Source organism: Hippopotamus amphibius, chromosome 13 (genome assembly GCF_030028045.1).
Source record: "Hippopotamus amphibius kiboko isolate mHipAmp2 chromosome 13, mHipAmp2.hap2, whole genome shotgun sequence".
In the NCBI taxonomy this organism is placed as follows: domain Eukaryota; kingdom Metazoa; phylum Chordata; class Mammalia; order Artiodactyla; family Hippopotamidae; genus Hippopotamus; species Hippopotamus amphibius.
In genome coordinates this window covers 75,806,654-75,878,742 of record NC_080198.1, presented here as the reverse complement: position 1 = coordinate 75,878,742, position 72,089 = coordinate 75,806,654, and the positions used below count along the sequence as shown (strand labels likewise).

The following is a 72,089-nucleotide window of genomic DNA, read 5'->3' as shown; positions in this document are numbered from 1 at the left end:
TCACCCGTATTGTTACATGTAGCAGTTGTTCATGTTCATTGCTATGTAGTATGTCATTGAATGAATAAAGCGCAGTTTTCTTATCCATTCTATATTTATAGATATTTGAATTGTTCCCGTTGTGGCTATTCTGAATGCTTAAGAATATGCATATTCATGTACCTGACTTTCTGTAGTTCACATATCTGCTGTATATGTACTTACGAGTGGGATTGCTGAGTCATTAGCTGTGCATTTGTTCAGTTTTAATATTTATTATGAAAAGTTTTTCTGAAGTTGATGTATTAATTTACATTGGCACTAACGGTGTATGAGGTTCCGGTTGCTCCAAACCATTGCCTGAGATTGGTATTGTCAATCTTGTTCATTTTAGACATTCTGGAAGTTGTGGGGTGATGTCTTAGCATGGTTTTAATTTGCATTTCCCTGATGACAAGTGAGGTTGAGAACATTTTCATATGTTACTGGCAATTTGGATATTCTTTTGTCAAGTGTCTACGCATGTAAGTCTTTTGCAGCATTTTCTAATGTGTTTTCTATCTTTTTTCTTACTGATCTGTTGGAATTTTTTTTTTTATTCTAACTCTGTCGATTTATGTATTGCAAATATCCTCTGCTTTGCGGCTTGCCTTCCTTACTATTATATTTTATCAAGGTAAGTTTTAATATAGTATGATTTATCAGTATTTTCCTTTTTGATTAGTATTTTCTGTATGCTGCTTAAGAAGTCTTTTCCTACCCCAAGTTCATGAAGTTATTCTTCTGGGTTATCTCTGTAAACTTTATTGTCTTACGTTTCACCTTTAAATCTCAACATCACTTTGAATTGATTTCTGTGTGTGGTAGGAGTTTCCTTTCTGAAAAAAATGCCTGTTCTAATCCGTCATCCAGGACAAGAGATAGAATGATAGGGAATCCCCCTAAAGTGAAAAAAACAATTTAATTGTAAAGCAGTCTTAAAATATTGCATATGTTTGGATTACTTGTGCTTGGAGATGGGATCCTTATTTATAAAGTATATTGGCAGCTGTCACTATAGAGTCAGAAACTTTATTCTGAAAAGATAAGAAAGAGAAATAAAGTGACCTCTTTTGGACGCTAAAGAATACAAAGCCCCTAGTTATTTATGGTGGTGAGGGGATAGGCAACGTGCTATTCAAAATGAGTTCATGAGCTTTAGCAAGGGTTTTGCAGACAAAAATAACTGGGTTTACATTTTCAGTCCTGCCACTTACCAGCTGCTGCAGTTATCTAACTCACTGTGTGTTCTCATCTGCACAAAGTCATACCTTTCTCCCTGGGTTAAAGGGAGGAGGCAGATACCATATATGTTTTACTCATCATTGTGTCTTCAGCACTTACGATAGCATGTGTCACATAGTCGGAGATTAATATTGCATTTCTGTCTGTTTACACTATCATCATCAGTTAGCTACACTCTAATTAGAGTAAACATAGAGGCTCCATTGAGGGTAAAAAAGCAAGAGGTCACGAAGTAACTTCGAAAACCTGAGACTACTTTCACAATTTGGTCAAAGCAAAATTAGTAAGCTTAATGTTAATACTCAGGTAGAATATCATTATTTTGAAAATGTCCTTCAAAGGCCAGAAATAGAGTAATTAGCATGCCTTTGTAAACCCAAGTAGTGCTGGAAAGACCAATTTAATTTCTTTCCTTATATATAGCAATGTTGATAAAGGGGAAACTCTTTAATCATCACTAAGAGCTTTCGTTTCATCCTACCCAACATTCCTGGGAATAAACTAAAGTCTTGCTCCTCAACGTGTAGGCCTTGGCCCTGAATCCGCAGCGTAAACATGGCGTGGGAGCTTGCTAGAAATGCAGATTATCAGGCCCTCCCCCAGACCTACTGAGTCAGAACCTGCATTTTAGCAAAATCCCCGGGGGATTCTTAAGCACTTTAGTTTTGAGAAGCACTGGACCAGACAGCAGATTAAAGTCTCTACTGATCTGATAACCCACACTTAAAAAATAAAGCTAGGAATGGAAGCAAGGGTAGAAAGGGCGGGGTGGGGGGTGGGGTCAAACTGAAGCAGTGGTAACCATCCTGTATAAGGTCAGTTTACTTGCTGGCAAGGTCGTTCTGACTGCAAGCCCCAGGCACTGGGCACTGCGTGCTCTCAGCCAGGGCTGTTTATCTTTCCATTTATCACCATTTTTTGGCTCTTTTCTCCACAGTCTCAAAAAAAATTGTAATGATTGGATCTTACTTCTACTTTTGATTTCTGTCTTAGCTTAAAGAGGACTGCAGGCAAACTGAAGGAAAATAAAATGGAAGAAAGGAAAGAGGCAAAGTCTCTAAAAGAAATTGCAGCTAACATACTGTCCTGGTCTGTCATTCAGAGACTGATTCAGCCAAAAACTGTTCTCCTTTTCAATCTCTGACTTAGAGTCCTCAATTCTTTATCTATACTTCCTACATCCTCCCTTTGAAGAGAAAAACAGCATGAATGGATTGGGCCAAAGAGTTTCCAAAAAAGTATTTTTTGTTAGTTGATTTGTGGACGTAAACTCTGGTGAATTGAAGTGAAATGGGTGGCCCAGATCACTGTAGTGGTCTATGAACCTAAAAGTTTATGAAAATTGCTAGATGGTTAAGTCCATTTCGTTAGTGGGTACCCCAAAGACTTACTGTGTATGGTTTAACTACCTTTGTTAAAGAATGCTGATAAAATAATGAGACTAGTAACAATCACTAATATGTATGGTTTGGTTCATGTATGCCAGGCACTGTGCACATATTTTGGATATAGTCTCACATTTAGTCTTCTCTATAATATAGATGAGTTAGGGAGATTTTATATCAGTATTCATTTACTGAGTCCCAGTAAGTAAGAAGAAAGTAAAAGTCACAATAACACAAAACATTCACTAATAAGTTGACCACTTATAGAATGAATTCCCGCTCAAACAAGAATCACTTCTACTTAATGCCGGCAGTTCAGTTCAAGAGCCAGAGTTTTTGTCCTTCACTTTCTTGTTAATTGTATCAAACATCCAGCACCACAGTGAAAACCAACAACAAAGTATAATTGTAGATGTTGGAAGAGGTGAAGTTGATAAAAAACAAAACAAAACAAAAAAACCATGTTGGAACACTATTTAGATCACAGGCAAAGACATAACAAATGCGGACCTGGCAGAATTTAGAATAGTTAACAACTGAAAAAGAGAAAATCAGCAAACTGTTAACAGGTTATGTTCTTCATAAAAGAAGAATTTATCAAAAGATTGTGATCCTGCTAAAAAGCCAAATACAAAGTAAAGATTGTCTATCATGATATGATTTTATCCCAAAAAAGAATACCAAAACTTAATAACTGATTCATTCTTTATTTATGCAAAGAAATAACTTTTTTGCAATGTTAGCTATGAATTAAGATGAATTTATTTTCATATAGTTTAGCTTTCATTTTTAAAGATGAATTTGCAAGCTTCATACAATTTGCTATAAATAATGTAAAATGATATTTGAAGTGTATTCATTTTAAGTGGGTTTTTCTTTTCAGTATCAATCCTGCTCAGGCAAGAAGTCTCTCTTATTTTATTATTATCCATTTTTAAAAAATTGAAGTATAGTTGATTTACAATGTTGTGTTAATTTCTGGTGTATAGCTAAGTGATTCAGTTATACATATATATACAGATTCTTTTTCATATTCTTTTCCATTACGGTTAATTACAGGATATTGCATATAGCTTCCTGTACTTTACAGTAGGATCTTGTTCATCTGTTTTGTATAGTTTGTCTCTGCTAATCCCAAACTCCTACTTTATCCCTCTCCCATCCCCTTTTCCCTTTGCTAACCATTAGCTTGTTTTCTATGTCTGTGACTCTGTTTCAGTTTTGTAGATAAGTTCATTTGTATCATATTTTAGATTCCACACATAAGTGATATCATATGGTATTTGTAGTTCTCTGGCTGGCTTAATTCACTTAGTATGATAATCTCTAGGTCCATCCATGTTGCTGCAAATGGCATTATTTCATTATTTTCATATTTTCATTCTGTTATCTATGGGATAATATTCCATTGTGTATATATACCACATCTTCTTTATCCATCCATCTGTTAATGGACACCTAGGTTGCTTTCATGTTTGGACTATTGTAAATAGTGCTTCTATGAACATTGGGGTGCATGTATCTTTTTGAATTAGTGTTTTCATTTTTTCCAGATGTATACCCACGACTGAGATTGCCTGATCAGAGGGTAGCTCTATTTTTTAGTTTTTTAAGGAACTGTTCTCCATAGTGGCTGCACCAATTTACATTTCCACCAACAGTGTAGGAGTTTTCCCTTTTCTCCCCACCCTCTCTAGCATTTATTATTTGTAGACATTTTGATGATAGCCATTCTGACCAGAGTGAGATGATACCTCATTGTGGTTTTGATTTGTATTTCTCTAATCATTAGCGATATCGAGCATCTTTTCATGTGCTGATTGGCCATCTGTATGTCTTCTTTGGATAAATGTCTCTTTAGGTCTTCTGCCCATTTTTTTGGTTGGGTTATTTGTTTTTCCAATATTGAGTTGTATGGGCTGTTTGTATATTTTGGAAATTAAGCCTTTGTCAGCCGCATCATTTGCCAATATTTCCTCCCAGTCTGTAGGTTGTATTTTTGTTTTGTCTGTGGTGTCCTTTGCTGTGCAAAAGCTTATAAGTTTGATTAGGTCCCATTTGTTTATTTTTGCTTTTCTTTCTGTTGCCTTGGAAGACTGACCTAAGGAAACATTGGCACGATTTGTGTCAGAGAATGTTTTGCCTATGATTTCTTCTAGGAATTTTATGGTGTCGTGTCTTATATTTGTCTCTAAGCCATTTTGAGTTTATTTTTGTGTATGGTGTGAGGGTGTGTTCTAATGTCATTGATTTACATGTAGCTTTCCAGCTTTCCCAATACCACTTGCCAAGGAGACTGTCTTTTCTCCATTGTATATTCTTGCCTGCTTCATTGAAGATTAATTGACCTTAGGTGTGTGGGTTTATTTCTGACCCATTAGTCCATATGTCTGTTTCTGTGCCAATACCATGCTATTTTGATTACTGTAGGCTTTTGGTATTGTCTGAAGTCTGGGAGGGTTATTCCTCCAGCTTTGTTTTTTTGTTTCTTTGCTTTAATTTATTTATTGGCTGCGTTGGGTCTTCATTGCTGCACACGTTGCTTTATGTAGTTGCAGAGAGTGGGGGCTACTCTTCATTTCAGTGCACAGGCTTCTTATTGTGGAGGCTTCTCTTGTTGCGGAGCATGGGCTCTAGACTCGTGGGCTTCAGTAGTTGCAGCTCATAGGCTCAGTAGTTGTGGCACATGGGCTTACTTGCTCCATGGCCCATGGGATCTTCCCAGATCAGGGCTCGAACCCATGTCCCCTGCATTGGCAGGTGGATTCTTAACCACTAGGGAAGCCCTCCAGCTTTATTCTTTTTCCTCCAGCTTTATTCTTTTTCCTCAGGATTGCTTTGGCAATTCTGGGTCTTTTATGTTCCATATAAATTGTAAGATTTTTTCTTCTAGTTCTGTGAAAAATGTCACAGGTAATTTGATAGGGATCACATTAAATCTTTAGATTTCTTTGGATGGTGTGACCATTTCAACAATATTAATTCTTCCAATCCAAGAGCATTAGTTTTCTAAGGAACTTCTTTACTGTTCTCCATAGTGGCTGCACCAATTTGCATTTCTTTGAATCAGCTTCAGTTTCCTTTCTCAGTGTTTTATAGTTCTCAGCATATAGGCCTTTCACCTCCGTGGTTAGGTTTATTCCTAAGTATTTTTTTTTTTTGGTTGCAATTTTAAAACAGATTGATTTTTTAGTTTCCCTTTTTAATATTTCATTATTAGTGTAAAAAAATGCAACCAATTTCTATATCTTAATCTTGTTTCCTGCTACCTTGCTGAATTTTTTAAATCAGTTTTAGTAGTTTTTGTGTGGAATCCTGAGGGTTTTCTATATGTAGTATCATGTCATCTGTGTATAATGACACTTTTACTTCTTTTCTTCCAATTTGGATATATTTTATTTCTTTTTCTTGTCTGATTGCTATGGCTAGGATTGCCAATACTACATTGAATACAACTGGTGAGAGTGGGCAGTCTTATCTTGTTCCAGATTTTAGTGGGAAGGCTTTCAGCCTTACACCATTGAGTATTATGTTAGCTGTGGGTTTGTCATAAATAGCTTTTCTTATGTTGAGATATTTTCCCTTTACACCCACTTTGGTAAGAATTTTTGTCATGAATGGATGTTGAATTTTATCAAATGCTTTGTCCACATCTATTGAAATGATCGTGTGGTTTTTGTCTTTTCTTTTGTTGATGTGCTGTATCACATTGATTGATTTGTCTAAGTTGAACTATCATTGTGACCCTGGGATGAATCCAACTTGATTGTGGTGTATGATCTTTTTTATGTGTTGTTGGATTCTGATTGCTAATATTTTGTTGAGAACTTTTGCATCTATATTTATCAAAGATTTGGCTTGTAGTTTTCTTTTTTGGTATTGTCTTTGTCTGCTTTTAGTATCAGGGTGATGGTGGCTTTCTAGCATGACTTGGGGAATGTTCCTTCCTCTTCAATCTTTTGAAAGAGTTTGAGAAGGATCAGTATGGGTTCTTCTTCATATGTTTGGGAGAATTCTCCAGTAAAGCCTAGACTTTTGTTTGCAGGGAGTTTTTTGTTTATTTGTTTTTTGTTTTTTTTGTTTTTAGTTTTTTTTTTTTTCACATTCTATTTCACTTCTAGTCATTGGTCTGTTTAAGTTTTCAATTTCTTCTTGATTCAGTTTTGGTGGGCTGTATGTTTCTAGAAACTTGCCTGTTTCTTCTAGGTTGTCCAATTTGTGGGCATATCATTGTTCATAGTATTGTCTTACAGTTTTTTGTATTTCTGTGGTATCAGTTGTTAGTTCTCCTCTTTCATTTCTTGTTATGTTTCTTTGGGTGCTCTGTCTTTTCTTCTTGGTGAGCTGACCAGAGGTTTGCTGATTTTGTTTACCTTTTCAAAGAACCAGCTCTTGGTGTTATTGATTTGTTCTAATTTTTTTAAGTCTCTGTTTCATTTATTTTCTCTCTGATCTTTATTATCTCCTTCTTCTGCTGACTTTAGGTTTTGTTTGTTCTTCTTTTTCTAATTCTTTTAAGTGGGAGGTTTAGGTTGTTTATTTGAGATTTTTCTTGTTTCTTGAGGAAGGCCTGTATTGCTATGAACTTCCCTCTAAGAACTTCTTTTGCTGCATCACATAGATTTTGTATGGTTGTGTTTTAATTGTCATTTGTCTCAAGGTATTTTTTAATTTCCTCTTTGATCTCAATGTTGATCCACTGGTTGGTTGGTTTGTTTGTTTTTTGTATCATGTTGTGTAGTCTCCATGTGATAGCTTTTTTCCCTCATTTCTCTCTCTGTGTTTGATTTCTAGTTTCATGCCATTGTGGTCAGAAAAGATGCTTTAAATAAATTCTATCTCCTTAAATTTGTTGAAGTTTTTTGTGTGTCCTACTGTGTGGTCAGTCCTAGAGACAATATCTTGCACTCTTGAAAAAAATGTGTATTCTGTTTTTTTGTGGGGTGTTTTTAGATGTAATGTTCTGAAAATATCAATGAAGTCTAACTGTTCCACTATATCATTTAGGATCTCTATTGCCTTATTGATTTTCTGTCTGGGAGATCTGTTCATTGATGTGAGGTGGTAAAGTCTACTATTATTGCATTCTTGTCAATTTCTCCCTTTACATCTGTTAATATTTGTTTTCTGTATTTAGGTGCTCCTATATTAGGTGCATATATGTTAACAAGTATCATATCTTCTTCTTGTATTGATCCTTTTATCATTATATAGTGTCCTTCTTTATCTTTCTTGATTTTAAAGTCTTCTTTGTTTTTAAAGTCTATTTTGTCTAATATGAGGATTGCTACCCCCACTTTCTTGTCATTCCCATTTGCATGAAATATCTTTTCCATCCATCACTTTTGATCTATTTGTGTCCTTTGCCCTAAAGTGGGTCTCTTATAGGCAGTATATTGTAGGCTCTTATTTTCTTATCCAATCTGCCACTCTGTGCCTTTTGATTGGACCATTTAGTCTGTTGCCATTTAAGGTAATTATTGATAAATACGTATTTATTGCCATTTTAAGCCTTGTTTTCCCATTGATTTTATATTTCTTCTTTGTCCCTTTCTTTTTCTTTTTGTTTTTCCTTTTGTGGTTTGATGATTTTCTTTTCTATTATACTTATGTTCTCTTCTTTTTGGTTTTTGTGAATTTATTGCATGTTTTTGTTTTGTGGTTACCCTGTTTTTCAAGTATGTTAACCCCTTCCTATCTCTACTTGCCTTAGACTTGTAGTCCTATAGGCTAAAATGCATTCTAGAGGAAAAAAATCTACATTTTCTTACTCTCCTCCCCTATATTTTATGATTTTGACGTCCTCTTTTACATCTTTTATGTTCATCCTTTTGCTGTTCATTGTGGTTGTCATCAGTTTCACAAAAAATTTTTGATTTTTTTTTAATCTGTGTACTGGCTTATTTAAGTGATTTACTTTCCAATTGTGATTTTCTCTTTCCTATAGATTCTTACTTCTTTTCTGTTAAGAGAGGACCTTTCCCTGCTTCCTTTAGGATAAGTTTAGTATTGCTGTGTTCTTTTTAGGTTTTGCTTGTCTTAGAAAATTTTTTTATCTCTCCTTATATTCTAAATGATAATCTTGCTGCTAGAGCATCCTAGGTTGCAAGTTTTTTCCTTTCAGGACTTTGAATATATCTTGCCACTCCCTTCTGGCCTTCAACATTTCTGTAGAGAAATCAGCTTATAGCCTTATAGGGGTTCCCTTGTAATTATATTTCTCTTGCTGCCTTTAGAAGCCTCCTTATGTTTAATTTTTGCCACTTAAATTATAGTATGTCTTTGGTGAAGGTCTGTTTGGGTTCATCTTGTTTGGGACCCTCTGTGCTTCTTATACTTGGTTATCTGTTTACTCCTTTAGGTTTGGGAAGTTTTCAGCCATAATTTCTTAAAATACATTTTTTGATCCCCTTTTCTCTATCTTTCCTTCTGGGATCCCTGTTATGTATAGATTGTGGTGCTTTGTATTATCCCATAGGTCTTGTATATTGCTATCTTTTTTTTCACTTGTCTTTCTGTCTGCTGTTCTGATTAGATGATTTCCATTATTCTAGCTTCCAGATCACTTATTCGCTCTTCTGCATCATCCAGTTTTCTCCTGATTACTTTTAGCTCAGTAAATGAGTTTGTCTGAGCAAATGAGCTTTCTCATTTTAATTGGCTTAAGTTCCTTTTTACAGTAATCTGCATTTCTATCAATATCCTTTCTCAATTCCTTCAATATTTTCATTATGTCCTTTTTGAACTTGGGACCTGGTAGACTAGAGATGTTTGTTTCATTGTTTGTTCTTTCAGGGGAATTCTCTCTTTCTTTTAATTGGGAGTGGTTCCTCTGCATCTTCATTTTACTTATGTTACTCCGAATCTATGAGTTTAGGAGAAACAGTTACTACTGTGGTCTTGAAGGGCTATTTTTACGAAGGAGTATTGCCTTGTCTTTCCTCAGTGTGTGTTGGCCATTATCCCCTTGATAGGGGGTAGGATTGCTGTTGTGGTGACTAGAGCCTGCACTGGATATTGTGCAGAGCCTCATCTTTTCTCTGTGGTTGTCACAGCCCTGTTAAGGGCAGGTCTGCTCCCTGGTTGTTGGAGTAGACACTCCCAGATCTATTTCTGAACCGCAGAGTGGGATAAGCAGGACTGGAACACTCCTACTGGGACAGGCCTCACTGAGTATTCCTCTGCAGGAGCTGTCCACCAGAAAGTGTGCTCTGTGGTGCCACCTGTTACCCATTGTGCAGGCTCATAAAGTACACTGTAAATGGCACTGCCCTCAGCCCTGCATCAACTGTGGGAATTCAGTCCCCCAGGCACTGTGCTCACAAAGCAACTAGCACAGATCTTCTGGAACAGAACCACTGAGGTCCGGCACAAAGACTGCCATAGTGACACACTTAGACCTGCCTTGGGAGCTACTAAGTCTATCCAGATCCCAGCCCTGCCCCTGCATGCTTGCCTGCAGTAATCCACTTAGATGTCCACAGGCACTGAGTTTACAAAGCCGCCTGTGGTACATAAATCCACAGATCGCACAGCTGCTGAGACACTCGGATTTCAGCCCTGCTTATGAAGTCATGCAGCCCCTGAGAATTGGCTAGGATTTCAGCCTTGCCTCTGTGTGTGGGCAACCTGCTGGTACTTGGGTGCTCCCAGAACTTGTAGAGGTGGAGCTGCGCCCACTGTTGCACCCCAAGAACGAGGCTGCTGTGGCGGTCCCTGCCCCTCCCTTTGAGCGCACACCTTAACAATGGGGCTTTAATGGCAGAGCCAGGCCCCTTCCTGCTCACATCCCCACTTGTGGCTTGGACCACACTCCAGCCCCTTCAGGCTGTCTCCATGCAGCCAGCTCCAGTCCTCTCCCCAGGTCTGTCCTTTGAAGCCCGAGTTTCAGCACCTAGGCCTTGCACCCACCAGCCAACATGAGTCCTCAGGCTGGGGACTGCAGCAAGATGGTCAGGACCTTCTGTGCAGGTTTCTCGCTGTTCTGCCTGCTACAACCCAGCTGTTGCACTCTCCTCTGAGCTTCTGAAGCTCCCTTTCTGTCCCAGCTGATCTCACAGCTGGTGAAGGGGCTTCTCAGAGTGAGGGAATCTTTCCTCTTTCACAGCTCCCTCCTAGGGGTGTAGGTCCTGTCCTGATTCCTTTTTTCCCCCCTTTCTTTCATCCTACCTGGTTATGTGGTGATCTTTCTTGCAATTTTGCTTGTATGATATCTTGCGCCAGCATTCAGCAGGTATTCTGTGAGAACGCTTCCACATGTAGATGTATTTTTGATGTATTCGTGGAGGGAGGTGACCTCTGTGTCCTTGTATTCTGCCATCTTGATCTGGCTCTTACCCATTTTATATATAGGAAAACTGAGGCTTTATATGGCTCTCTAAGTTGACTAAGATCAGAGCCGGCATCCATTCTGCAAGATCAAGTCTTAGTCTTACAGAGTATTGGTACTAAAATTAGGATTCTAAAATCATTTCTAACAATAAGAATTTGACCAATGAAGCCAACAAAATGAGACCGAGGAACGTCAAATTCCTGACTTCTAAAGTTGTTGAAAGTAATATGATGATGTAAGACGTAGAATAGGACTTGGGGAACTCACTGAATTTATTATTTAGGGGTCAAGATTCCTTAGAGAAAGTGAATGCAGCTGGTACTGAGAGAAAAATTTTCTAAAAAGATGGTATTTGGTGGATCATTTAGTACAAAGCAAATTTGAAAAATCAGAGAACATCTGTAACCGTAAAACCATGTCATCCAAGCCCAGTGCTACATTCTACTCAAGTTTATGGACTGTGACCATGTGATTCATTGCACATTCAAATTGAAACAAATGATGCAGTACCAAAGAGAACTCTGGATACAACCTTTCATTTATAGAGGTAACCGTAGGTCCCAGACTACACAGGTATACATGCTAATTACAGCAGTGACAGATCCCCTCATGATATAAACTGCATGATAAATGGAATATCTGCTGATGATCATATCTTTTAATTCCAGTTGCTAGAATACATAGCCTTGTCTGTTCTTCCTTTTCATATATTTGAGGAAATAGAATATGCCTCAAATTTTTGGATAGATAAGTATGATATCCTTGGGGGAGGAGGGAGAGAGAACAATTTTATATGGTTAATTATCAAAGCTCCCACTAGCTCAAATTAAATGTAATTTTGTTAAAGATGTAAACAGCAAAAGCAAGAAGGTTGACTGGTGAGAAAGATATACTTGAACTGGGGAAGTTGGATTCTTGCCAATATCAATCTGAACTTGAGAATCAACTAAGAATAGTAACCCTCTTAGGAAGAGTCAGTATAACAAAGAAATTGCAAGACACAAAATATGTACATAATTTGCTTTACTTTCTTTTTAAAACTCACTGTATATTGACACAGAAACATGAATGCTTATTAGTATAGACTTCTAGGACAAAATGAAATAATTGTGTGTAATTGGTAAGATGGGTTATATGGTGATTAACGTTTAGTTGTGCACATTTGCAAGGATGAAGGGACACTAAGCTGAATGTCCCAACATGCACTCACATGAGGGTAAAGTTGTAATATTTAAGCTAGGATATCTAAGGTAAGGTTGTATAGAATGTGTGGATTAGCCTCTGTACAACTGAATAAACGTATGATAGCTTGAAGGAAAGGTCAGGGAGGTCTTTGAGGACATAATGTTTTAATAATAATAATAATAATAATAAAAATCATAGGCACACCACTATGAATCCTGGGTGAATAAATTGTGAATGAATGAAACATTTAGTCAATGATTGAACTAAAAGCCTACAAACAAAACTGAGAAATGCTTAAATTGTATGAACACAGGATCATTGGATGAATATTTATATAAACATGGGAAAAAGAGAGCAATCACCTCAACAGAATATATTTGGACATGTCAACAGAAGTCTCTCAAAAGCCCTAACACTGTAGAAAATGGCTTGCAGCATTTGGCCCTATCTTATCAGCTTGGAAAATCCATCTGGGCAAATCATTGTCACCATTTTTTTGTGTAAACTAAAATAATCCTCTCCTCAGCTAGATATTAGAGTCCTGGCCACAATCACAGTCACCTCATTTGAAAGACTCAACCAAGGGAATGTGTGTGTAAAGGTACAAACAGCCACTCTAACAAATGTCACTTCACCCTACCACATGTTCAAATAAATCATCCAATTTCTAAAACCCACTGTCTATATTGAATACCATGTTAGGCAACAGAAAGGAATTTATAGTATGTTTATGAAAGTTTTCAAGTAATACTAAGACAGGTGGGTTCATTACAGACAAAAACAAGGTAATAGCTAGTAAATTACCAGGAAAGACTGATTAATGACTAATAAGGAAAAAAATCTAGAGTCACAAAGGACAACAAATTAAATGTGTTATCTCAATCCTTATCCCTACACTGTCATATAATGCTTACATATAGGATAAATAGGAAAATGAGAGATAGAAAGACTTTTCTCTCAAAGTTAATATATGTCAAATCTTAATTAAGAGCTTTGTATTTTGAGGCCTTATGTTGCCCCCAAGTTTAGGAAACAGGAGAGAGTCTTGGACAAATTTTAGGAATAATAAATAATTTAAAATATGCTAAGTGCTATGAAATGTTAAAGATGTTTAGATAAGGAAAAAGAATAGCTGTCTTCTGAGAATCTTACCTCACATTTGTTTCAGAGTAGTATAAAACAAAATATATGTTTATTGATTTTAGATAGAATGGAACTCTTTGTAACTCTTTTGCAGGAGGATGATATCAAACCCTTATAACCACAATGAGCTGCCACTTCATACCCACTAAGAAGGCTGTAATAAAAAAAGATGGACAACAGTACATATTAATGAGGATGTAGGGAAATTGGAACCCTCATGCATAGATCATGGGAATGTAAAACTGTGCAATCACTTTGGAAGACAATTTGTCAGTGCCTTAAAAAGTTAAACAGAAGAGAATTGAAAACATACGTCCACACAAAACATAGGTCCACACAAAACATACAATAATATTCACAGAAGCATTATTCACGATAGCTAAAAGTAGAAAAATCCAAAAGTCCATCTATCAAAGAAGGGGTAAACAAGACATGGTATATCCATACAGTGGAATTTATTCACTAATAAAAAGGAATGATTCATGCTACAACCTGGATGAACCTTGAAAACATTATGCTAATTGAAAGAACCCAGACAGAAAAGGCCATATTTTATATAATTCCACTTATATTGAATGGTCAGAGTAGGCACCTGTAGAGGTGGAAAATAGATTAGTTGGTCTGGAGAGGGGATGGGGTTGGGGAGTGACAGATTGCTTTGGGTAGTCATTTTGTAGTCATTTTGGGTAGTCATTTTGTAGTCATTTTGTAGTCATTTTGACAATATTGATTCTTATGTGAGGAGATGCTGTAAGCTATGAAAATATCCCATCCATCATCAGTCTCATTAATTAGTTTTAGTAACCATTAATATTAATATTTTTCTAATTACGTGATTCTTTTTATATTTATTTGTTGGTGTTCTACTGTAAGAAACATCCCTTTCTCTTCTGTTTATTTGGTTATCTAGTTATTATATCAGTATGGAATCACAGTTTCTTATGTTAGTCAATGGTTTAAAATTTGTTGCAATCAATATATATTTTGATATTCCAATTGCTTTATATATGTACATTGGAAGCCCCTTTCAGATATGTCCTCTGTTCTGATATGTTGGCATCATTTTTATTTTCTTATTTTCTGTCAAAACAAGATTTTCCAGGCACATTTTGTACTTTTCCTGACACAAACCTGGAATCTTTTCTCCAAAGACTCCTGGTTTCTTTTAAAGTGAATAATGGTATTTAGAAACCAAATCTGGGACGAAGTGTACTCATTGCCACATGAATGTCATTGCTTCTAGTATCTCTCAGTGACGGTGAAGTATATACTGAGATAAGTTTAACAAAAGACATGCACTAAAAACTACAAGACATTGCTGGGAGAAATTGAAAAGATTGGAATAAATGAATAAATATACTATGTTACTAGATTCTAGGACCCAGTGTTATTAAGATGCCAATTATGAAGCTGTCTTCTGCTTAGCATCTCAGAAGGCTGCAACCAGTTTATTGGCTGGCATCGTGGTCTTATCTAGGCTTGACTGGGGAAATATCTGCTTCTGCACTCACTCCAGTTGTTGGTGGAATTCAGTTCCTTGCAGTTATAAGACTGAGGAATTCATTTTGTTGCTGGATGTAGCTCCTTGTAGGCTGTCAGCTGGAGGCTGTCCACAGCTCTTAGAAACTGCCTGCATTTCCTTGTCATGTGGGATTTCCCCACATGACACATGCACACACACACACACACACACACACACACATTTAATTTTTAACATCCAATTCCATTTCAACACCACAATGTACCTTCTAGGCTTCCCCTTCAACAATGAGAAACCTAGATCGCATTATATGTGCAAATGTGTTTACTCAGTTTTCTCAAGCCTAGAGTATATAGGTTCGCTGCAAGGACACAGAAGCTGCTATGTGGTATTTGAACAAAACAAAACAAAAGGCAGGAAAGATGTCATGACTTTTATAATTTGTGTTCTCTTTTTTGGAAAAGGAATTTGATTATCCATGGTTTTGTTCGTTTTTTCTAGTTGTATGAATAAAACCTTTAGCAGCAGAGGTCGGTAAAAATCATGCAGAACCTTTTAAGCCATGGTAGAGAGTTTGGGTTTTATTCAATGGGAATGCACTGAAGGGCTTTCTGTTAAGTCGTTGCATGTTTGTTTGTTGTAAGTAGTATTAATATCGTTTTCCAAGTTATTTCCTAGTAATGTTTATCACTTACTCATTCTTCAACTTACTCTACAAGATAGACATGCTTAGAGCAATCCATACCAAAAAGTGAGAAAATACATAAAATAATGGAGCAAATAAATGGGATAAAGAATTAATGGAGCTGGAGAACAAAAGGCCAGGGTGAGGCCAGTTCAAAATATGCTTAACTTTAAGTACTTTAAAGTTACAAGACGTACTGTTTTCTCTGAGTTTTCTAGAGACTAGAACAGTTTGAAATGCCTCATCCCCCATCCCTTGAGATATACTCACTCAGGTAACAGGCCTTCACAGTAACCCTCAACCCAGCATCTATGCCACGCAGAATTGAGACTCACTGATGGGAGAGTCCATGGATTGTTTTGCTTGCACAAATTTTTCGGAAGCCTTCCTGGTTGCTGATAATTTAACCCTTTGAGGTTAGGAAAGAAAATGGACATTTGGATAACGCCTGTTTAGTTAATCATGGGAGCCAACCAAGGCAAGAAATTCAAGCCAAAAATTCACTCCATCTTTAGTAGGACATAGACTTTTAAATTATAATTGACCTCTTGAGAGGAGAAATGCATGGCTTTCCACAGGGAAAAACTGAGCACTGAGGAGAAAGTCTTTATTCCATGAGCACCATAATCACTATGATAGTAACAAATTAGAAGAGAACTTTCATTTTAAAATCGGATATAATTTATCATGCATTACTTCATGCTATACTCCTTTGCTTGTTATTGGTTTGTGGCTACTTGCATACAATAATGAAGTTTCAAAGAAACTGAAGTTACAAAAGGACACATTTAATGCAGGAAGTATAAACCATTGCATTGGGGGACTGGAAGACATTTTTTAAAGTTCTCATATTATCTGTTGAATTATGTGTTTCTACACAGTGAGTAATGTCTTACATTCTTGCCAACAGTGTTTTGAAAGGAGTTTGTTAAAAGTATGTCAGCTAAATCACTTTTAGGATATCACTGCTAATGGTGTCGTTCACACGTTGTGAAACACACAGCTCCAATTTAATTCTGCCCAAAAAATTAGGTCATTGCAAAATACCATATGAAAACTGCAGGGAGACAGGGATGAGGATAAAGCAAAGGAAGACACCAATTCTTTTTTGTAAAGCGTAATAGGGATAGGACAAAACCGGGTAGGAAGGCTGAGCCCTTTTAAACAGATACTTTTTTCCGTGGTGTGTGTGTGTGTGTGTGTGTGTGTGTGTGTGTGTGTGTGTGTTAATTCCAGTTGAGTACAGATGATGAATTAATTTAAAATTGGGCTAACTGGCTGTTCTGCACTGTACCTGGGTAGTTCCTGTACCTTCAAGTTCACCTAATGGTACGGAGATGCCCTTGTTTTCTGACTTCATACAGAAACCATCGTGATTATTGTATCTCAATTTACTTTTTTCTTTTTCCAGTCAAGAAAGGGGGCTTAATGCAAATTAAGCCTTTGATGCGAAGGCACATAATTTGTAATCATGATTGTTATTATTAACATTAAATCGCGGGAATGGCTTTGTTGGAAGTTACCCACCAGGACCCGCAAATCTATTTCGGTGACACACGCCCCAACTCTCCTCACCGAGGCGTGGTGCTTGGCTGGGGCGCTCTGAGCCACTGCGCTGGCTGAGCTCCGAAGGAGGTGGTCCCCGCTCCTCCCGAACCCAAGCGCTGGGCTGGGAGAAAGCGAGGCGGGACAGTCATTGTTCTCCCTGGCCCGGGCTACCAGCACCTCTCACTTTCGGGAGAAACTTCCCCCGGCTGCCGCTCTCTGGGCTTGGGATGGGTCTCCACGGCGCGCCCTTCCCTGTCCTGGAGTGGGACGCTCAGCGAACACACACCCCCACAGTCACCTTTGCGCGCTCGTCCGGAGCCGGCCGGCACACAGCGCACCCCAGCGGCCGCGTGGCTGCCTTCTCGTCCTGGCCACTAGGCTTCCGCCGAGCTCGCCAGTCGCCGCCGCGCGCGCCTCGGAATCTGGGGACTCGAGAGCCTGCGAGAGCCAGTCTCAGCCAGACCCCAGGGAGAGCGCGGGGCTGCGGCACCCCGCCCCGCCCGCCACACCTGGGAGCGGTGAGGACCGGGAGAGGCGGGGCGCGGCAGGAGGCTGGCCCGGTGCCTGAGCAGCGCCGCCGAAAGCCGGCCGGACTGGAGCGGGGCGAAGGGGGAGGGTCTCGAGGCCGAGTCCAGCTCCTCCGAGGGAGGGACCCCAGCTGGGGTGGAAAACCTGCACGGGGGAGCCGCAGAGACGCGCCGCGCTGATCATGGAGTGGGCCGGCCCCGGCTCCGCGCGGCCGCAGCAGCAGTGGGACCAGGAATCGGTCGAAGCGTGGCTGGACGATCACTGGGACTTTACCTTCTCTTACTTTGTTAGGAAAGGCACCAGGTAAGAAGAGGACCCGTGGAAGACCCGGCCGGGGCATGGAGCGTAACCTGGGGCTGATCTCTGTCCCTTATTGAATTTTCCCCTTCGTTAACCATTAAACAGTCTCCACTCTCAGGCCCTTTGCCTTTGAAGTAGGGCCGTGATCCTGTTACGGTGTAGAGACCTCGACTTTAAGGCGAGTACAGCCGAAAACCCCAAGCGTCGGATTCGATCCAACTTGCACAAAGTTCAAATCCAAAAATGAACGTGCCGGACCCCCCTCTCCCTCCCTCCCTCCCCCCAACACGCTGGCAGCCCTGGTATTCCCTGGGAGCAAGACTATTTTCCTATGCCTGCGCTCACGGGCCTTCCTCTAGCCCTTCTCTAGCCTCCTGGTTCCCCTAAATCTCCTTAGCGAAACCAAAAACAGTTTTTGAGCCCTTTCCCTGCCGCTCCGGAAGCACCCTTTCCAATGCGGTCCCTGTGGCTCCGCTCCTCCCCCGTCCCCCTTCGCCCCGGCCCTGGCGGGGCGGGGAAGCCCGGGTAGGGCACGAGACCACGAAGAAGCCCCAAGGGCAGCAACATGCCGGAACCTTCCCAGAGTGAGTGCTGTCGGTTTTTTGCCCCCTTCCAGTCCCCTGGTTGTCCCGCGCTCCTCCTCTCGGCCGCTTTTGCGCGCAAGGCGGCGCCGCCGAACGGGCTCTGTGGAGGGGTTCGCGGCGCGCACACAAAGGACCGCGCGGAGGCGCGGCGGGGAGCGGACCCTGGGGGGGGTGACAGGTCCCGCGGCCCGGGACAACCCCAAAGGCCAGCTCTTCCTGGTCCGGAGCCAAGCGCCAGGGCGGCTGCTGCGGAGGGCGGGGAGGAGAGAGAGACTATCCTTCGGGAGGCGGCTGCTCAGCGGGCAGTCGGGGCGCGCGTGGGAAACGCTCGCGGGAGACTTGGAGAGGAATCGCGGCTGAAGCCGAGGGGCTAGGAGGGCGAAACGCAGAGTGCCCGGCGGCCGGGTGCCCCGAAGCCGGGGGAGTTGGTGCGAAGCCCGGCCGGCCGCTGCGCGTGGCACGGGGCTGACTCCAGACGCACCCCTTTGAAGGACGGGCCGGGATCTCGGCGTCGCCGGCTCCCGGCAGCGGCCCTCGGGCAGCTGGCGCTGGCCGCCTCTCCGGGAGGGAGACGCGAGCGGGGCGGTGATGCTGAAGGGGCCGGCCGGGGCTGGACGCTGGGCTCCCACCCGCCGGTGCACCCCCGCGACTCGGCCGGGCGCTCCCCGCCAGGGGGCGGCGCAGCGCGGGGCGAGCGGGCGGCGGCGGGCGGCGGCGCGACGGCGGGGGCGGTAGGGGAGCCGGCTTGGAGTCGCTGGCCTCCCCTGGGCACGTCGTCGGCCCCCAGCCCCCACCCCCACGGCGCCTCCTCGAGTCCAGGGTCCGCCGACGCCGCCTCATCTGCATCTCCAACTCCCCACGTTTGCTATGTTGCCTTTTGGAGACAAAACAAGGTACTTCCTTAAGCATCCTCCCCCTCTTTCCCCACTTTTCCCGGGGGCGCGGTGGGGGCCGGGTGCAGGGTGCTTGCACCCAGGTCACACCGGCGGGGCGATGCTTCGTTGAAAATGTGCTCTGTGACATTTCTGTCTTCCTCTACCTTCCTGCAGATGTAATACTCTGAGGTCTTAGATGGGGCGCTTTTTAACTCCGTTGCTCCTAAGGAATGTTCAGTGGGTGTCGAGTTGATCACTTTTGCGGGGTTTTAACAGAGGCGATGGCTTCGGGACAGATCTTATCTCCTCTGTTTAATTACTCAGCCTGCCTTTTAAAATCCTCTTCCCGCTTTCGCCTTCTATCAAAATACTAAATCTGGAGCGAGCCAGGGGATAAATCCTGAATGGAAAGTGGTTCCCTTTCGAAGGGCACTTTTCTGCGGGGTTGGGGTGAGGCACTAAGACCATCTAGGTCTGGAATTATCGATTGCTGGGAGCCAGCAGTTTTGAGAGGTCTCCTCCTCCGAGGCCATCTGTCCCCGTTTTCCTTTCACCCTTGCATACTTCCACCCTTCCGCCCTTAATGAATTATAGCGCATAGTATAATGTGGAGTGGGCAGGAGAACGGGGCTGATATTTTAAATGTGTAGAGGGATGTTCTTTAGGCAGATTATTAAGAAAGAACAAAATTATTTATTTTAAACTCAGCGTAAATGTCCTTTTTCTTTTTTTCTCCCCTCTCCCTTTAAAGACATAAACTTGGGATTGTTTGGTGGCAGCTTTTAACTCATACATAACAACACTTCACTTTGAGAGCCCGCCAAAAGTTTGAGTAACGTTTTTTTGGTTTTTTTTGTTGGTTTTTTTCCGGAAAATAAATTGAACGAGTTGTTACATTTCTTTTCACATTACTTTTTTCTCCCAAATAGCATAGGATTAAAATCCCAGTTCTCAAAATTACACTGCTTAGCGTAAAATGTAGATCATTGAGACTTTGTTAAAGATTTTCTCTTCAGTTAGGGTTTTTATATCATAGTTGATGTGGACAATACGCTGAAACGCTTTCTGTGGTATATATATGTGTGTGTGTGTAATCTTGGGAGAAGAGTTTATGTTGAGTTCAAGTTGAAAAACGAAAGTGTAAGATAATCAAGAGTAGTGTAGGCCCTCAATTTTAGGAGTTATACATAAAGCGCTGAAAGTAGTCAGTGTGAAGAATATAATCTGTCTTGTCTGTAGCCAGAGATTTTTCACGGAACAGTACTCCAGTTTGGGCTTCTATTTGATGGCATGACCTGGAGACACAGAATGAGAGGTTGAACATTAGCAAATTATAAAAATGCCAACCTGCTGAACACAGTGTGATTCACATGGTTGTGGTAAAAGCTTATTGGAGACACTTTGTTTACAGCTGTTTTTTGTTGTGGTTTTTGGTTTTTGGTTTTTAACGAAAAGCTCACATTACTTTGCTTTTTCCCCTTTTGTTAGACTATGTATAAAATGAACACTGTATGTGATTTGGGAAACCCTTGAAAGAGAATAGTTCTGTAGAGGCATTTGGTGTGTTTTAAGATTTAAAATAAATTTGCATTCACTTAGAATGGCCAGCTGTGCCTGTAAACAGGCTGGTTGGTAGAATTATTTCTACCTTATTTGATTTAATTGTTGTTTGACATTCATGCATGCTTCTCTGTTCTCTCCCCAAACTGAATGGTCTGCACTCAATAGTAAGTCATTGAATAGAAGGAAGGTTCTGGCCCTCCTTAACTCTCATGTAAACACCTGTGAATTTTGGTTGACCTTGAAAGCAATTATCGCTGCTATATTTTACATTATTTCCTATAATTATCTTTCCTTAAAAGCTATAGCTTGTAGCACACAAATAGATGCTTTTTAGCAATCAAAACCTGTTTCAGTGAATTTTGAGAGTGTCAGTTGAACATTTCATAATATAATCTATTGGCATAAAAATTAACTTGAGACTAGTAACTAAAACCTATGGAAAACTTCCACCCTTGCTATTATAGAAAACTTTGCAGTCCTGCAGGTTTGGGATGCTGTGTTCATTAAGGGCTTTAATGCTTGTACATTCACAGATGGAGCCTTTTTGGTGCTAATGCCACTTTAACAGCTGTTGTTATTCTTGACAGCATATTAGAATAATTTATCTTTCATTAGTTACTAATCAGCTCTGTGATTGTGGGGGATGTTTTTGATCCTTTAGTATTGTAGGGGTAATATGATTGACTTTTATTGCGTTGTTTTGCACTAGGCAAAAGCTTGAGAATATTTGGCATATACTGGAAATAGGAGATATTAAGTGAGGACAACTTTTTATGACTACTTGGATCAAAGTCCAGAAACAGAAGTTTTACACTCCCATGTAGTTTTCTATGATAGACTTTTTATTTGACATTGCAAAGCTGTGGTGAATTAGTTGATGTTTCAGGTCCTGTGTTTGGGATTTTCTTTTTCTCTTTCTTTCTTTTTCTTTTTTCTTTCTTTCTTTCTTCCTTCCTTCCTTCCTTTCTATCTTTCTTTCTTTCTTTCTTTTTCTCTTTCTCTTTTTCTTCCTTCCTTTCTCTTTCTCTTTCTTTTTTCTTTCTTTCTTTTTCTTTCTCTTTCTTCCTTCCTTCCTTTCTTCCTTTCTCTCTTTCTCTCTCTCTTCCTCTCTATCTCTCCTTCTCTCTCTCTTTCTCTTTCTTCCTTCCTTCCTTCCTGTGTCTGTCTCTCTCTGTGTGTGTCTCTAAAAGCTATAACCTTTTATTTGCATGATATTTATCTTAAAGTCAGATGATGGGTGTAAAATAAATCTTGCTATTCGATCTTAAAAATGTTTCTGTGATCATATAGGCATATAAACTTTTCACAATTTTCAAACGAGTTGCTAAGCATATTTTGTTAAGCAGTCACTAATACTGAAGATAATAAAGTCCTGTGGGCATTGACTCAGTCTGGCTTTGATATTATTTCTATTTTCATTATGGTAATTCTGGTGTAATAATGTCCTTTTATCCGTGTATTGCTTATGACCAGGGTCCTTATAGCCAGCTCTAAGACACCTTTTAGTGCCCTAAAAGTACTCATGTGGATTGAATTTGCATAGGATTGAATCTGGAAGAATCCATAGGAGCCCCTGAAATGTTTCTCATTGCTCTTCTATCACCAGTGTTCTCAGGGTTTCATATTCAGTTCCATTTTGAAAGCCCCCAATACAAGATCATGATTCCTAAAACTGTGGCAGAACTAATCAGTGGCAATTAGTCATTCAAATCTATTTGCTTAGTGTAACACTTAAATAGGCTTGTAGTACAATTCAGTAGCTTTTTTTTGTTTTTGATCTGGAGATCTATAGAGATTGCCAGTATTTTCTTAATATTGTTTTCAGTACCTAAAGATGAGCAGTTTTTAGCATTTTGATTATGTTGTGCAACCCAATTTCCTTTCTAAATAGTTCCACCTGAAGAAATGACTTGAGTCTGGTTTCTGATACGATTTCTTTTAAAATATATGAAAATGCTTTCAAGTTGTATGGGTAAAGTTTGTACCTTCACCCTTATCTGATTACAGAGAGTATGTCTTACTAAGATGCATGCTTCCCTTCTTCTAGATTTGAAAACACGAATTAACCTAAACATGCTTGAACTTCCTAATACTTTTTAATAATGCTTGGGAAAGAGTTCTTTCGTATGAGAAAAGTCTTTAAAAAAACTGCTTGGTATTTATTAGTTTGTCCCTCAAATATTTTTCAAACTAACAATTTATTAAACCCCTAACTGTTGCGTTAAGTTAGATTTTTTCTTTGTTCTCAGGGCTAATTGTAGGATAAAACCTCTTGCTTTGGTAAGGGCTTCAGGGCAATTAAATAAATCACTGAGTTGATTGATAGTGGACGGTTGAAAAATGACTAATTTTTGAATTTAGACTGCACACTAGCTACTGACTTTGCAGGACTTCCTATGAGATTACTTTAGCTGGACAGATGTTGATTCAGTTGATCAATGTTACAGCTGATTGATGTGGCCTTGGAAATATCTGTTAAATCAGATTCTCAGTAAAAAAAAAAAAAAAAAAGTGCCTATGAATTACAACCTAAGAATAAAAATTGAAGAAACTCTTTCCACATGAGTCATTCGTTTGATATTTAGCTCTGTAATCTTATTTACTGACTTGGTATTCTCACTTTATTTTGAATCATATTTTTTTTCATGGTGTGAGTGCTTTATTCATTTTCTCTAACTGGTAGGAATTTCTACTTATTGCCAACTAAATATTTAAGTCAGGTAAGGTAAACTAAGTGTTACGTTCATAAGAATCATCCTGATGAATAGTCTAAAAAGCTTTATAAAAAGCTTTCTGTATATGGATGTATACATAGATGTATATATACACATACCCCATTTTGTAGTTTGTAGTGAACATGCTTTTTAAAGTCTTAGGTGCCATTGTGAGCTTCTGTATTCTTTGAGACCTTTCCCTTATTTCTGAAATGTAAAGTAAAATTAACTTTTTGCAAATTGTCTTCTCGGAATAATTTTATTATATCTAAACTTGAGAAAGACAAGATCCCTATCTGATCTCATATCCCTGGTAATAATTATTTTTTAAAAAGTCATCATTTCTACTTTCTGTTGAATAAGTATACTGAGGTTATAAGAAGAGAAAAAACCCTGATTTTTTAAGCTGATGAAATAATTAAAACACACAGGATCTTTGAACTGTAGAGTTAGAGGAGATCATGTCCAGTGTTTCTCAAATTTAAGTAATGTTTACCTTGTAAGAAAGACATTCTTATTGATCCCCAGTATCTTCGTTAAAAAGCTTTTGGTCACAAGTGACAGAAACGCATCTTAAACTCATACAAAATTAACTGACAATTGACATTCCTGGAGTTTGGTTTGGGTGTGAAATTCACCTGATGAAATAATCTTGTCAACATTCTTTTTGTCTGTATATCTGTCTAATCAATCTTCCTTCCTTCATTCCTTCTCTCCTTCCCTCCCTCCCTCCCTCTCTGCCTCCCTCCCTCCATCCCTGCTTCCCTCCATCCCTTTGGCCCTATGCAGCTTTGGCTTTATTCTCAGGCAGGCTTTCTTTGTGCACTGGAAAAGTTTCTCCTTGGCAAGTTTATGTGGGTCTTAAACTTCTGATGTTTGAGAAGTACCTTCTTATCCATATCAGTCATCTCAAGATTACTTGGCCTTGCTTGCATGACTTGCCTGCTCTGGACCTGTCACTGTGTCAGGAAGAATAAGGGTGTCTCACTACTTTGCTGGGGCAGGTCGCCCATAGTGTGATTCGTCAGTGGGGGAGGAGAAATTCCCCAAAGAAAGTGATGTCAGCACCTCCAGAGGTTCCAGAGATCTGCCATACCTAGTACTGACTTTCTCTTATTTTAATGTTAGTTAAATGTGGAATTCTTAAGAGTAGGTATAAGTTAATCCTAGTTATAGCAATTATACAGCTAATACCAAAAAAAGTGTATAAGTTAATTATGAATTAAATGATAAAACTCTAGCCAAATGTAAATTGACAGGCTTCATTAAATCATCCTGGTAAGGGTGACTGTGGCCCTGATTCCCCTGCAGGGGTCTGGTGAGGTCCGCTTGCCTTGGCTGCAGTTGCCTCCTGATGATTGTTTCTCCCAATGGGGCCCTCTTAACAGTCGTGCAACTTTTAGTGCCATAGCACAGTACACCAGCTTTGGGGTTTTATTTGGCTTGAAAGCATATTTGCATATTAAATCTACTTTTTTTTCTCTTTACCCCCGAACCATTGGGCTGCAGTGTGATTGTAAACAGAAATATAAACTTGACTGCTAAAATTGCAGGATAGTATTTGGTTATAAGGTGGTCATCCCAATCATTTAAAGTATATGTCTTGTACTTTTTTTTTTTTAGGTTTTAATTGTCATTAGTGTGAAAACGCAAAACTGAAGCATTTCCATAGAAAAACTACAGATCTTCAAAACATACTTGCTTTGGACTGTCCCGGCTTCTCGTACCTTAGATTGAGACATGCCAATCTAGTCCAGTCTTTCCCATATCTAAGCTGCAAAACAAATCGGTTTACATATTTACAGTATAGATTTTGCTTATTAGGTTTTCTTTCAGATGTAAGTAGGTTTTCCATGAAAGAACATTTTTCATATATGTGATTGTGAATGCATGGAAAATTATAAAACATGTCTCTTCCAACTCTTGGTCAAATTTGAATGTAAAAATATGAAGCAGTTGTGCATTTTATTTATATTTGGTCCCAGTAAGCATCTCAGATGTTTTCATAGCTGGAGAACACTTGGGAACATCAAATAACTTTAGGCAGCATTTGTTTCTAAACCATGCCAGAAGCAAAGGAACTACTCACTGTAACATCAGAGTAGAGATTATTGGAGGAATCACTTGGAGGTGTCCCAGATCGCCCCTGTTTCATTTAATACCCTGTTATAGTATGTTAATCTTTTATTCATCCAAACCATTGCTTTTTTTTCTTTCCTTTTTTTTTTTTTAATTGAAGTATAGTTGATTTACAGTGTTGTGTTAGTTTCAGGTTTACAGCGAAGTGATTCATCTTTTTCAGATTCGTTTTCATTGTAGTCAACCATTGCTTCTTAAAGGGGATGCTGTTTGGCATTCGGTAGTGATACTTTTTGTTGTTGTGAGAAACTGTTCCGCGTGTTGCAGGATGTTTAACATCCTTGGGCCCCAGAAACTAAATGTCAGGAGCACCCCGATTATTGTGACACACATTTCCACATGACCCCCAAAGGCTGGCACCACTACTTGGTTAGGAGCCACTGTTCTGAACCCTTTAAAATTTACTTCTATTTATGGTGGTTAAGGGCCCCAGATAAGATAGATTTAAGCTTCAACCCCAGAACTACCACTTTCTTAAAAGTACCTTTAGGTACTTTATTTGCTTTCCCTGCAAAATGGGAATAATAGCATTGACTTCTAGTGTTCTTAAGGAATTTAAAGGAACTAATACATATATCCTTATCTTTTTTAGACGGATTTTCAGTAGGTTACTGTTTATTGTACTGAGAATCATCAGTGCCTTAATTATAATTGCAAACTTTGAGAGTCACCCCCTTATTCTGATAAGTGGGAATTAGAACAACAAAACAGGGACTTAATAGACTTTGTGTCCTTCTCATTTTTTAGATGAGTTTTTATTAATGGTTGGAACAGAACCTTTTGTGGATTGTGTAAGGTACTGGAAAGGGAATTGAAATGGGAGTCCAGACCTCCTGCCTGTGTTCCCAGCTTTGTGACTGGCCCAGGTTAATAAATCTTGGCTTTAAAATGGGAGATAGGAGGGGGTGAGAAATCAAAGCAGAGAAATTCATAAATGAGTTTAACAATCTCTTTCAGCTCTAAGCATCCTTGATTCTCACCAGGAGAGCAGAATATCAACTTCTCAGATTGAATAGTTTCCTTCTTTAAGTATTTTCCAAGTATGAGTGGTGGATCTAGGTCAATTATGCAAACAACACAACTAAAACTGTGTAAAATTAGGATCCAAGAGCAGAAGAAATATCTAACATTATATTTTATGTGAGTTATTTTTATGTTTTTCCTACAGATCATTTTATCACATTTCCCTATGTTATCAACCATCCCTTTTTAGACAGGAAATTAGTGTACTCTTTGTAATTCTGGTTTTAAGTGGTTAATTCCCATCAGTGATGGAGAAAGGCACTGGAGAGAAAGAGAAAGGGGTCATGTTTTAATAGTAGACTTAAAAACATGATTGTGCACTGTGTTTGTGGATCATTCAGGGCCTGTAACTGTTTCCTTTGTTTTGTTTGAGGCACCCTGCAAATCTCTGTAATGTTACTCAAGGGTAACATCCTTGAGGCCCAGATATCAGCCTACCTATAGAATTCCCCCAAGTAAGCCCCCTTGGGTGGGAACTAAAGTGGACCAATTTTAATCCCCAGATCTCCTGTAGCAGAGTGTTAAAGCATTGTTTTTATCAAGTGTTGATATTTAAAACCATTCTCCAGTTTAGAGGTATGGTTGTTATGAAATATTGCTATGGTTTTTATCATAAGTAATTAGTTGTATATTTTATCACATTTGTTGTCAAACAGTTTTATTATATCTGTGATGTTTTGAAAAACTCATCACCGAAATTCTATAACTTATTTTTAAAAATTAAATTCTGAGTAGTAATAGAAAGACAGTGATTTTTCTCAAGAAACAAAACACAACACTGTTCAGCTCTTAATCTTTGTGCATTATTCAGGAAATTATGTCATATGTAAGTGTAGTTATTGGTCTAGGGAGTCTATGTTTTTTCAGTTCTAATTTGAGAAAATACCAACATTGAAACAATTGTTTTTTTTTGCACAAGTGTTTCTATAGAGAAATTAGTGCTTTTAAACTAGGAGCTTAAAAAGAAACAAATGGGTAACATCTCATTATTCTGTAGAAACCCATGAATACATTATTTTTATTTTTACAAAATAAATTTTGAAAATATATTTCAGTTAATGTTCGATTAACTTGGGAATTTCCTGGTGGTCCGGTGTTTAGGACTCAGTGCTTTCACTGCCAATGGCCCGGGTTCGATCCTTGGTCAGGGAACTAAGATCCCACAGGCTGCATGGCGTGGCCAGAAACAAAAAATTCAGTTAACTTAAAAACAGTAATGACCACATATTAAACACTGTGTACTAGACTCTATGCTATTACTTTATAGGCATCATTTCCCTTAATTTTCTGAAGAACGCGATGAGGGTTAATGCCATTATCTCTATTTTATAGAGAGTGAATAATGCACCTGAGGTCTTATCTCAGAAGCAGCTCTGGGGTTGAAGCCTCAGTCTGTCCCACCAAGAGCCCTTACCCACCAATCTCTACTGAAGTTCAATATTCAATATTAACGGAAGCAAAGCAAAGACTCATAGATTTAATGTCGTGAGGAATTTAACTCAGGAAGAGGCTAAAGTTTCTCCTAGGGCCTCTTCATGTGCAAGCACGTTACTAAATGAGGTGCCTAAAGACTTTGCCCAAGTGGGTTTCGTTTCCATATATAATTTTAGAGTATGAAAAGTGGGACCTCGCCAATGACATTTTAAAATAGAACGGCTGAAAACTTGGGTACTAGACTGTTACCATTGTATTTTTAGTATTAGAACACAAATACCCTAAGTACAGTATATTTTCAAAGAATTTTTATCCTCTGATACATTATTTTAGGCAAGAGTACGAAACACATTAAACTAGTTGCTCTACAAGTAGGTTTCATCTAATTATATTTTTAACCCGTGAGAATTATGTTTACATCAGAATTTTACACTGCTTTGTAAATTTTTCTTTGCCTTACTTTTCTAGATGCCAGGAAATAGTCTATAAAACCTAGACAAAGTATTTAAATTATTTTTCCCTTTCAAGGCATCTGGAATACTGAATATGTACTTTAAGGTATTTCTGTCTTTTTAAGATGAGTGAGCACAGTAAAAGTTATTGCTTCGTGGAGCCCCTTTGTACACAGTTGCGAGTGCATGTGTGTTTGTGTGTGTGTGTGTGTGTCTCCCTTTTGCTAACCGTCTTTGAAATGGTATGTGAGAATTTGCATCCCATTATGCAGTAAGTTTTGCATATTCTATTTAATACTTCTAGATAGTAAGCATTTGGAAGAAGCTATGACTTGTTTAGATTAGTGGGAAATTTCTAGAACACAAATTATAAACTGTAGTTTTCCTCCCTGGGATAGGTAATAATATTGAGTGAAAATTAGAAATTGCAAAAGGGGGAAAGTTGTCATTCATAACAGAGTATATGCCATCATCTGGTGACATTCCATTTTTTCAATGGATATTACTAATCAGTTTATAAAATTTTTGTAGAATATGAGATGAAGCATAGCTCATATCTAAAACTTAAACCTATTTAAATATCCCGCAAAAAGATATTCTTAGCTTGGTACCATTAAATTTAATCATTAACTTAATTGAATCTATCATTTTAAGAATGATACACTTTTCATCTTCTTTAAAAATATGAGCACACAGGATGTGTAGGAATGAAATATGTAGCACTTTGTTTCTACCATGTGTGTAATTTTGATGAGATAACTCTTTGTTACAACCGTTGTAAAAAATGACAATTCACCTCCTAGGCTTTCTACCCCCCAGAATTTCTTCCATGCTTTTTTCTTATCATTCACGAATGAATTTATTCTTTCCATTTCTCTGTGTATTACCAAAGATCCCAAATGCCTGACACTGGAAATGTCAAGCTCAGCCTTTTCCTGCAGCAGCTGCTAGAACCTGGCCGCCTGGCCTTTTGAGTGCATGAACTCATTTAGTTTTGTAGGGTGCTCCAGCCACAATGAACATTGTCTTGAAGGATGCAGTGCTGTTAGGGCTTTACAGAAGCCTCCTGAAATCAAAATATGTTAAACGTTATTCCTCATGACACTGATGTTTGTATTAAATCATCATTGCACGGGTGGGACTCTTGAGCTGCAAGCGTCTTCAGTAAAGTAGAATACTAAGATAGTAGACTTCTGATTGGATTCATTGTTTTAAGAGATTGGGGGTTTAAAATCCAAGTCACATTTATGATAACTCATGGCACGTTTTGATCAGCTTCCAGTGGCTGTATTTCCGGCTATCTAATTAATTTCAATCTTTTGGGTTCTTTACTTGCTCAGGAAGGGAAAGGATCCCTTCGTGAGCCCTGAGCAGCATCTCTGGTACCTGTAAGTTTGAAAGCACAGATGGTATTCACATTCATGTTACCTGAGTGAAGTAACTCCCAACATTGATTTTGGCACCCTCCAGGGTTTCTCCAGTTATTTTAAGACATATTGTAGAAGTTTAAAAACAAAACGTCGAATTTACCCATTTTAAAAAGGTGTATAATGCAACTCATTTATGAGGTGAGAAATTTTGTGTGTAATAAAATGTGGAAGGAAATAACTGACTGGAGAATAATAAAACAGATTTCGGTGAGGAGAGAAGGAATGACTTAGATGGGGTATTTTTCACTCATTTTTTTTTTTTTTTTTTTTTTTTTTTGCCTTTTAAAATACTTCTATATCTAGCTAAGTTTTTGGTAGTACGGACAAAATATCTTTCATACTTTCCTTTCATCCCTTTCTTTTATACACTTCTATTCCTTTCTTTTTCTTTGCATATTTCCAACCACATTACGCTCTTCTGTTCCCCTTTCTTCCAGCCATTTTAAGTGTATTTTATCTTAACATACTTATAAGCAACACTATCGGTCTGCTCAGACTCCTTGCTCTATTCTCCAGATGATGCACTGCCTTGGTATTAATATTAGGCTTTTGTCTTTATCTTAGTTCTTAGTACAGTTGTCTAATTACATTCTGAGAATCTCCATTCTCTCTGGTGGTACTCCAGCTCATTTCTATATTTGATCCTAGCTTACAAAATCTCCCTGGATTGATGATTGTATGTGTAGGGTGTTATTTGTTGTTTGTTTGCTTTTGCTTTTGTCTCTGATTCGTTCTGTTTCAGTTGTCAATTTCTGCTGGGTTTCTCTCTGAATATCTGATAGCACACTGGGGTTCTGTCAGGTCTTTCTAGAACCTTATGTCCTAACGGATTCAATAATTGTGTGTCTTATACATGTATGTGTTTCCTAGACTGAATATTCGTCTAATCCAATACTTGGACATTAGTCTGAGGCTTGGACAGTCTTCTATAAACACCTCTATCACCAGGACAAGCAACCCCAAAAGCTTGGACAACCATGAGGAAACAAAGAAACACCATGCAGGCAAAGGAGCAGGAAAAAAACCCACAAGACCAAATAAATGAGGAGGAAATAGGAAAAATGCCTGAAAAAGAATTTAGAGTAATGATAGTAAAAATGATACAAAATCTCGATAACAAATTAGAGAAAGTACAAGAAACAGTTCATAAGAACTCAGAAAAACAAACAGCAATGGATAACAAAATAACTGAAATTAAAAATACTCTAGATGCTCTAACCAGCAGAATGACTGAGGCAGAAGAACGAATAAGTGAGTTGGAAGATAGAATGGAAGAAATAAACGCCACAGAGCAGGAAAAAGATAAAAAAATAAAAAGACTAGAAGACAGCCTCAGAGACCTCAGTGATAACCTTAAACGTACCAACATTCGAATTATAGGCATCCCAGAAGAAGAAGAAAACAAGAAAGGGTCTGTGAAAATATTTGAAGAGGTTCTAGTGGAAAACTTCCCCAACATGGGAAAGGAAATAATGAACCAAGTCCAAGAAGCACAGAGAGTCCCATACAGAATAAACCCAAGGAGAAATACACCAAGACACATATTAATCAAACTAACGACAATTCAACACAAAGAAAAAATATTAAAAGCAGCAAGAGAAAAGCAACAAACAACATATAAGGGAAAACCCATCAGGATAACAGCTGACCTTTCTACAGAAACTCTGCAGGCCAGAAGGGAATGGCAGGATATACTGAAAGTCCTGAAAGAGAGAAACCTACAGCCAAGAATACTTTACCCAGCAAGAATCTCATTCAGATTTGAGGGAGAAATCAAAAGCTTTCCAGACAAGCAAAAGTTAAGAGAATTCAGCACCACCAAACCAGCCTTACAACAAGTGCTAAAGGAACTTCTCTAAGTAGGAAACACAAGAAAAGGAAAACACCTACAAATACAAACCCAAAACAATTAAGAAAATGGTCATTGGAACACACATGTCAATAATCACTTTAAATGTCAATGGATTAAATGCTCCAACCAAAAGACACAGACTGGCTGAATGGATACAAAAACAAGACCCTTCTATATGCTGCCTACAAGAAACCCACTTCAGACCAAGGGATACATACAGACTGAAAGTGAAGGGATGGAAAAAGATATTCCATGCAAATGGAAGTCAAAAGAAAGCTGGAGTAGCAATACTCATATCAGACAAATTAGACTTGAAAGTAAAGACTATTACAAGAGACAAGGAAGGGCACTACATAATGATCAAGGGATCCATCCAAGAAGAACATATCACAATGGTAAATATCTATGCCCCCAATATAGGAGCACCTCAATACATAAGGCAAATGCTAACAGCTATAAAAGGGGACATCGACAGTAACAATTATAGTGGGAGACTTGAACACCCCACTTACATCAATGGACAGATCATCCAAACAGAAAATAAATAAAGACACACAAGCTTTAAATGACACATTAGACCATCTCGACTTAATTGATATTTATAGGACATTCCATCCAAAAACGACAGACTACACTTTCTTCTCAAGTGCACACGGAACATTTTCCAGGATAGATCACATCTTGGGTCACAAATCAAACCTCAGCAAATTCAAGAAAATTGAAATCATATCAAGCATCTTCTCAGACCACAACGCCATGAGACTAGATATCAATTACAGGAAAAAAACTGCAAAAAAGACAAACACATGGAGGCTAAACAATTCACTATTAAACAACCAAGGAATCACTACAGAAATCAAAGAGGAAATCAAAAAGTATCTAGAAACAAATGACAACGAAAATACAACAACCCAAAACCTATGGGACGCAGCAAAAGCAGTTCTAAGAGGGAAGTTTATAGCAATACAGTCCTACCTTAAGAAACAAGAAAATGATCGAATAAACAACCTAACCTTACACCTCAAACAACTAGAGAAAGAAGAACAAAGAAACCCCAAAGTGAGCAGAAGGAAAGAAATCGTAAAGATCAGAGCAGAAATAAATGAAAAAGAAAGGAAAGAAACCATAAGAAAAATAAATAAAACTAAAAGCTGGTTCTTTGAGAAGATTAACAAAATTGATAAACCATTAGCCAGACTCATCAAGAAAAAAAAGGAGAAGATGCAAATCAACAGAATTAGAAATGAAAAAGGAGAAGTCACAACGGACACCTCAGAAATACAAAACATCATGAGAGACTACTACAAGCAACTATATGCCAATCAATTGGATAACCTGGAAGAAATGGATACATTCTTAGAAAAATACAATCTTCCAAGACTGAACCAGGAAGAAATAGAAACCATGAACAGACCAATCACAAGTACAGAAATTGAGGCAGTGATTAAAAATCTCCCAACACACAAAAGCCCAGGACCAGATGGATTCACAGGCGAATTCTATCAAACATTTCGAGAAGAGTTAACACCTATCCTTCTCAAACTCTTCCAAAATATTGCAGAAGGCGGAGCACTCCCAAACTCATTCTATGAGGCTACCATCACCCTGATACCAAAACCAGGCAAAGATGTCACAAAAAAAGAAAACTACAGACCAATATCACTGATGAATATAGATGCAAAAATCCTCAACAAAATACTAGCTAACAGACTGCAACAGCACATTAAAAAAATCATACACCACGATCAAGTGGGGTTTATCCCTGGGATGCAAGGATTCTTCAATATACGCAAATCAATCAACGTGATACATCATATCAACAAATTGAAGGATAAAAACCATATGATCATTTCAATAGATGCAGAAAAAGCTTTTGACAAAGTTCAACATCCATTTATGATAAAAGCTCTCCAGAAAATGGGCATAGAAGGAAATTACCTCAACATCATAAAAGCCATATATGACAAACCAAAAGCCAACATTGTTCTCAATGGAGAAAAACTGGAAGAATTCCCTCTAAGAACAGGAACAAGACAAGGGTGTCCACTCTCACCACTGTTATTCAACAAAGTTTTGGAAGTGTTAGCCACAGCAATCAGAGAAGAAAAAGAAATTAAAGGAATCCAAATTGGAAAAGAAGAAGTAAAATTATCACTCTTTGCAGATGACATGATACTATATATAGAAAACCCTAAAGACTCTACCAGAAAACTGCTAGCACTCATTGATGAGTTTAGTAAAGTAGCAGGATACAAAATTAATGCACAGAAATCTCTTGCATTCCTATACACTAACAACGGAAGAGCAGAAAGAGAAATTAAGGAAACTCTCCCATTCACCATTGCAACCAAAAGAATAAAATACCTAGGAATAAACCTGCCTAAGGAGGCAAAAGATCTGTATGCAGAAAACTTTAAGACATTGATGAAAGAAATCAAAGATGACATAAACAGATGGAGGGATATACCATGTTCCTGGATTGGAAGAATCAACATCGTGAAAATGACTGTACTACCCAAAGCAATTTACAGATTTAATGCAATCCCGATCAGATTACCAATGGCATTTTTCACAGAACTAGAGCAAGAAATCTTACGATTTGTATGGAAACGCAAAAGACCCCGAATAGCCAAAGCAATCTTGAGAAGGAAAAATGGAGTTGGTGGAATCAGGCTTCCTGACTTCAAACTATACTACAAGGCCATAGTGATCAAGACAGTATGGTACTGGCACAAAAATAGAAAGGAAGATCAATGGAACAGAATAGAGAACTCAGAAGTAAGCCCAAACACATATGGGCACCTTATCTTTGACAAAGGAGGCACGAGTATACAATGGAAAAAAGACAGCCTCTTCAATAAGTGGTGCTGGGAAAATTGGACAGCAACATGGAAAAGAATGACATTAGAACACTTCCTAACACCATACACAAAAATAAACTCCAAATGGATTAAAGACCTACATATAAGGCCAGACACTATCAAACTCCTAGAGGAAAACATAGGCAGAACACTCTTTGACATACATCAAAGCAACATCCTTTTTGACCCACCTCCTAGAATCAGGGAAATAAAATCAAGAATAAACAAATGGGACCTCATGAAACTTAAAAGCTTTTGCACAGCAAAAGAAACCATAAACAAGACTAAAAGGCAACCCTCAGAATGGGAAAAAATAATTGCCTATGAAACAACGGACAAAGGATTAACCTCCAAAATATACAAGCAGCTCATGCAGCTTCATACCAAAAAAGCAAATAACCCAATCCACAAATGGGCAGAAGACCTAAATAGACATTTCTCCAAAGAAGACATACAGATGGCCAACAAACACATGAAAAGATGCTCAACATCACTCATCATCAGAGAAATGCAAGTCAAAGCCACAATGAGGTATCACCTCACACCCATCAGAATGGCCATCATCACAAAGTCTGGAAACCACAAATGTTGGAGAGGGTGTGGAGAAAAGGGAACTCTCCTGCACTGTTGTTGGGGCTGTAAGTTGGTACAGCCACTATGGAAAACCATTTGGAGGTTCCTTAAAAAACTACAAATAGAACTACCATATGATCCAGTCATCCCACTCCTGGGCATATACCCAAAGAAAACCATAATCCCAAAAGAAACTTGTACCATAATGTTTATTGCAGCACTCTTTACAATAGCCAGGACATGGAAGCAACCGAAATGCCCATCAACAAATGAATGGATCCAGAAGGTGTGGCATATATATACAATGGAATATTACTCAGCTATAAAAAGGGATGAGATGGAGCTATATGTAATGAGGTGGACAGAACTACAATCTGTCATACAGAGTGAAGTAAGTCAGAAAGAGAAAGACAAATATTGTATGCTAACTCACATATACGGAATCTAAAAATGGTACTGATGAACTCAGTGACAAGAACAGGGAAGCAGATACAGGGAATGGACTGGAGAACTCGAGGTATGGGAGGGGGCGGGGGGAGAAGGGGAAACTGAGAAGAAGCGGGAGAGTAGTACAGACATATATATACTACCAACTGTAAAATAGTCAGTGGGAAGTTGTTGTATAACAAAGGGAGTCCAACTCGAGGATGGAAGATGCCTTAGAGGACTGGGGCAGGGAGGGTGGGGGGGAATCGAGGGGGGGGCGTCAAGGAAGGGAGGGAATATGGGGATATGTGTATAAAAACAGTTGATTGAACCTGGTGTACCCCCAAAAAAAAATAAAATAAAATAATAAAAAAAAAAAAAAAAAAAGATACATGCACCCCAGTATTCATAGCAGCACTATTCACAATAGCCAAGACATGCAAACAACCTAAATGTCTATCAACAGATGAGTGGATAAAGAAGATGTGGTATATATACACAATGAAGTATTACTCAGCCATAAAAAGAATGAAATAATGCCATTTGCTGCAACATGCATGCAACTAGTGAAGCAAGTCAGAAAGAGAAAGACAAATACCATGTGATATCACTTATATGTGGAATCTAAAATATGACACAAATGAACCTGTCTATGAAACAGAAACAGACTCAGGGACCTAGAGAACAGACTGGTGATTGCCAAGGGGGAGGGGTTTGGAGGAGGGATGGAGTGGGAGGCTGAGATTAGCAGAGATGTAAGCTATTATATATAGGATGGATCAATAACAAGGTCCTACTGTGTATCACAGGAAGCTATGTTCAATTTCCTATGATAAACCATAATGGAAAAGAATATTAAAAAAGAATGTATAGGGCTTCCTAGGTGGCGCAGTGGTTAAGAATCCGCCTGCCAATGCAGGGGACAAGGGTTCGATCCCTGCTCCAGGAAGATCCCACATGCCGCGGAGTGACTAAGCCTGTGCGCCACAACTATTGAGCCTGTGGTCTAGAGCCCGTGAGCCACAACTATTGAGCCCATGTGCTGCAACTACTGAAGCCCACGCGCCTAGAGCCCGTGCTCCACAACAAGAGAAGCCACGGCAGCAATGAGGAGCCCCCGCAGCACAATGCGAAGGAGCCCCCACTCGCCGCAACCAAAGAAAGCCCATACACAGCAAAAAAAGACCCAACACAGCCAATTAAATAAATAAATTAAAAAAAAAAAGAATGTATATATGTACACCTGAATCATTTTGCTGTGCAGCAGAAATTAACACAACATTGTAAATCAACTATACTTTAATAAAAAATAAAAATAAATAGAAATAAAAATTTCAAAAAAAAAAAAAAATATGAGCACACAGGATGTGTAGGAATGAAACATGTAGCACTTTGTTTCTACCATGTGTGTAATTTTGATGAGATAACTCTTTGTTACAACCGTTGTAAAAAATGACAATTCACCTCCTGGGCTTTCTACCCCCAGAATTTCTTCGATGCTTTTTTCTTATCATTCACGAATGAATTTATTCTTTCCATTTCTCTGTGTATTACCAAAGATCCCAAATGCCCGACACTGGAAATGTCAAGCTCAGCCTTTTCCTGCAGCAGCTGCTAGAACCTGGCCGCCTGGCCTTTTGAGTGCATGAACTCATTTAGTTTTGTAGGGTGCTCCAGCCACAATGAACATTGTCTTGAAGGATGCAGTGCCGTTGGGGCTTTACAGAAGCCTCCTGAAATCAAAATATGTTAAACGTTATTCCTCATGACACTGATTTTTGTATTAAATCATCATTGCACGGGTGGGACTCTTGAGCTGCAAGCGTCTTCAGTAAAGTAGAATACTAAGATAGAAGACTTCTGATTGGATTCATTGTTTTAAGAGATTGGGGGTTTAAAATCCAAGTCACATTTGTGATAACTCATGGCACGTTTTGATCAGCTTCCAGTGGCTTTATTTCCGGCTCTCTAATTAATTTCAATCTTTTGGGTTCTTTACTTGCTCAGGAAGGGAAAGGATCCTTTCGTGAGCCCTGAGCAGCATCTCTGGTACCTGTAAGTTTGAAAGCACAGATGGTATTCACATTCATGTTACCTGAGTGAAGTAACTCCCAACATTGATTTTGGCACCCTCCAGGGTTTCTCCAGTTATTTTAAGACATATTGTAGAAGTTTAAAAACAAAACTACATCGAATTTACCCATTTTAAAAAGGTGTATAATGCAACTCATTTATGAGGTGAGAAATTTTGTGTGTAATAAAATGTGGAAGGAAATAACTGACTGGAGAATAAGAAAACAGATTTCGGTGAGGAGAGAAGGAATGACTTAGATGGGGTGTTAAACATCGGGATCTTGTCATCGATGATAAATTCTTGGCGTTAATTTTTATTGCATTTCCCTTGGCTGTGGGTTTTTTTCAAGGGTCCAAGACCTGTTGTCTTTCATTAACCAGGGCCTGTTGTCTTTCATTAACAGCCTTGTAAAAGTTAAATCAACTCAAAGACTTCAAGAGGTCTGTTCTGCTTTCGATTGCAGGGCAGTTAGCAAGGACTTGCTGATACCTGAAAGTAGAGTCACTAAGTTATTAGTGCTTGTAGGAGAGGGTAGAATACCTTTGTGGAACGTGCATCCATTTTGTTCTTTTCGTTCAAATGGCGAGGATGTAACTTATGTAGAGTTATGATGTAACTCTTCTTTTTAGAGGGAGAACTCAGTGGGATTCTATAATGAGTGACAATCTGCAGTATCTGCTTTGGACAAGTACTCTGGATGCTCAGGGTGCAGGTAGTCAGCCTGTTTCCAAACCCTCTTAGGCCCACTCAGCCTGTGGGCCTGTACCACCAGGAATACAACCTTTTTCTCCCTCACTTTCTCTGATTCTCTTGGCTGGACTTTAGGAGGGAGTGAACAGCCATGGCTCCTTACCCCAGCCCTACGTCTCCACTGGAATGAATCCTAAGGGTCTAGGAGATAGCAACATCTTCAATATATGGAAGAGATTTTGAAATGCTTCCACGTGCGTTTTCTAACTTGACTCGCACACCAACCCTGTGTGGTGAGTGAAGGAGGAAGAAGTCTTTTGCCTGTTTAAAAATGAGGAAGCTGAGGGGCAAAGGGAGATGACAAGAGTTGACCAACCTAATCATCATCACCTACTGGCCCATTCATCATGTAAGCAGGCTTCATGACCTGTTCATATGGCTGACCGTGTGTACAATGAAGAACTTGTACTCTGGAGAAAATGAACTCCAGAGAAGTTGTGATTGGTTCAGCCTCACGTCTGTGTATTCTTATAGTTGGAACTAGAGTTCTCTCCTGATGGCCAGTTTGGTATTCTTGACTTCATACTCTGCTGAAGAAAGTCAGCACCTTGCGCTTCATGAAGAAGTTAGAATAGGCAGTATTTCCCCTATTATACAGAGGATGAAATCGAAACTCAGAAGAAGAAAATTGTTTGCCACTGGTCACAAATCCCATTGGTAGCAAAAGCTAAGATACAGATTGGAATTTAGGATTTATGGCTGAAAAACACAGCTTCCCGGGGTGTGGTTGTAAGTCCCAAGAGTTTTTAGCACTTAGTCAGCCTCCCTTTTATAAGTAGATTGCAGTTTGTTTTTTCTCTATTAAATATATGGTATAGTTTGGACAGTAAAATGAAAAAGCTTGATTTAAGGAAGACTTTTATGCCACAAATTATTAATCCAAGAGCTTTCAAAAGGTTCAGTTATCTTACACAGGATCCTTTGTGCTCTTTCAATGATAAAATTAGTATTAGTGATTTGATAGCCTGGAGCTCATTAGCATGCTGCATAGAACCTGCTTTTTTCTTTGTTGTCTACCTGCCAACAGTGTCACTTGGGAAAAATAGAATATCGAGTGACTAGTGTGGCCAGCTAAAATATAGGACACCCAGTAAAATTTGAATTTTAGATACTGCTGATATTAAAAAATTATTCATTGTTTACCTGAAACTGAGTTTTAACTGGATATCCAGGATTTTTATTTGCTAAATCTAGCAGCCCTGAGAATTATTCTTCTCTTGAACACATTTATTATATATTCTTTTCAGTGAATCATTTTCGGTTTGTAAAACATTTTATGCTTTCAGAGAAACATAGGCATGGGATTCAGTCAGATTTTTTTTCAGGACACTATCCTTAAGAATCTTTGTTCTCTGAATCCCTTGAGGCAGTGTTTTTACCTCAGTGGTTAAGTGTGCTGTCCTTTTATGATCTGGATGGAAAGAATTTAGTTAGAGGATGTGTATTATAGGTGATTTTATTTTCTCTATGCCTTGTGTGTTTAAATTTGATCTTTGACTCTTTCAGATGCAGCTAGACATTATGAAGTGTCTTCGTGACAAACATTGATGTTCTGGGAACTTTTAGGTTCTTGTAGGCCGTAAGACTTGGATTAGGAGACCCAGATTTGATTCCAGGTTTTGTTACCAGCTTGCAGAATGTGTTTGGTTCAGCCATTTAATTTAGCTTCATAATTTAGAAACTGGGATTGTGCATGCCTGCTTCACGAGGTTTAAATAAAATGGTGCTTTTTTTTCCCTTCCAATATCACTAATGTAAATACTTTTCAAAATCTCAGAGACTCAAGGAAGAGAAAGAAGGGAAAACAGAGATCCTATCTCAGGCCAAAGAAGTGATTTGCCCCATCAGAGCTACCAGCCAGGTTTTTTGAATCCCATCTGGTATATTACCCTCATATCTGACATGTTCATCTTTCCATCTTTTTTCATTCATATGCAGTTACATATAACTTCATATGACAGCAAATTCAGTGTGTGTGTAAATTAGCTGCTGGACACAATATAAGCTTCAGTTTGGGGAGGAGAGGTCTGGGCTTGCTCACTCCTGTATCCCTAGTGCCTGACACACTCAAGGACCTTCATGAGAATAATTTATTCTAGAAAAAAAAGGACACAAAAGTGAATCCAATTAACACGGAAAAATATCAGTGAAAAGGCTTTGATTGGAACTTTATCTTGAAAAATGGAACCATGGGTTATAAGAGTAAATTTACCTTATTTTAGATTTAAGAATATTTAGATTATAATGAAAACTCCAAGCTATTAAAATAAACAATTTTCTGGCAAGGCTGTATCGTAAACACAAGTATCTTTACTTCTTATTTGGCATTCGCAGCAGGATCCTAAAGAGAGTCTTTTTTTCCTCAAATATAGCTTTTTAAAATTAATATTTGACGTTTTTCCAGCAGCCTTTCTTAATCTAGAATGCAGTTATTTGAATAGAATTCTCTTTTCACGTGTTTGTTATATCATGATCCTTGTTAATTTTTTCCAGTTGTTAGCTGTTTTTTAATTGGACTTAACCCTTAATTATCAGTGGCTTTATGTAATATTAGAATAGTTCTCCAATATCACCTTGGTTTCCTTCTAGAAATTCTATATCTTACATAAGAGTGTAAAATTGCAGTCTGCAGGTGATTTGTATTTGCAGAGATTAAAGTATTAAAAAACAATCAACAGGAGATGATAGATATTAGTCTTAGGAAGGAAGGCCCACTTCATACAGCCACGTAGGTCATGCACTGCAAAACCTCAAGGGATGCCTAAAGAGAGAGAGGTGGGAGAGAGGATTTAATTTCATTTATGCTTGGTTTATAAGTGATTGTTTTGATGTTATGATAACATATGTTTTCCTACGCAGGGACATATCTACAGGGACTCAGATGATCAATAATGTGGTCGTGAGAAAACCCTTCCCTCCATGACTGGTAGTTAATAAAAATTGTTGATTGAGTCACTGAATATACCAGATCTATTTTTCCTGTGTCATTTAATACTGAGTTCATCTCTCCAAGAAAATATCTAGAAGTAAAACACTTGTGACACAATTAAATATAATACAAAACACCTAACAAAGAATTTCTGGACACTGGCTTAGTTTAAGACATATATTAGGCCCTATAGGATATCCTATAGGGTAAATTAGCCATGGTCAGTTATGAGACTCACATCCAAAGGAAGATGAACATTAATAGCTAAAACACAATGTTGATTTTCTGTAACAAATATACCAGCATTCAGATTTTCAAAGGACTATTGTCCCTTTTAATGCAGTTAATTTAGGAGGCTTCATTTATTTATTCATTCACACAAATAGTTATCAAGGACTTAGTATGTGCAAGGCATTTTCTAAGTACAGACATGCAGCCGTGAACAAGACAGACAGACAAGTATGACATTTACATCTCCTCGGAGGAGGCAGACAATAAACCAACAGATTGATAAACAAGAAAAATAGACGATAGTAAGAATTCAGATAGCGTGGGGGGAGAACATAGTGTGTCGAGGCCACTTGAGGTGGAGTGATCAGGGAAGACCTGTCTGCGCAGGGGATAAGGAGCTGCGATCAGCCGGGTGCAGGTGAGTAGAGTGGTCCAGACTGGGGGCAGTTAGAGTTTGATGTGATGAGGAGTATCGAGGGGCCGGCATGGGCGAGAGGGACTATGGTAGGGGATAGAAAGAGTTTGAGTTTAAGTCTCAATTCAGTGAGAAGCCAAGTAGGGTAGTTAAGATGTTAAGGTTTTCTTTGTTCAAAGATGACTCTGGCTGCTGTGTGGAGAATGGATTGAAGGGAGGCTGGTATATCAGAGAGACCAGTTAAGGGGCTGTGGCCACAGTCCCAGGTGAGAGGTGGTGGGCTTGGATCAGGGAGGTAGTACAGGAGATAGAAATGAACAGACTAGAATATAGGGTTTTGAAAGTCACGTAGACAAGACTTGGCTGCTGGATTGGACGTGTGAGTTGAAAGAAACAGAAATTCAGAGTAACTCCTAGATGTTTGGTTGAGTAGCTAGGGAGATCATGGTGCTACTTATTAATATGAAGAAAACTGTTAAGGAGTGAGGTTGAAGCAAGACGAAGGATGGGCCATTAGGAATTCTGATTTCACAATTTTAAGGTGTCTGTTTAGATGTTCACATGGAGTTGTCAAGTAGGTGGTTTGATTAAAAAATTTAAAAGTTGATCACCATTTTTCAATGAGAGGATAAGAAATAAGTTGAGGCTGTGTTTCAGGTTTGTAGCTGAAATAGTTAAAATGCCTGTTTTTGTATGCATTTGAGAATTTGTTACATGTACACACTTTTAAATCACATGAGATGTTAAGTTAAATGTATTGCTTTTTTCTGTCTTACATTTTATGAAACAGCTTATTCAAATGCTTCCTTTGCAATTTTCACATACATGTCTGACATCAGTGTCTTTGGCACTACTGCTGTGATTCTGGAGGTAATGCAAGCATTTCCCAAAGTATGTCCTCCTCATTTCTGTCGAAGTTTTTGAGATACAGCATTATTTTATTATCAGCGTATGTTCTCATCGCTGGAAATTTTGTCCCAAGCCTTGTCATGAATTTATAAAACATTAGGCAATTATATTTTAAAAGATTCTGTGCTGTAGGTATACACCGGGGATCTGTACAGTATACTTACTACATTGCTTTTCTAAAAATAAATTTATTTATTTATTTATTATTTATTTATTTATTGGCTGCGTTAGGTCTTCATTGCTACGTGCGGGCTTTCTCTAGTTGCGGAAAGCAGAGGCTACTCTTCGTTGTGGTGCTTGGGCTTTTCAGTACAGTGGCTTCTCTTGTTGCAGAGCATGGGCTCTAGGTGCATGGGCTTCAGTAGTTGTGGTGCACAGGCTTAGTTGCTCCATGGCATGTGGGATCTTCCCAGACCAGGAATTGAACCCATCTGTGTTCCCTGCACTAGCAGGCGGATTCTTTTTTTTTTTTTTTTTTTTTTTAATTTTTTTAATTATCTTTGTGTCATTTTTTAAAATTTAAGCTCTTTTTTGGAATATAATTGCTTTACAGTGCTGTGCCAATTTTTAAGGTACACCAAAATGAATCAGCTGTATTTATACACATATCCCCACCCTCCCGTGACTCCCTCCCACCCTCCGTATCCCGGCCCTCTAAGTCATCACCCATCATCGAGTTTGTCTCCTTACGTTATGCAGGAACTTCTCATGAGCTATATATTTTACATTTGGTTGTGTATATATTTCAAAGCTACTCTCTCACTTCATCCCAGCTTCCCCATTCCTTCCCCCTCCCCCAACCCTGTGTGCTCAAGTCCATACTCTACATCTGCATCTTTATTCTTTCCCTGTCACTGGGTTCATCAGTACCATTTTTTTTTTTTTTTTTTTTTAGATTCCATATATATGAGTTAGCATACAGTATTTGTTTTTCTCTTTCTGGCTTACTTCGCTCTGCATGACCGACTCTAGGTCTATCCACCTCATTACAAATAACTCAATTTCATTCTTTTTTATGGCTGAGTAATATTCCCTTGTATATATGTGCCACAACTTCTTTATTCATCTGTTGATGGGCATTTAGGTTGCTTCCACGTCCTGGCTGTTGTAAGCAGTGCTGCAATGAACATTATGGTACATGTTTCTTTTGGGATTATGGTTTGCTTTGGGTACATGCCTAGTATTGGAATTGCTGGGTCATATGTTAGTTCCATTTTTAGTTTTTTAAGGAACCTCCAAACTGTTTTCCATCGTGGCTGTACCCCAACTTACATTCCCACCAGCAGTGCAGGAGAGTTCCCTTTTCTCCACACCCTCTCCAGCATTTATTGTTTTTAGTTGTTTTGATGATGGCCATTCTGATTGGTGTGAGGTGATACCTCATTGTGGCTTTGACTTGCATTTCTCTAATGAGTAGTGATGTTGAGCATCTTTTCATGTGTTTGTTGGCCATCTGCAGGTCTTCTTTGGAGAAATGTCTATTTAGGTCTTCTGCCCATTTGTGGATTGGGTTATTTGCTTTTTTGATATTAAGCTGCATGAGCTGCTTGTATATTTTGAAGATTAATCCTTTGTCCGTTGCTTCATTGGCAAATATTTTCTCCCATTCTGAGGGTTGTCTTCTAGTCCTGTTTATGGTTTCTTTCGCTGTGCAATGGTGGGCAGATTCTTAACCACTGCACCACCAGGAAGCCCTATATTGCTTTTTTAAAAACTAATTATTATTATTATTATTATTATTATTATTACTATTTTTGCCCATGCTGCGTCACATGCAGGATCTTAGTTCCCCAATCAGGGATCAAACCTGTGCCCCCTGCACTTGAGGGCATGCAGTCTTAACCGCTGGACCACGGGCGAAGTCCCTACATTGCTTTTTAAAGAGAACTTTAAAATTTATAACTGTATCTAACACTTGGAATTATGGGGTAATCCTGATCATATCTGTGTTATCTTTTTTTTGACCCATTTCATTCTAGACTGGTGTCATTTCAGGGTAGTACAGTATTTACCAAACAATAGTTGCTGTTCAAAATAAAATAATTAAGGGAACATTCTATAAGTGAAAGACTTAGTAGAGACTCAGAAAAAAGGCTAACTCTTCTTTCTCCCTTCTGGATCTTCTTTTTTCACTTAATAAATTGTGATAACTATTCACATCAGTACCTATGACCATTTTTAAATGTCTGCCTAGTGTTCCCTTTATAAATGTGCCATGATGTGTTTTTTTTTTTTTTTTTTTTTTGGCACACGGGCTTAGTTGCTCCATGGCATGTGGGATCTTCCTGGAGCTTGGATCGAACCCGTGACCTCTGCATTGTCAGGCGGATTCTTAACCACTGCGCCACCTAGGAAGTCCGCCCTGATGTGTTTTTGCCAGGCTTCTGTTTGTGGTATTAGGTTGCTTCTTATCTTCGCTATAACAAAAAGTACCACAGTAAATAAATACCCTGGTACTTCCTTTCCCACATGCGTAAAATCTGTGGAACAAAGGATAAATGCATTTTAAAACTTGCTAGCTATTGCCTACTTGCCCTCTGAAGAGGTGTTATCAATTTCTATTGCATTCAGAAGGATTAGAGAGTGCCTGTTTCCCTGCACTCTCCAAAATGATACACTGTCAAACTTTTTTATCCTGGCTCCTTGGTGAAGATAATCAGTAAGTCATTGTCAAGTGGAGATTGCATTGCTTTTATAGGCCAGTTCTTTTAAGTATCCTCAGTGGTAGCAAGTTTCTGTCTCTTGAAAGTGAATTTGAGTTTCAGAAAAAGTCAAGTCTAATGCATAAGATATACATTAAGTTAGCTTTTACTCTAGGTTTTTGTGGTTTTACTTGCTTGTTTTGAGAGGAAGGCTTACTGAAAAACAAGATCTAACTTTAAGATAAAACAAATATTCTTTCTACTCAATACTCTGTAATGGCTTACATGGGAAAAGAATCAAAAAAAGAGTGGATATATGTATAACTGATTCACTTTGCTGTACAGCGGAAACTCCCACAACATTGTAAATCAACTGTACTCCAAAAAAATTAATTTAAAAAACTAATATTCTTATGTGGCTCTTGAAAATTTTTAGAAGTTAGTTTCAAAAGAAGAGTTCCAAAAATGTCTAAAGTAATGGCACCATCCGTTGGCATGAGAATGCAGCTTCCCAAGAGGAATTATTTGACCTGAACAACAATCATTTGGATGTGTATGATCTGGCATATTTGTTTAAAAAAATCACCCACTGTGAAGGCTTTAGCCCAAATGGGTTCTTTTCATGGGATGGCACATTAATAACATAAATAACTTAAGTTTTCTTGGACTGAATTTTCTATATGTTATTACCTACCTTTTTTGTTTTCTCCTTTATACAAGGAGTAGATACTCTAGAAGAAGAGATCATCTTTACCATTAATTGAACAAATCTTATTAGGATGATTTTAATGGAAATCTATAATCTTTCTACCACATACCAGATCAAATGGTTTATATTTTCCATTTCCCTTTCTAAATCTAATCTATATGTAGCGATATAGATTAAAACAACTATCTACAATTAAGCATATTAGCTAGCCAATTTTATATAAATTTTTAAAATTTTTTAAATATTTAACTTCAGAAAAAGTTGTATGTTTTAAATAGCAGATAAATTTCCATATTTATATTTTCCTAAGACTCTTGTCAAATTTAGTGTCTTTTACTTTAACACAAACTGATTTGAGAGGAGCAGACTTGACAATGTGTTATAAATCAGATATCTGAAAATACACGTTATAGGAGTTAGGCTTTATTAAAATGTTCACTGAAGCAATTGTCCTCTAGAGTTTTTCAAAATAAAACTGTCTTAAATAAACCATCTTGTTTTTATTTTCTATGACAAATCAATCATTACCACATCAGTTTACCATGAGCAGCTTTTTAGAAGCTTTCGGGGGTAGCAATATTTAAGAAGGGGTATTCCTCCAACATTTACTGTGTCTACATGTTCTTTTCTGCAGAGAAATGGTCAATGCATGGTTTGCTGAGAGAGTTCACACCATCCCTGTGTGCAAGGAAGGCGTCAGAGGCCACACGGAAGCTTGCTCTTGCCCCTCGCAGCAGAGTCCCCGTGCAGAGAGCAGCGTCCCTGGAACACCAACCAGGAAAATCTCCGCCTCCGAATTTGATCTGCCTCTTAGACCCATTGTCGTCAAGGATTCTGAGGGAACTGTGAGCTTCCTCTCTGACTCAGAAAAGAAGGAACAGATGCCTCTAACCCCCCCAAGGTTTGATAGTGATGAAGGGGACCAGTGCTCAAGACTCTTGGAATTAGTGAAAGATATTTCTAGTCACTTGGATGTCACAGCCTTATGTCACAAAATTTTCTTGCACATCCATGGACTCATCTCCGCTGACCGCTATTCCCTGTTCCTTGTCTGTGAGGACAGCTCCAACGACAAGTTTCTTATCAGCCGCCTCTTTGATGTTGCAGAAGGTTCAACACTGGAAGAAGCTTCAAATAACTGTATCCGCTTAGAGTGGAACAAAGGCATCGTGGGACATGTGGCTGCTCTTGGTGAGCCCTTGAACATCAAAGATGCATATGAGGTAAATAAGAAACAGAGGCGGGGTGGGAGGTGGAGCGTGGGTGGGGCCTTGGACAACTACTGTGAATTGTGGGGATATTTGAAACTGAGATGTAAAAATGTGCATACTTGTTAAAAATGGGACTGTCTGGTAAGGACCTCCCCATCTGTTAAATGCCAGAGTTTCTTCACTGGGGGCTGAATCAAGGATAGAGGCCTGAGGGAAATATTGTCTTGTTTTCCTGCTTAATGATAATTTAACATAGCTCATCTCACAGTTGTATTCTTTCATCTTTTTACCTGATCACTATACATATCCCCTATCTATGTTATCTCCACGTGAACTTCTGGGGACTTTACTAAGATTCTAAAATGATAGGTCCAAAAAGTGTCAGAAAACCAAACCCATAGTCTTTTTAAATTCATTCATTCAATTCATCATATTCATTCATTTGAAGTCCCTTTGACACCAAAGTCTGAGTTTCTTTCTTTCCACTCTTTCATTTCATTAAACAAATAAATGTGTGGATAGCTCTAGAAAATGGACATTTTGCCCTACAATATTTCAATGGAAAGATTTGATATTTCTTCCACTTTTGCTTCCATTATGAACAGATCTTTATTATGAACTTAAAGTTTACACTGTATGATTTTTCAAATTTCCCATTTAAAATGATTCTTTTATTAATTGAATTAGAGGTTTTAAACAAATCATCTTAATTGAATGACACTTAGTATGTTTATGAATTATGTTCTGGCATCATGATAGAACAATTATGCTAGTTACTTATCATGTGGTACACTTTGAAGATTCCATAATAATACCAGCTTGAGGCTCCTCTGTGTCATTTGAGGGGTCATAGATGTTTTATTCATTCCTGTACTCCTGATGCCTAATACAGTGCCTGGAACATAGATAAGTGTTAATAAATATTGATTGGGAGAAAATTATAGTAGATGAGATAAACAAGTCGACTAGATAGCAGGTCATAATTGATCCAGGGAAAATGTGTTAGGTTCAGGGAAGCAGGAGATCACATATAATTGGGGAGATGGAGAGAGGTTTCTTTGAGGAAGCAGTGATTGATATGGACCCTGGAAGATGGATAAGATTTCAGTAGATTGAGTCGTGTGCATATTGAGATCCAGTTGCAAAAAGAAGTTTGAGGAAGAAACAGGAAGTTGGACCATGTGGTGCTTGTAAGGAAATGTGTGGGTGATAGTATAGACGTTGAGGAGCTACTGGAGATTACTGGGGTCTTAAATGCCAAGCTGAGGAGTATTTATTTGATTCAGAGCCATGAGGACTAATTAAAGATGGTTTGAAAGGGGGACTGGCATGATTCAGACTGTGCTTTAGAAAGATGAATATTATGGTGGCCATAAAATGAATTAGAGGGAAAAATACTGGAAACTGGGAGGACAGGTTAAATAGTCTGAGGGAGTAAGCACCTGAACCAGAGCACTGGCCTTTGAGACCAAAAGGAGGGACTGGATTAAAGATGAAGAAGCTGAATCTGCTAGACTTGGCAGCTAACAGGAGGTGGAAGTGAGGAGAAAAGAGGAGTTGGAGAAGACTCAGGTTTTGAAGTTGGGTGAATAAGTAATAGTAACTGGTGAGAAATACTGAGGGCAGGTATCTGGGGAAAGATGTGATAGTTCAGATTGGCTAAATCCTGAGATAGCTTTCAGAATCCACTCTATACCAGCAGTCTTTTCAATTTTGATTCTTCACGGAGCTATCTCCATGACCTCTTTGAGCTCTGTTAAGTAATGTCACAGCATAGCAGACTCCAAGAGGGGTATTAAGGACACAGCTGAAGGATCGCTGCCAAATTTGCAGAATTCCCGTCCTGTCTTAGGTGACAGCTGGGTTTCCGCTTTTCAGTGGCACTATAGTCCCAAGTACAGTAGGACCATAAATATGCTACAGCTTTGCTGAGAAAGCCTTCATCTGTTTGCATGGTCCTAAATTTCTCCAGCCCTGAGAATTTCTTCACTTATATGCACGTTATTTAATCTGTTTACCATCTTTAGAGTTTTGATGGTGTAATCTTTGTTTTGCAGTTAGTAATGATTTAATTCTTGTACTGCCATCTAAAATAGGCTCAGTGTCCTTGATCTGCAGTGACCCCAGACTGAAGCCTCTTAGTCTGTGGATTTCTCATGTTGCTGCTTCACCCTTGACACCCTTGATCTGTGTTTATAGAGGCCTTGCAGAAGTTATTCCCATCCCAGGAATTTCATTAGAAGTTGTGGGATTGATCTGGGCCATAATTTACATTGGTATTAACAGTGGAAATCAGTTGGCTAGTGGGTAATTCATCACTTAGCCCACTCATATTTTGAATAGTCAAAATACTGTCTCATAGCCTTTTATGAAAATAGTCAGAATATGAAAGTACGTTCTATGTTTTCTGAGTCCTACTTCTTTAAATACGTGTCTGTGAAAATGACACACTTCTTCAGCTTATGAGACCACAGAACACTTAAAAATTAATAATGTAGCAGTAGAAATCCAAGAAGTGGCCGTGAAACAAAGTAGTGCTCAGATTGAAGCTAAGAGTAAAAAAATAGTCTGCTAGATAGATTAATTGTAAGAAATGGTCAACTTTTGATTCGCTTTTTAAAACTTTGTAACAGAATGATATAAATGTAGGGATTCAACTATTTTATTATTAATAAAATAACACATTCATATGTTTAAAATAGAAGACAAGGTCCACAGTTTAGACCAGTGAGTTTCAATTAGACCACAAATACCAATGGTGTTCAGTCACACATCATCTCCTCCTTCATCAGCCCCATCATTCGTGCAGATTTCTTGAATGTGGCACAGGGTTTATTAATAATAAGATATTAACACATAATAATCAGAACAACTATATAAATGTGTTGGCATTATCCTCATATGTGAAAACTAGATATCATCCAATATCGAGATTGAATTGTGTATTAGTCAGTGTTCTTCAGAGAAACAGAACCAGTAGGATATCCAGAGATAAATAAGTGATTTATTGTAGGGATTAGCTCACTTGGATATGGAGGCCTAGAAGTTCCACAATCTGCCCACCATCTGCACAATCTGGAGAACCAGATAAATTGATGGTATAATCAACTGAAGGCCTAAGAATCAGGGAGGGGTCAATTGTGTAACTCTGGTTTGAGTCCAAAAGCTTTAGTTCCAAGAGCTCTGATGGATAGCAGGAGGGCAAGAGAAGATGGATGTCTTAGCTCCGAAAGCAAATTCGTCCTCCCTCTCCCTTTTTGTTCTGTTCAGGTACTCAAGGGATTGGGTGATGCCCACTGCGTTGATGAAGATCTTCTTTACTCATTCTCCTGATTCAAATGCTCATCTCTTCTGGAGACGTCCTTATAGACACACCTAGAAATTACATTTTATCAGCCACTTGGGTATCCCTTCGCCTAGTCAAGGTGACACAGAAAATTAACCATCACAAATTGCTTTGAACCCCTGGTTCCATGACCTGTGGAAGCCATAAGCCTCCCCAAGATTTCCTATGTCAAAGGATTTACATTGTCTAAACAACCCTTTTTCCTAAGTCAACTGGAATGCAAAACTTGTACTCTTCTCTTGTTTCCTGGAGACAGCCTCTCCATGGATACCATGATTTCTAGGGAGGAAACTTGGAAGGTCTTAGGGAAGGGTCACATTGCCACTCATGTGGCCTTCACCCACCCCTACTTTATTCCTCCCTTTTCAGTCCTTCTCCAGATAAACAAATCTTCACCAGCTCTCATCCTACAGGTCTCACTTGCTACTCAAGTGAATTTCTGATGAATGAAATTATTTCTAAAATGAATTTTCAGAGGAAAGAAAGAACAACAGCAACTGTTTTAATTTTGATGTCTTTAATTTATCAAAATTATTAATTGTGATAAATTTGATAAATTTGTCATGGCATAATTGTACTCCAGGAAACACAGTTCGGGAACTGCTCTATCTTTGTTCAATGTTCTAATAATCTTTAGGTATTCCACTTTGCGGAAGAAAACCGACATATAATTTGGCAAGTCTACTGTGTTATTTCCGTTTTCGTTTTCTTTTATCTTTTATTTTTATATTATTTCAACCTTACAGAAAGGTTGCAAGACCAGCATCACAAACTTGTGCATACCCTTTACGCAGATTCTCCAATTGTTTATATTTTGTGCCATTTGCTTTATTATTTTCTTTTTCTATATATAATGCATGTAAGTAATATATGCATATTATTTTTTTCTGAACCATTTGGAGACTTTTTTATGAGTATATATTTTCTAACAAGAATATTCTCTTACACAATTGTGATACATTAATCAAAATCTGGAAATTTTATGATACAGTACTCTTATCTGACATTCTGTAGTCAAATTTGGTCAGTTGTTCCATGATGTCCTTTATAGTTGTTTTTTCCCTCTGATCAAGGCTCTAATTCAGGATTGCATATTGCATATACTTGTTCTATCTCTTTAGTCTCCATTAAATCTGGAATAGTTTCTCAGTGTTTATCTTTCTTAACATGTATTTTGGAAGAATACAGGGCAGTTATCTTGTAGAATGTTTTCCTTGAATAGATACAAGTTAGGCACTTTTGGCAGGGATACCACAGATGTTGACCTTGAGACCTTGTTTGGTTTTACAAACAACAGTCAGTTCTTCACTTCTCCTGCACCCGCTTTGAGCTACATTCCAGCTCAATTCAGACACTAGCTACCTGGAGTGAGTGCAGACCCCACAGGTTAAGGACTCAGTGCCACAGTATTGTCCCCGCTTCAGATGCCAGCCATAAATAGGATCCCCACATCCATGTCTGGCTAGCTACAGATTCAGGAGTCCCCTGCTCAGATTTAATGATTTCTTAAAATGACTCAGAACACAGAAAGCACTATAATTAACATTACAGTTTTATTATAAAGGATACAATTCAGAAATAGCCAAACAGAAGAGATGCATAGGGCAAGGAACGAGGTGGGGGACACAAAACTTCCATGCCCTCTCGAGTGGGAGGAGGGGCAGTGCCTCACCATCCCAGCACACACATGCCGTCATAACCCAAATCTCTGACAAACGGGGCAAGAATATACAATGGATAAAAGACAGTCTCTTCAGTAAATGGCGCTGGGAAAACTGAACAGCCACATGTAAAAGAATGAAATTAGAACATTCTCTAACACCATACACAAAAATAAACTCAAAATGGATTAAAGACCTAAATGTAAGACCAGACACTATAAAACTCCTAGAGGAAAACAGAAAACACTATAAAACTCCTTAACATAAATCATAGCAATATCTTTCTGGATTCATTTCCTTATTCTTTATATATGTGTGCATGTGCTCAAGCCATGTTCCAAGCTCTTTACTCCTCTCTGTAGAATCTCTTATCTTTCTCTTCAAGCTGAAGAGCTTTCATTAACTCTTCTTTAGTACCTGTGTGGTGGTGACCAATTCTCTGATTTCGTTTATCTGAAAATGCCTTTATTTTGACTGTAATCCTAAAAGATATTTTCACTGCCTGGACAATTCTTAGTTAATAGTAGTTTCCTTTCAACACTTAAAATGTTCTCCCACGTTTTTCTGGTTTTAATTTTTCTTATGAGAAGTCAGCCAGCCTTCATTTTTCACCTTATGAGTTTCACAATATATGTCATTTTCACACTATGTGTGTATGTTTAAGGTTTTCACTAATGTTGGGAAATTTTTGGTCATGTGTTTAAATATTTTTTCTGCCCCATTCACTTCTCCAATTGAACTCCAATTGTATATATGTTAGACCATTTGATGTTGGACTCAGAGAACACTGAGGCTCTGTTAACTTTTTTATAGATTTTTTTTTTTGTCCTCTCAGTCCTTTTGACTAGATATTTTCTGTTGATCTATCTTCAGGTTCACTGACCCTTCTGTTGTTTCCAGTCTGTTGTTAAATCCATCAATGAACTTTTGTATTTTTCAGTTCTAGAATTTCCATTTGGCTTTTTTAAAATACTTCTTTCTTTCTACAGAGATGTCCATCTGTTCATTATTACCATATTTTCTATTCAGTCCTTAAACACACTTACAATAGCTGCTTTAAAGTCCCTGTTTGTTAATTCCAACCTCTGAATCATCTTGAGGTCATTTTCTATTGACTGCTTTTTTTCTTTACTGTGGGTTTCAATTTCCTATTTCTTCACACATGTTGTGATTTTTTTAAAATTTTTTTATTGTAGGTTGGATATTGTGAATGTTTTGTTGTGGGGCATTTGGATTATATCAACTTCCTTTAAAACAGGACTGACCTTTGTTGTTGTAGGCAGTGGAGTTCCTGGAAGAGGCTTTCTGTCTTGTCAGGTTTGGTATTATTATTTGTTAGGATGGATCTACTTTAGTTTTAAATTTAGTCTTAGGAAATGTTGTCTGAATCTAGGGTATGGTCCTTACTTCCAAGGAGTGGCCCTTCTGTGTCTCAACTGAATGCCTGAGGTGCCTAGTAAGGTATCTCCTCTGGTGGGTGGGACCCCAGTGTCTTCAGACATTGTTATAATTGGTATCACCACTTGCTTTCAGGCTTCAACAGGTAATTTTTGCTGCTTCTCTTAGAGTCTTGCCAAATACATGTCTGAAGTGACTAGCCACTCAATCTTCTGCCACTCCTTTACACTCCCTACCCCCACCCACAACACTGCCTCTCTTGTCAGGTACTTTGCCTTGCACATTCCAGCCACTTTAGAAGCCCTGAATTCAGTTCCATTTGGAACTATTACTCTGGATACCAATTGTCTTCTCCTCCTGGGGGAAAAGTGCCCCCAGGAAGAACCAGATTAATGCAAGTCAGTGGTGTGTATTCCCCTCTTCACTGTGTGTGTTTTAGTTATTGCATGTATGTGGTCTAATCTTATATTTTTCAGCTGGAGGGCAAGTCTGGTACTAGTTATTTTATTATGAGAGATGCGTATCTAAGCTTTGTGTTTTTTTTTACACTGTCATGTTCTCATAAACAGTGAAAGAAATAATCACAATAATAGTTGTGCTCTATTTTTCTTTTGATGGGGCTTAGAAGTTCTCTATGTGTTTACAACCCCTGCAGTGGGTGCATTGTTAAAGGAGAATTCTTTGAGATGCTAAAATTCGCTTAAAGTGATTTTGAAGCATACATTCCTCCTACCTCCTTCAATAAAGAGTGAAATCCAGGGCTGCTGTTTATTTTAAACTTCCAGTATGCACAAAAAAATTCTGTGAAAGTCCTTCTAATTTCAGACTCTTGCTTTGCTTAGATAGTTGGGTTGAATCCTCTTTTTTATAAATTGGTCTTGTAATTCAGATATTCATTAACAAAATAATTGCTGAGGATGCATTACTATTCATATTTTGATTATTAGCTTGTAGAATAATTCACTATATAAATTCATAATTTTTAACTTCTTTTACTTCATCCATGTCAGTATCCTGTCTGCTCTCTTTAGATACCTAGCAATATAGTATGTTATTTAAGAACTGCTTTTTGGAAACATTCAGCCAAGGTTTTCTCTGTCTTTCAATATAACTTTGAGCTCTTTTGCAGAAAAATTAAAAATGAAATAGTGTTTATAATATAAAATATTCATATTGATTTTCTACCATTTTATAACTTTTCTTCTGAAATTTTCTTTACTGCCAAAGTTTGGTCCTCTCAGGGGGAAATTGGCCTCATTTCTGACCCTAGTTGATGGAATCTAGTGTAATCATTTACTTCATTCACAGCTTTGGCTTTGCGTGACTTTAGACTAATTAAAAAACAAACAGAAATGACCTTCAAAGATGAGGATTTTTCCAGTGTGACTATTCCATATTCTCTGAAGGGAATTCCAAAAGCAGAGTTTTTAGAACAATAATGCTATTATTAGGTTGAGCATGTAAGTTCCCAAGGCAGTTGCTTTGAAGGGAACAATATGCATTCAGATGTTTATGTTCTGGTATGTTTGCTTCCATTCTAATTGTATCTCATATACTGGTCTCTGTCCATTTCCTCAAGTATATTTTTCCTCCTACCTATAAGATTTGCTTTAAACTATAGTAAGCTAAAAATGATCACATTGGATAACTATGATATCATTTGTTAATGATATCATGATTTCCTTCATTTATTGAACAAATGTTTCTGAGTTCCTGTGCTAATATTGGGAATACAGTGATGAACCAAAAAAAGCCCCTCGTAGAGTTTACAGCCTACCTTTAATCTTCTCAATCTGGTTTAATGGAAAATAGCCTGTATCTTTCTTTCTTTAAGCCACATTTAGAAATTTTACACTTTTCAGAAGTCCTTTGTGATTATTGAATGTGCAAGGATGTATTTTGTAAAAGGGGAGAGAGATTCAAAAGATTGAGCAATTGATTATACATGAAGGCCATGCAGTTTTATTAGATACAAAAAAGGTAAGATTTTAATTCTTATGCACATCTGAGATAGAAATACAGAACAGTGAGGAAATATATAAACAGTCATTATGAGGGAAGTCAAGTCAGTATTGGAATGGTCATTTTGGAGGTGATGGGTTTTATAGGAAAAGTTTGAGACCAAAGATGCGTTTCTTTTTCAGAAGAATCAGTGAGATGGGAATAGGCAAACTGTATTACAGAGGGGGAGAGTTGCCACTTTCCCCCGAGTTTAAGTGAGGCTGTCTAAATTGGTTAATATTTTGAATTTCCTTTATTTCTTCACATTTGTTTCCATCTGTATTTTTTCATAAATACTAGCTGCTAAAAAACCCTTAAATTTATCTTTGTCCAAGATGATGTGTACTTATATGCTTTGATGCCTCTTACAATGATAAAATTGTCATTCAGAGCAACAAGGTGAGTCAAAGGTTAGATTTCTCTAATCCTATAAACCAGAAAAATCAAATCAGTCTTTGAATAGGTCAGTCACTAAATTGAATTTCTTCTTCCTTACTAGGATCCTCGGTTCAATGCAGAAGTTGACCAAATTACAGGCTACAAGACACAAAGTATTCTTTGTATGCCAATTAAGAATCATAGGGAAGAGGTAAGCCAGTTTTCCATTTTATAAAAGGTCATTTGGAAACATTTTTCTTTTTTGAAAAAAAATTTTTCACTTTGCGCACTTATGAAATAATGCTATAGTGACAAGTTAACTATAAAGTGCTTAAATGTTCTGCTTGATGTGTTTTATTTAGACTTTAGTAATAGGGTTGAATCCTGATACTTTACTTTGACCTAGAAATAAATTTTAGACATGTCATTTCTGTACCTCTCTTTCCTGAGGACCTTACTGACTCCTAAGATATATAATTGCTATTGTGGTTGTAATCAGTTTATTTCATATTATATTTTACATCTCAAAAACGCTTATTTCATAAATGGTTATCCATTTGCAGTGGTTGTCAGCTGATTTTTTTGTTTGGATGCAAAATGAGGTTTGAAAAAATGGAAATTGTAGCCAAGTCCAAGCAAAATTTATTGTGAAATTATAACAAGCCATTGAAAATAAGTTAGTTTATATTTCATCTAACTAGAAGGTTTGGATTCTGTAAGCACTGAATTCTCTCTTCATTTTACATTTATTTGAAAAAAAAATAGTTAATACATTATCATTTAAACTGAGCGCTTCAAATGAATGTTCTCAGTCCTGTCTGCACATTACAATCAACTGTGAAACTCTAAAACGTTACCAATTAAATCAAGATCTCTAAGAGCTGGGTCTAGATACTGATACATTTTTAAAGCTCCCCAGATAATTCTGAAGTGTAGCCAGAGTTGAAAATCATTTCTTTAAGTGAAAACAAATAGATTGGAAGAGCCCATGTTTGTGGTTCTTAATCTTGGCTACACATTAGAATCACCTGTGGAGCATTTAGAAGTTCTCATGCCCAGGTTTCACCTTAAATCAGAATCTCTGGGGTTGGGACCCAGGCACATCAGTATTTCTATTTTTTTTAAGCTCTTTATTGGAGTATAATTGCTTTACACAGTTGTGCCAGTTTCTGCTGTACACCAAAGTGAATCAGCTGTATTTATACATACATCCCCGTATCCCCTCCCTCCCACGACTCCTTCCTGTCCTCCCTGTCTCACCCCTCTAAGTCATCACCCATCATCCATTTGTTTTTCTCTTTCTGGCTTACTTTGCTCTGTATGACAGACTCTAGGTCCATCCACTTCATTACAAATAACTCAATTTCATTCTTTCTTATGGCTGAGTAATATTCCATTGTATATATTTGCCACATCTTTTTTATCCATTCATCTGTTGATGGGCATTTAGGTTGCTTCCATGTCCTGGCTATTGTAAATAGTGCTGCAGTGAACATTGTGGCACATGTTTCTTTTTGGATTAGGGTTTTCTCAGGGTATATGCCCATTTCTCCAGAGAAGACATGCAGATGGCTAACAAACACATGAAAAGATGCTCAACATCACTCATCATTAGAGAAATGCAAGTCAAAGCCACAATGAGGTATCACCTCACACCAGTCAGAATGGCCATCATCAGAAAATCTAAGAACAGTAAATGCTGGAGAGGGTGCGGAGAAAAGGGATCCCTCTAACACTGTTGGTGGGAATGAATATTGGTACAGCCACTATGGAAAACAGTATGGAGGTTCCTTAAAAAACTAAAAATAGAACTACCATATGACCCAGCAATCCCACAACTCGGCATATACATCAGTATTTCTTAAAGCTCCCAGGTGGTTATCATGTGCTGCTAGGGTTGAGAACCACTGCCAAGAATACGAGAAACACTTTGCTGGTTCTACTTGATTTATATTCGGATTCTGATATCTTTCTTTTCCCTCCCCCATCCAGTCCTTTACCAAGTCCCATCGCTTTTTTTTCTGTTAGTGTTTCTCATTTCGATTTCTTTCTTTTCATTCCTGCTGCCTGTACCATAATTCAGATCTTGAAGTAATGCCTAAACTTTTAAAATATTCTTGTAAGGGGTTTTTGTACTTTAAGTCAATTTTCCTTTAATCCACCCTGCATATGCCCTTGGGAATTTTCCTGAAACACAGCTTTCTAAATCAGTGCTTCTAAAACAGTAATGTGCATATGACTTTTTTAATTTATTTATTTATTATTTTTTGGGGGGTACACCAAGTTCAATCATCTTTTTTTATACACGTATCCCCATATCCCCTCCCTTCCTTGACTCCCCCCACCTCGAGTGCCCCCCACCCTCCCCGCCCCAGTCCTCTAAGGCATCTTCCATCCTAGAGTTGGACTCCCTTTGTTAGACAACAACTTCCCACTGACTATCTATGCATATGACTTTTAAAATGCAGATTCTGAGTTCAGGTGGTCTAGGTGAGACCTGAGTGAGGTTCTTTTCTAACAAGCACCAAGTTGATGCCAGTGTCCGCAGATCACAATTTGATGAACAGGATCCTAAATCAGTCACTTCTCAGTCGTCTAAGATAAGTTCTCAGTGCCTTAGAGTTGCTATGTGGTTTCTTAAGAGGGTAGTTACAGCCACAGTTACTGAAAATCCCTGTAGCTAAAACATGCAAATGAGCTTAAATAATTGATGAGCCAATTAATTGTGAATGAATAAATAAAATTGAAAAGGCCATGCATGGACCAGTAGTGTTCTTAATCGGATCGCCAGATAAAGTAAATAAAAACCATGTCTTATGCAATATTGGGGACATAGTTATATTAAAAAATTATTTGTTGTTCATCTAAAATTAAATTTGACTGGATGTCCTATATTTTATCTGGCTGCCCTAGTTATAAACCAAGGACTATGATTGTGTGCACTTAAGAAGATGATGTTCAGCTTTTAATTTGTAAGTATGTTTTAAAACCATGGCCTGAAAAAACAACTTTGTGCTGGCCGAGAGACTCAGCTTGAATCACACTCTGGTGAAATATCTCTTCCTAAGTAGCATGAATGGTGGGGATTGGGGGGAGCCATGAGCAACAAAAACCCCAGGGTGAAGCAGGTGAGACTGCCCTTGTGTAAGAGGGCGTCCTCTGGATCCGTGCACTTCTGTCTTTATGGTTACCAGTGAGGGTGATGTAAACTAAAACACCAATAACAAAACCCCCTGCTGTAGTGAAGTGTAAATTACGTACCATATAATTCACCCATTTGAAGTGTATAATTTGATGAGATTTTGACACATGCATGTGTAGTCATATAAACACCACTGTCATCAAGATACAGAACATTTCTGTCACCTCAGATATTTCCCTGTACCGCTTGTAGTTGATCTGCTCCTCCTCCCTCAACCCCCAACCCCCAAGAATCACCGCTCTGTTTTCCATCACTATTGTTCTGCCTTTTCTAGAGTGTCATATAAGCCATATACGTGGAATCATACAGGAGGTAGTCTTGTATGTCTGGCTTCCCTCACGTAGCGTAACGCTTGTGAGATTCATCCATGCTGTTGCATGTGTCCGTGGTGTGTTCCTTTTTATGGTGGTTATTCCATGGTATGGGTGTGCCACAATCTGAATATATCCGTTCATCCATTGACAGACATTGAGTTGTTTCCAGGTTTTGTCTTGTTAGGAGAAAAGCCGCTGTTGATGTTTGTGTGCAAGTCTTTTTGTGAACATGTTTTCATTTCTCTTTGGTAAATATATGAGGGGAATTTCCAGGTCATGGGTGGGTATATGTTTAATTGTATGAGAAACTTGCAAGCTCCTATCCAAAGTGGCTGTACCATATACTTTCTTACCAGCAATGAATGAGAGTTGCAGTTGCTTCACATCTGAGGCAACACATGGTATTGTCAATTTAAAAACATCGTAGCCATTCAGTTTGATTACGTGAATGAATAACCCCACTCTCAGTCAAGAGCCGTCCGCTCACCTACAGACCTGATTAAAGTGGATTCAGCTACAGGTCCCCAGATTGGGATTGTCCAGAGCTCTCCCTAAGCGTCCTGCTGGGTTCCTCAGGATCCTCAGGGCTGTCTGCCTCCACACTCCCTCATCCTCTCCTGCTGCCTCTGTTTTACCCTGTGATGACTTGATATAAGGCTGGGCTCTTCACTTGTTTCCACAAAAGTTTTTTTCACACGAAGCATTTCATGAGATTAAAAAAAAAAAAAAACCTTCAGTAACTTCACTGGAGTCTTAGTAACTTTACTGATGGGAAGGTTTCTGAATACAGCTTTTTAAACATCTTGCTGACCCTCCCCATTCTCTGTCCTCTCCCCCTTGTTCCCTCTCCTCCCACGCTCACACTGCCCGGTTTGAAATTATTTCCTGTGAGAATTATTTCTTCAGAAAAAAGGAATGAAGAGAAACAGTCGGAAAAACAGGCATACGCTCAGCATGGCTGTTGTAGAATAAAAAGTAATCTGGCTGACTGAGAACCACGGCCCCTAAGAAGATGCAATATATGACTTCCAGAATTATCTTTAAATTTACAGCTACTTAAACAAACTCAGGGCAATGTTTGCTGTTGTGTACACACAGTAGAAAAGTACTCTTTCTCCCACGAGCGTTTGAAATCAAAATAGAGAGTCACAGTAAGGCTTTTGGGAGTAATTCTTAAGATTGCTTGCTGTGGGCTTGAATCCCATCTTCACCACTTACTTGATGAGTAGCCAGGATGGAACTGGTGAATCCCTTCGTTCTTCAGTTCCCTCATCTGCACAATGAGGGTTATAAAAGGACCCACCTCATAGGGTTGTTGTGAAGATTAATTGTGTTTGTGCATGCAAAGGGCTTAACATGTTTCCTGGCACACTGGAAGTGATTGATAAATGTCAGCTGTTACTTTTGAAAGGAGATCTAGAACTAAGCAAACTCTTAGGAGAAACAAGGAATGATAAGTTGTATGCAGAGGTCATCAGCCACATTATAACCAGTCAGCTGAGATCAAATGACAACCCAGCACCGTCCCTGACTTCACTGGTCTGTTACCCTCTAACACACTTTACGCTTAAAAGAAAAAGACTTTTCATTGTTTTTCCTCATAAATGAGGCAAAGTGAATTTGGTTTCTTCTCTCTGTTGTAGTCCAATTGTACTCATTCCGACTAATTACCAAGGAACCTAAGATGAAATGTGGTTGTTCATAACCTGTCTTGGTACCTTTTCGTGACTCTAATTTCTTAAGGTGCCACCTCTGAAGAGCTGCTTGAATGGAGTAGTTGACTATTGAATGCTCAAGTCTGAACTACAACACAGTCCAGAAAATTCAGAAAGATTTTTAAGATTCAGTAAAATCTGTAATCACTGCATCTGCCTCTCTTCTTGGGAAGTATTTCAACTAATTAAAATTTTTCGAGAGTTCTTTTCATCCGTGTTATAACCATAAGTGTAATAGCACAATGCCTTTTTAGAAGTCAGGATCATAGATATTCCTAAAACCTCTATGACAGAATTATTTTTGAATCATAAAGGTTAAGCTTTTGCAATTTTCTCCTCTCTGTACTCCCTTCTAAGACAATGGAATTAATGGGCAGTGTGGTGGGGGTAGGGTGGGGACTGGAGAAGCTAGAGGAAGCTAAAATAATTTATTTTGGAAAGGTCACAGAGCTATTGGCTAGAGAAAATGAATGAAGACAAAAAGTAAAGGGGTCAAGGGAGAGAAGAGAGACAGCCCAGGCTGTATAATAGAATAGTTAGAGGACAGACAGGGTAGGACTTTGGAAATAACTGCCTATCCTGTGGAAGCTATTCTAAGGACTTGACATATATTCTTTCATTTAATCTTCATAACAACCATAGGAGGTAGTTATTATTTTATTCCCACTTAACAGATGATGAAACGGAGACACGGGACATTTAGGGAACTTGGCCAAAGTCACAGAACTAAAAACTGGCGAAGCTCAGATTCAAGCCTAGACAAGAGGGTTTCTTAAAATTCTGCCGTGGATGACGACTGCACTCTCTTTTCTTCCCCCTCAGTGTTTTCTTGAGCCACTGCAGTCAACATGTAGATTCCTGTTGATTTGGGGGTGGGAGGTACACTGATGGGAGATGCGGCTTCACATATTGTAGAAGCAGGGCTCGAAGGTGGAGACAAGGAGAGCTGGCTGTACCCTGATGGTTCTTCAACGTCAAGTGTTGAGACCACTCTGCAGACAAACTTTTTAAAAAGAGAGAGAGGGGTAGCAGGGAGAAAGAAGGCAGGGAGCAGGGGCGGGGGAGAGAAAGAGGGATCAGAGTCACATCCTCTGCAATGTCTTAAGAGGACTCCATCTAGTAAACAAAAAGAAATTTTTACCAGGGATGAAAGAGTTACAGGAGCATGTTTCATGTTCATCTGGGCCAGTGTGCTCTGTGATATGCACAGGAAGCATCATGAAAAAAATTTGCAGCAAGTGTGTGAATTTTTAGGGCTGCTGTTAAATTTCTTTCAGGCTTAACGCTGGATTTTTCAGACCTGGGCACTTGTATCCGTTTTTTATTTTTGTCATGTGCGTTACTTATTTCTATAAGCAGACGTTTCTTTTATGTTTAGTAAAGAAGTGCAGGGAAACTCAACTCTTTCTAGCTCAGATGACCTATTTCTGAAATCCTGCCCTCTCTTGAAGTATTGCTTGTTATGACATGGTAGCGATGAGTGCTTTTTTTTTCTTTTTTTAATTGGTAGGGGCTGCACCAATGAGGTAGAAGCCAGGACATTGTGAAATAATGCAAGTTCTATGAAAATTTTGTATTGATCTGAGGTAGAGATTCTATCCAATAATATCAGGCTAGGCATAACCTGTTTTCTGTTGGTTGAATGTCAACTCCAATTTTTATTAAGTAAAAATCTAATTTGGAATCAGAGCTCTTACCTCCTTCTCTGTTTTTATCATTTTGATTTTATTTTATCATATTTGATGATATACTTATAATTCTTTGATGAAATGTAACAGTTATAATAAAAGATTTATGGTAAGTTTTTTTACAGTATAAGGGAGCATTTTTAGCTAAATATCCAGTTGTTTATATATTCTTTTAAAAGAAAACTGACAAACTTCAAAAAATATCAGCTAATTTTATGAGATTTTTATGAAATAAGTACAATACTTTGATGAATCAAAGAGATTTAATGTCTGCTGAAAATTGTAAAGTAAAGCATTAATGGAATCAAATGTGTCATTCTAGCTGCAATATACAAAAGTAAATGTTTTCTAGAATTTAAGGTACATAACTTTATCTGCTAATCCCCTCCTAAATTATCTTGCTTTGAAAGTAATTGTTGAATCACTGCACTAAGTAGAGCCCTGGTCTAGGCAGTGAGGATATGAAAAAAAATGAAGCAAGGAAGATACTTGAAACTTTTTTTTCAATTTCAATGAGAGGGAGACCTTATATACCAAAAAGCAAATATCAATGCAAGGTAGCAAGACAGATGTTAAATAAGTTCAATATTCAACACATAAGTTCGAAGGAAAGTCTGTGGATTTCAGGAGCTGGAGGAATCACAGAGGAAGGCCGAAAACTGTGGTTTCATACAGCAGATCCCTGCTGTGTTTATCCCACAGGCTTAAGAGAGGAAGCTGGAACATGCTTTCTGTGAGAGGGTGGAGGCAGGGTGGATGCTTGCCTATGATCTTCAGCTCGCAGTACTGACTAGGGCTTTTCTTAAACTTGACGTGTAAGCTTGGAACAGATAAACGTTACAGCTTTATACATAATCCTACAATTCGAAGTCAGACTAGATGAAAATAGAGCTACAAGAATAAGCAGAGTTTAATTGCAGACTGTCAGTTGATCTAGATCTATTTTAGTCTTAAAGAATTGGCTACTTATGTGTTTTTTTGAAAACTTATAAATTGTGCATTGCATTTATTCCCCTGTGATATTTGTTTTAGAAACAAAACAGAAATACTCCGAAAAGTTTCCATTGGTACTGGACTTGATATGGTGATGGTGAAGATCTTTTCCTTTTTTTTTTTTCCACGTTACCCTTTGAATAACAAACAAGTGTATTTTACAAAAGGAAGAAGATGGTAACCACTTTCCTAAGGAAAAAAACATTTCTTAAGAGCATCAGATGAAAAACATAGTGCTAGTAAGTTAAATCCTTGAGGCTACACTACTGATCCAGGAGAAGAAAGAATGAATAAAAGCTTGAGACTGAAAGTTAAGTTAGTGGTAGGCTATATTTACCCAAATCTTATTTTCAATGCTCAGAAAATTTGGTTCAGACTGAATGCTATGTTTTATTCAATATAAAGTTAATCTTCATTGGTACTTTTAGAATTCCAGCAGTTGTTGGAATGCCTTGCATTTTTCATTTGATAGAGCGTTTGTAAGTTTAATTTTGAGAAGTTTTATATAGATTCTGAATTATGGCTAGTAGAGGTCTGGAACCAGCTGCAGGTAAGCGAAAATAATTTCTTTGTATAATATCTGACCCAGAACCACATAATGAGACCTTGGGATGGATTTTGATTATTAAATAATGTTCATGCATTCTTAAAGAGTTAAGGTAGTTGTCAGTGAAATTGCTGCTCTCAATAGATATATGTATGCAAACATCTTTATTCATCTAAGAGCTAAGATTATATAGGCAAAGTGCTTTAAAAACTATGTACTCTGTATTCCTTCTTATTAAATCCTCACCTAAAAGTTCTTACTTGTTTCTCTTCTACCATAAAGTGAAAATTAATATTCTGGGTGGAATTCAAATAAAAGTATAGAGTTGGTGATCTTATAAAATTTTTGAATCATATCTTATCTCTCTCTCTTTTTTTTTTTTTTTTTTTTTGCATCACTTGGTAGCAGTGAAATAAAGTGAAGATGACCTGGATTTAGAACTTCCAGATGCATTTGATTATTACACATTATTTGATGATCCTGTGTATGACATTAGTGATCTCTTACAGCATAACAGATTACCCTAAGCTTAGTGATTCTGAACACGAGCCTTTCCTATCTCGGTTTCTGTGGTTCAGGAATGCCAGAGCGGCCTAGCTGGCTGGGTGGTTCTGGCCCAGGTTCCCTGCCCGTGGCTGCACTCAGGATGCAGCAGGGAGGCCGGACTCACGCTGGAGCGTGCACTTCCCAGAGGGCTCGCTCGCGTGGCTGCTGGCAGGAGGCCTCAGTGCCCGGCCAAGCAGGCCTCTCTGTAGGTCACTCTGTGTCCTTGACACACGGCAGAGGGTGAGCAAGGAGGAAGCAGCAGCGCCTTGTACGTCCGAGTTGTTCACCTTCGCTTCACGGTAGCTGTTCATTAGAAGCCAGGCCTCACGTCCGGCCCAAACTCAGGGAGGGCAGTTAGGTCCCACCTCTTGAAGAGAGCAGCATCAAAGGATGTGTGGAGATACTGTGAAACCACCAAAAGTCCTAAGAGTACTTTGAGGCTTTAGTCTCTTTCCTTAAAACTGGTCAGATGATAAACGAGGAACTCTGCTTGTTAATTAAAATAATATCTTAAACAATAAGGACCTACTGTATAGGACAAGAAACTGCATTCAATATCTTCTAATAACCTATACTGGAAAAGAATCTGGAAAAGACTATACGTGTGTGTGTGTGTGTGTGTGTGTAAAAACTGAGTCACTCTGCTGTACACCTGAAACATTATAAACCAACCATTCTTCAATTAAAAAGATCTTAAAAAATAGTGTTTTCTCAAACTTTCATGTTCTAAAAATAACATCAGCTACCAGAGACAGCATAGACTGGATTTAAAATAAGGTGGTAAGTTGGAGTGTGTGCCCTGCCGGGTTGGCTTGAATCAAAGGGAAAAGAGCAAGTAGAATTACAAGAGGAGAACTGAGGAGGAGAAGAGGAAGATCCCTGCTGTTTGAGCTGCGACAAATGATTGGGGTATTAAAAGTCTTCTAAAATATTATGTCACAAATGCAGGTCTTCGTGAGGTCACTGTTTGTGTGTAGCTTAAGTACTTTGCTTCTTAATACCTATGGAAAATGCTCACTGGTATATCCTTATTATCTCTCTGCACCATTGATTTTCGCCTCGCTCGTGGATCAGGATTGGAGGGAATGTGTCTAGTATTTCGGCACAGTGTTTGCTTGGGTGTAAACTGGAGGCGAGGCCATGCAGGCAAGCTGAGGCGGAATTGTGAAGAGTCGGCAAGTTGCCATGCAAAAGAGGTGCTGGATTTTTTTTTTTTTTTTTTTAAGCCAGGAAACATTTGCTGTCATTTAAAGATCTGTGTGGCCAGAGTGTTAAGGATGAACAGTTTTCTTTGTTTAATCTCTAACCCAGAGCCACATGATTTGACATGATAGATTTTGATTTCCATATTTGTTCATATGCAGGGAAAACCCTGGGTCTGGAAGCAGGGAAGCTGGTAAGGAGGCTTTTGCATAATCCAGACTAGGGGTGGATTTGTTACACTTCTGTTTGGGCAATTGAGGGATTGATTTGATGGAGGGTTAAGTAGAAGGAAGAATCTAGAATACTTTCTAGGTTTTTTAGATAGATGTAATGGGGTAGAATTGTGATATTCCCTAAAGTAAAACATGCTACAGAGAGAATTGGTTTGTGGGGATCAAAACCATTAGCTCTTTTTTGGGGGGTATGTTTTGCTATCTGTTCCTTTCTCCTCTCTCCTCAAATCTCAGTGCTGCATCCCCATCCTCACTTTCAGCCAGTGGTCTTGCTTACTGAGAATTTGAAAACAGGAGCTAGGTTATTGATGGGGCAAGTTTTCTGTATAATTTGGAGGAGATCCATAATAGCAGTGGTAGAAATTTGCTGAGGATCGGAAGTAGGACCTAAGAAAAGAATTGCTTTGTATTTCCGTGAACCAAAAAAGATGCTTTGTTATGTATTACAGAATGGTTATACAAGTGTTCAGTTCAGAAATTGGTGGTAGTCATCTCAAATATTGAAAGTGGGGAGGTCCTTGAAAGATGGCAGTTTGATATTGAGTGTGACAAGACTGCAAAAGATGACAGGTAAGTAGGAATTTAAATTATTTCCACCTTAATATGCTTGTTCTAAAACTTGTTGTCTTTACTAAATGAGTTCTAATGATATTGAACAAGTTTCATATAAGGTATAGTTTTTTCTACAATGTTTAATTTGATCTTCAGTCTCCTGTGGAAAAGAATTGTGCTTATGACTTTAGCATGTCATTAACTTCTAGTACTTTTAACATAATTGCCTTTAGTCTAAATTGGTGAATTTCAGATTGTAGTATTTATGGTGGTATATGCAAAACTACATATGATGTACTAGGTGGCTCATTTAATGAATTGTTTAAAACTACTTTTAACCATAAGGGATTATCCTAGACTCTCCCAGTTTAAGGTGCAACTCTGTTGCATTGCACTTAATGCCACAGATTTCCTAAGACACTTCATAAACCCTGAAGTTTCCAGACCAGGGGAATGGGAAATGCGCATCATTATATGCTGATGTCTAGCATTGTCCTAGGCATACTTACCTGTAAATTCAGAACCATTTCTCATAATGAAATGTAGTTTGCTTCTGAAGCCTTTGGTCTATTTTAGGAAATGTTTAGCTTATAAAAATAATTTGATATACAATTTAATATCTTATTTTAGACAATAGGGAATTAGACATTTAGGCATTACTAAAAATGCCAAAATGACTATATCCGTTAAACATTTTAGATACCACTGTTATTTTTATTTTTTAAGAGGTGCTGAAGCTTTCCTAACTTGAAGCACTTGGCAAATTTTCTGGTCATCTGATACAGAATGACCTGATACTAAGACCAACCCTAAAAAAATGATTAGAAGGATAAATGAAATAATAAAAATACATAGTATGTCTACTATGGTATGGGTCCTAATGATACACTCATTTTTTAAAAACACTCCTTTTTAATGTATTACTTCTTTGATTTTGGAGTCATTAAATCAGATAAATAACCTTACAGATGTTTTCAGTAACTCATTAAAACTTAAACTGATTTGATCTCTTTGATAGTGCACCCAGAGAAAGGTCTCAGAAAGCTATCCAAGATGAAATCCGTTCAGTGATCAGACAGATCACAGCTACAAGTGACATTTCTGCCACTGTTGGAAGTTTCTTGTAAGTATTATACAACTTCACATTGACTTAAATTTGTTGGGGAAAAGACTAAGCTACTATTTTAAGAATTACCATTTTATTAAATTTTTTCTTAGTTATCAATATCATGTAATAAAACTAAGGAAGCATTATAAAGGAAAAGTAATGTTATATGCATTCTGTAAAATTTGGAAATGCTGAAAAGAAAGGAATTAAAGTATTCCACAGTACTCACCCTTGAATGTTTTAATGTAATTCCTTCCTTAATTTCTTATACATTTTTATGTATTGATATATATTTAAGACTACAGCTATAATTGTGTCTTACTTGTCTACCTTCCTTACTCCTTCAAACATCACATGTGTCCTGAATACCTATTATGTGCCAGACTCTGTTCTAGGCACTAGGATACTGCAATCACAGAACCAAGATGTCAGTTCTCCTGTAGGTTATATTCATGTTATCCCATGTTACTGATTATACACTTTCTACAAATATCTTTAACGGGTTTCCTCTTTAAAGAAAAGAAAAAAACTTGAAGTTTTCATAAGATAAAGTGAAAGGAGTGCAATATTTTCTGTACTACAGTAAATTTCCATTGAGGAAAAGCAATTAACTAGTTATTACAGACCAGGCTAAACGACTTTTCTAACACTATGAGTGGTTCAAAATGTGAGGGAGATAGGGCAGGCAGTTTTACTTTTGAAAAAATAATGTAGTTCAATGATTTTATCTGCAGTTTAGGTTCATTTGATCTCCTGATTTATACAGACAATGATTTGGTTGTACCTGAAAAATGGGAAGAGTCGGGACCACAGTTCATTACCAATTCTGAGGAAATTCGTCTTCATTCATTTACTACTACAATTCACAAAGTAAATAGCATGGTAGCCTACAAAATTCCTGTCAACAACTGAGGATGAGATAAAGACAGTATAATGTACTTGTATTCTCAAATGTGGTTTTCCTGAAACCAAATCAACTGTAGTTGATATGTTTTATTTCATTGGTTAATTTTTAGATGGGGAAAACTTAACATTATGCTTTACTGAATCTGTGCATAATCGTTCCATTCCTTGGTACCTGTTTCACTTTCCATAGGGTTGACGTAAGTTATTGCACACTGTTCCAAAGGGAACTAGCAGATTACATCAGCATTGTAATGTCAGTTCCTTTGATGATGGTAACTGTAGATGGAAAAACTTTTGCGATACAGCTAAATGTCTTTCTAAATCAGACCTTTTGGTCAAGCACCTTGACTCAGAGTGTACAGAAATATCTAAATATATAATAGAGCAAAAGAAATATGACTATTGAGAACATGTGTTTAGATCTTGAAAGGAACTAATGATAGTCCATAAGTAATGAAATATTGATCCTGTTAGCTCCCTTTGCCATTTATTTGTATAGTTTCCATATTGAAAAGTTTTCCAATTATTTGATTTTAATTTATATAACTCGAATCTATGAAGCCATGGATAGTCCTGCTATTCAAATTCCTGTGATACTGAACTTTTCAGAATGTCTTTTTATGTTTTATAAAATCAAGCTTTAAAGGACAATGATGAAATAAAGTTAAATGTGTATGTTCTAAATTTGTCTTAAAATATTCTTATATTGGTGTGGTGTTGATACAGTTAAATAGTTATAATGGATTCAGTGCAGCATATTATTTCTTGTGCCTACTATGGTTAGCCTAAGAATTCAAAGTTGAGTAAGTCTTGAGGTACTTTCACTTTAATGGACAAGCTTTTATTGTACCCCCTTCATCTCAACAGTACATTTAAAATAAATGTTCTTTTTATGAAATGATAAATGTCCTTTGGAATTAATTCAGTTTAGCAAATGTTGAGTTGTAGAACCTTTCTGTACTCTTAGCCTACTGCCAGTCTAATCTTCCATATACAGTTGACCCTTGAACAGGGCAGGGATTGGCTCACTGAGCCTCCAAGCAGTTGAAAATCCCAGTATAACTTATAGCCAGCCCTCCACATCCATGGTTACCCCATACCCATGGATTCAACCAACCACAGATCGTGTAGTACTGTAGTATTTATTACAGTACTGAAGCTTGAGATCTTATGAAGGAGAGGAAAATACACAGCAGAGGACTATGAAGTAACCAAACAGTTTACTTCATTATGTATTGTCTTTGTTGTTTCACCTGGATAATCTTCTCTCTGATCCAACAGTGTGCTTGTTAAGAATAAAGGGCAATGTCTTACATTCTTCCATCTCTTAGAGCTGCTGGACGAATAGGTGCCCATTTTTGATGATGGGTATCATGAATGCTGTTGCAAAAGCCAGTCTCTGAAGTGTTGTTGAAGCTATCTAACAGGTTCACCCACAAGTCTTCCTAAATAAGAAAGTAGTTACTCGGAAATACTGTTGATTTAGGGATGGTCAAGAGTCAACATTTGAATTCTTGAGCTGTTCATAATCTGTTAACATTTGAAATATGCATTGAGAAGGAAAGCAGAAATAGAACTTGAGTAAAAATATGGAGAGTGTTGAAAATCATGGTCCTGTTTTTAGGAAATACGCTTGAACGTTTTTATAGAAAGCAATGACTGCTTCAGGGAATGCCGAATGCGCCCTCTGTTAGACAGTGGGAATAATGATGTGGTTCTTCCCCTCCCCGCCCCCCAAAAAAGCTCACCATTGTATATTACTGATGACGCTTAAATTTCTATCATGGGTATTTTTGACAAATTAAGTGACCTTTAATATTAGTACTTTTCATTTGTGATTTATTATGTTACTTCTCCTTTAAGAGTTATGTCCAAAATTTAATGCTCTGGATTTGAAACTCTCAATAACAAGCTTCTGCCATACAATCTGTTGCCCACAGGTTACTCTATAGTATCAGGTCTGCATCAGCTAGGCTCTTGTTTTTTTGAAAACAGCAAAAATTGGTGCTGAAAAATTTAATGGAATAATATTAGCTACGTAAAGAATCAAAGGGAAGGCTGAAAACCAGAGGACTAGGGCAGCCCCAGGGATTTTCAGTGACAAATTTGTGCGATCTGTATATCTTTATGTAATAAATGGGTCACTAGTGTTACTCAGTGATCTATCCAAATGACTCAGGTTGATGGTTTAAAAAAAAGTGACAATGAAAAGCTTTATTTCCATTTTAACAAGTTGAGATGTAAGACTAAGAATTCTGGGAAATTGCATTTTAAAATACCTTGATCATTTCATCTCGGCCAACATCCTTAACATGGTTAAATTAGACTTACCACACCATTTGCATGTTAATATTTACTCTTGTGAGAATTCTGAGGAGCTAGTCATGATCTCTCTTACCTCTTATAGATTATATGTCAGTTCAGAATTACACATATTTGAGTTGAGTGGGAGCCAAGCTATAAGCTTTAGTGATTAAACGAGATTGGGAAAGCTTTGGTCTAAGGTTCCAACTGGACTTGTTCCACCCTCTTTCTATACCGTGAGGCACACCCTGGGAGGGAGGTACTTAAACCAACAGATGAAAGAATTGTGACTGACTTCCACACCGTGTTAAATATAGAGAAGCTAAGATCCCAAGAGTCTGGTGGGCCT

At 38.2% G+C, this 72,089-nt stretch overlaps 1 protein-coding gene across 3 annotated transcripts; it reads left to right on the top strand.

Annotated features, from left to right (window-relative positions):
- Window positions 1–17,412: 17,412 nt before the first annotated feature.
- On the top strand, window positions 17,413–67,440 carry LOC130835332 (cGMP-specific 3',5'-cyclic phosphodiesterase-like). Of its 3 annotated transcripts, none has more exons than XM_057706827.1 (4): window positions 17,413–17,852; window positions 47,069–47,657; window positions 56,551–56,640; window positions 67,320–67,440. In XM_057706827.1, the coding sequence occupies exons 1-4, from the start codon at window positions 17,731–17,733 to the stop codon at window positions 67,356–67,358; spliced, it is 840 nt and encodes a 279-aa protein (XP_057562810.1). In that variant the 5' UTR covers window positions 17,413–17,730; the 3' UTR covers window positions 67,359–67,440. The 3 variants fall into 3 exon arrangements, 2 of the variants coding, with proteins under 2 accessions (XP_057562810.1, XP_057562809.1); XR_009048869.1 differs by lacking the exon at window positions 17,413–17,852 and adding an exon at window positions 59,343–59,401 and having other exon boundaries at window positions 47,014–47,657; window positions 67,320–67,402; XM_057706826.1 differs by lacking the exons at window positions 17,413–17,852; window positions 67,320–67,440 and adding an exon at window positions 66,509–66,564 and having other exon boundaries at window positions 47,014–47,657.
- The last annotated feature ends 4,649 nt before the right edge of the window (window positions 67,441–72,089 follow it).

Excerpts from the sequence above, each read along its gene's own strand:
- LOC130835332 (XM_057706827.1), top strand. The coding sequence starts at position 17,731 with ATGGAGTGGGCCGGCCCCGGCTCCGCGCGGCCGCAGCAGCAGTGGGAC. Across the intron at positions 17,853-47,068 it reads TTTGTTAGGAAAGGCACCAG|AGAAATGGTCAATGCATGGT; the intron begins GTAAGAAGAGGA and ends TCTTTTCTGCAG. Across the intron at positions 47,658-56,550 it reads ACATCAAAGATGCATATGAG|GATCCTCGGTTCAATGCAGA; the intron begins GTAAATAAGAAA and ends CTTCCTTACTAG.